The sequence below is a fragment of the Euleptes europaea genome, chromosome 9, assembly GCF_029931775.1.
Source record: "Euleptes europaea isolate rEulEur1 chromosome 9, rEulEur1.hap1, whole genome shotgun sequence".
Classification (NCBI taxonomy): domain Eukaryota; kingdom Metazoa; phylum Chordata; class Lepidosauria; order Squamata; family Sphaerodactylidae; genus Euleptes; species Euleptes europaea.
The window spans coordinates 44,705,986-44,778,074 of NC_079320.1; the positions used below are offsets into that span (position 1 = coordinate 44,705,986).

At 42.0% G+C, this 72,089-nt stretch overlaps 1 protein-coding gene across 1 annotated transcript; it reads right to left on the bottom strand.

The window, feature by feature from the left end:
- Nucleotides 1-1,508: 1,508 nt before the first annotated feature.
- On the bottom strand, nucleotides 1,509-59,469 carry GATB (glutamyl-tRNA amidotransferase subunit B). Its single transcript, XM_056855044.1, has 13 exons — nucleotides 59,318-59,469; nucleotides 56,231-56,381; nucleotides 35,605-35,718; nucleotides 33,417-33,615; nucleotides 31,243-31,365; nucleotides 25,159-25,272; nucleotides 23,384-23,468; nucleotides 21,617-21,661; nucleotides 19,753-19,942; nucleotides 11,946-12,079; nucleotides 11,010-11,088; nucleotides 4,570-4,704; nucleotides 1,509-1,661 (listed from the first exon to the last, which is right to left on the bottom strand). Exons 1-13 carry the CDS (start codon nucleotides 59,467-59,469, stop codon nucleotides 1,509-1,511), a joined length of 1,674 nt encoding a protein of 557 aa, XP_056711022.1.
- Nucleotides 59,470-72,089: the final 12,620 nt, after the last annotated feature.

The window sequence follows — 72,089 nt, forward strand, 5'->3', positions numbered from 1 at the left end:
CCTTTTCATTCCAGGAAAAAAAAGTCAATATAACATTACTGTTTTATTGTTTATAAAATGTCCAAATAAAAGGTCAAAAGTGTCTGCCATTTGACCATCAGTAAGTCCTTTTCTTACCAGGAAAAAAAAAGTCAATGTAACATCACTGTTTTATTGTTTATAAAATCTTGTTATTTTTGTGTACAATTTCTATTCATTAAACATTTCAAACATTTTTCACTTGCCCATTTGCTGCTCTACAAGGCCTTGAAATACCAGGCATTTGCCTTCTCTTGATGTGGCCGTGAGTCTCAAGACGTTGGTAGAAACCTGCAGGACGTTTGAAAGACTCATCATAGCTTCTCTTGGCTTCAGTCCAAAAGCAAAATATTTATTCTCAGCAGTGCTTGAAGCATCAAGTAAAGGGTAATTCTGGGAGGAGCAGGCTTAGTATTCCAGAGAGAATGCAACTGATCTGCTTTAAGCTGCTTGACGGTATTTTGTTCCACAATGTAAAAGTTGCAAGAGTATGATCTCTTAGCACAACCATTTTTCAGACCAGGATTTAAACAAAACTTTGCTTTTCACAAGGCCTTTAATTTACTTGTTAGAACAGAGACCACAACATCCATATTTAGCGGAAGATCAATGAAGAGAAACGGCCTCTGGAGTAATGCAATTTCTTCCTTCTCTATTCAAGACAGAGGCCAGAGACAAAAAGAATGTTTCATTTGCCTAAGGAGTTAAGTGTGATGCAGTGTCGAACTACTGACCTGAGGGAGATTAACTTATAGTAATTGTGAAATAATTTACATTTAATATCTTATTTACATATTCAATAGTTTAATCAGAGGTTGAAAACTACAGGGAATTCCTGACTAATTAGGAATTCTTTCCTCCCTTTTCATGTTGAGAGGAACAGAACTAAAAAAAATACTAGACCCATTCTCAGGTGGTCTGAGACAGATGGAATTCACAATACAGAGAAGCTAGAGGAGAGCTCGTATGCCTTACCTGGTACACTTGGCTGAGAGATGAAGAAAAGATGAGGGGAATGAAACCCCAGGGGCCATACCGGGAGCTGGACAAGGTGCTGCTGAGGAAATAGTAGCATCATACCCATTCAAATGAAACATCTTCTGTATGAAGGCCCAATGGTGGCATGAATGGAGCAGAAGAACACTTGACTGGTAGCCTATGATTGCTCTCTGCAACCCTCACCCACTTAATACATTTGATTTTTAGGGGTCATGCAAGCAAATGGGAATTTTTTGTTGTTGTCTGAGTTCCTCAGTATTAGACACAGATAATTGAATGAAGACTCTTGCCCTGTTTTCCCACTATTTTACAAACAAATGACTTTCTATGGAAAGACCTGGCTTCAGCACAACTTTAGTTCTGTCACTGGATACCTAATCCTCTGGCTTGGCAGATTTCCCCCAAAAAGCAGTTACTACCATTTGATTCAGTGATCAACCAAGCAGTAAAGTCTCTGCAACAGTTTGGTTGCTACAGATACAGAGATGATATCAACTAAGGGGTTTATTTCTGGGCTGCAACAATAGCTGTTTCTCCAATATTTGTTTCACAGAGGCTGGGTCAGATCTTCCTCTGGTTGCTCTTTGGACCTCTCCAATCAGCTTATTCAGCACTTTTTTGTTTCCCTTGTTAATTTCTGCCACCTTGAAAGAGAAATTCAAATAATTAAAAGACAGACTCAGCTGTGACCATCATTACCATACAAAAGCTAACACTCTGAATAGCTGGAAGTCAGACTTAGGACCGTGATTTTCTATTCTTCATGTACATCCCATCCCCATCTTGTTACTTTTGGTACAAAACATAGTTGGGAAACACTGTAAAATGCATCAAAATTACAATCAAGCCTGTAAGACAGTCGTTTTACTGTTGCTATAGATTACTGATAAAGGAATCCATTCACATTTCTATAGAACCATCAGGATTTTGCCTAGATTTGAAGATTCCTCATTTGCAGGCCAAGCGAAGCACTAAAAATGACAAACCAATCTGGGCTCTCCCATTCTTCTTGCTGAATGCAAACTGTGATAATCAGTTCTAATTACTAATAAGGTTTTAAAAAATAGCAAACTAGACATGATGGCATCCTCACGGCTGCCACAGGGACACTGCTACCATTTTAAAGTCATTTAGAAATGCTGCACCTGATTGGTTCCACAGCATGAGTCACTTCCCCCACCTCCAGCCCACACCTTATCAAGTGCCAAATGGCCACCCTCCCCTGGCTGCTATTTTGGCACTTGAAAAGGCAAGGCAGGAGTAAAACAAGAGCACTACACTTTTAAAATGGCGGTGGCACCTTTGTGGTATCCACAAGGATGCCACCGTGTCTAGTCTGGCCCTTATTCTTTAGAGATTCTGCTAGAAAGCACATAATGTTGATTTTTCAGTAAAATGTATCTCAAACAGTGGTGCAGATACTTCACCATGAGTAATTTTCAATATCTATGGTGATTCACAGAAACCAGCTTCATGTAACAGATTTGAATAAAACACAACTAAATAATCGTGTTGGATGCAATGCTTCTATGAATGCAGCAAGTTCCTGGAAGCAGTTTTAAAAAGGAGACGCTCTAATTGCACAAGAGGGAGAAAAGCAATTCCTGCTGATTCTCCCATCTTTTGTATCTTGTCTGCCCAATGGCATGTTATCCATCACTTGTCAAAAGAGGTGTGGTGGGGTCACCAAAAGGCCTGGGCAAACAGAACAATCCCTTCCATATCAAGATTGGTGCCAGTCAACTGGCTATGGAGAGAAGTTCCAAAGCTTGGATGCCACAATAAGGAAGGTCCTGACCCTAATGATCCAGAAATAGACTTGCGTTATAAATAATTTGTGGTTACTGGATCTCCCAACACAATAGAATACTTCAAGACTTGGCAATAGCAAGGCAATTTTAATATGGCTTGTAGAGTTGTGTTATAACCTTGAGACTATCGACTTATTTCTGAAAACCAGTTGTATTCCTTCATAGCTATTTAATATTTTCAAGTATTAATTTGCCCTCCTGATTAATCTGTATTAGCTATGCAAGATGCACACTCTGTAAGGTGCTTATTTAGATAATTTCTGTACACAGTTATGTGCAGCTGTTTACGTCTTGCTGGGGAACCTAGCAACCTCCCATTAGGTGGTGATTCTGTTGAGAATCTCATCGGCTTGGCACCCAAACCGGTTCATAAATGGCATCTTTCTCAATGGGTAGCATTATCATTCCTAATATGATTGTCAAAGCCTTATGAAGTGCGTACAGGTGTCACTTGCACCTTCTGGATAGTACCTAGGACATCAAATGACAAGCCACACATCTACATCCACTCTATTTGTGACTTATTGCTTGAGAAGCACTTCCAGCTCAACAGCTCGCACAGGCGTGCTGTGAAACCAGTGATCACCAGCAACCCTCCCTTTCCCTGTATCCCCAACATATAGTAATGGACTACCAGTTTGCAACGTGGAATGTTTTCATTTTAAGACAGGGAATGGTTCACCCTCCACTACCCTCTCTACTAGACTAAGTATAGACCCTATAGTGATATGTGGGGATACAGTACTGTTCTTAGAACCCGAAGAAGCATCTTGCCAGTACTAAAAAGCACTATGGGGCATTGTTCCAGAATGATCAGCTGGGAAACCCCTAATACATAGCATGGCAGTTTTCACAGTCTGCAGCTTGCAGAAAGGGCCCGTCGTCATCATCAAAGCAGCCTTTGTTCTCCCCCCATCCCGCCATTACATGTTTATCTGGAAACCTAGTTAAAAAAAATAAAATCCTCACAATCCATTTTGTTCTTTTGGAAAACAACGACCCGGTAATGGACCTTTAGCTCTTACAGTTTTTGATTAGTTCCAATGTTCTATCTGTACTTGTGCTTGAAAACTCATTGGAAAATACAGAGGCATTTTCATCAGCCACTGCAAATGATTTTGCATGATGAAGGTCAGGCAGACCTAGTGCAGACTCATTTTCTTCATCAAAAGCTCCCTGGAAGCTGTTAGCCCACAGTTGAGATGTGGGCGTGGGCGGCATTGTCCTTGATACTAGCATTTTCCCAGCAACCTACATACCTAGACAACGTTTCGTTTCACATAAGCCAGTCATTACTACATTCCCCTTTCTGTGCTCCAGAGAGTACACAAAAGCACTTCTTCCTTATAAAGCTAATGTTAGGTATTTGAAAGATTTTTTTAATTTGCAACTTCTTTCTGAAAGAAAAAAAAACTCCCATAGTAAAAGTCTAGATATTTCCCATTGAAATATTTTGTGCTCTCTGTCTCTCATAAATGCAGATGCTGTTTTATTAAGTCAAGGACAACAAAGAATATTCCATTTATCCAGCACATGGCTGGCTGATCCAGGAAGACATTGATTTAAAAGTTACTGCCTCTGGTGGCCACCTCAAACTGTAATTTCTTCCTTTTGTCCCTAAAGAACTACTGAACAAATGGCAATGCAAAAGAAAGATGTCATGCTAAATCTTTTATCTCCACTGCCCAACCTCAAGCATCAAAGCCTCTTGTTCCCAATTTTCGGAGGTTATCAATATCACCTCTTTTTGATGGCCATCCATCACACCCAGGCAGATATGTTCAAGCTCATTCAGATCTCGAATCAGTTCAAGTTTCTTTTCTTTGGCAATCAGAGTGGGAGATTTCCCCTCCCTGTTCCACATTATTTCCAACACCTACAGCATCAAGAGAAGGGAAGATAAAGGGAAAATCAGCATTTGTACCATAGTTTTCAAAAGGCAAGTGAATTTCATAACAATCATTAAAGGCAAAGAGGGTAAAAGGACTGTTGTTCTGGGTCAAATCAGATCTCATTTGGGGAATGCCCTGGATCTAAAGGTGTAGACAAGAAAGCCACCAGAATGCTTGAGTTGTAAAGTTTTCCACTAACCGCAGAGTTTCCCGTACAAATAGGTGAAAGCCTCATTTCTGGATTTCCACTTTTAGCAATCAGAATAAGCAAGATTTACACATGTAGCTCCAAGCAGGGGTTATACATCAGTCTTTTAGTTAGCCAGACAAGTATGAGACTCATACCTTTAAGCCATATTATGGTTGGGCTAGGCCACTGTATTCATCCTGAACTTTAGACTGCTGGAAGTGATTGTCAGGTACTGAAATATCCATTCGTGCCATTTCAAAAATTCCTCCAGACTTGACAGGGCTGCCATTCTAAGAAGAGTTACACCTTTCTAAGCTCACTGATCTCAATGGACTTAGAAAAATGCAACACTGCTTAGGATGGTACTGTGAAGTATCCAGTGCCACTGTCGTCCTCGGAAAATACACACACACACACACACAGAGAGGGCTACATGGACAGTTGTGGCTTACTGATGCTAAAGTCAGACACCAAATAACAAGGCATGCCTTATTTCACTTTACCACAGCTCCATAACATGACATGACTGTGCTTTAAAAAGACCATTCACCAGGCTTACTGGAAAGCATCTCTCACCCTACTTCCCTTTATAAAGTATACTATAACCACACCCCTTAGCTCTGTAAAAACAATGTTGCAGCAAGTACAGACCACTCTCCAGTGTGCTAGGTGCTTATTCAAGATTAACACCATAAGATTAGTTATGTGGCTTCACATGTGCTGCTATATCTTGAATCCTATGTCTTAAATACATAAACCAGGGAGTCAGAATGATAAACGGGTATCATTCTGTTCCATTTCAATGCACGCATTTGCAGGAAAGGAAGGTTTTATCACTCTTATTAATTACTGTCTTATATTGGGTTGGGACAGGATAGATGGCCGGCATATATTAGTGGAAATGGATAAACCCTAAAGGATCTAGTACATAGATAAATGAAATCTCAAAATGCATTTGGGACAAAAATGATAGTTAGCTAGGCAACGATCATTTGGTTTCTGGTTGCCAGGGAGAGAAAAAAATGGAATTTAGCTACATAAGAAAGGGAGATCATAGACCACTGTTGTATAGAAGCTTATAATACAAAATCCCATGGCAGCTCAAGTCCATTTATCTGTTACAGTAAAGCACAGATGGATGAACCTAACTGTCTGTCCAGAATAATTATTAGTTAGCGTTGCTGTGATTCCCAGCTTTGTAGTACAGCACAGATACCTTGGAAGAAACCATAAAGAACAGGCTATTTATAAAAAAGCAATTTCTATGGGAAGTCATTTTCTGTATTCCCATTCCTCTTATTTCAGAGATGGAGGCTGAAAGAGAGAGAAAGCCCTTAAAAAAAAAACAAAAAACAGCTGCTGCTGCTTGATCCTGAAGACATAATTGCATGTTTGGGCAATCATAGTCTGCCACTGCCAAAATGACTGTCGTGCGGGAAATTCAGTGCACTAATTCACTGAAGCTTAAAAAATGGGAGTCTTTAACATAATGCTCCCAGCCACAATTATCAATCTTTTTACACACACACACACACACACACACACACACACACACACACACACACCACACAGATTAAAATGAGATGGCGGATGCAAACCACGTTATTAATCTTCTGCCACCGTTGATGGGGAATTCACGTCACCTGGTTCCACATTTGTACAGTGCTTCCGGGTACGTAAAAATCTACACACTGATGCTATTTAGCTGCAACTAGCTGCAATTCAAATTAGTCAGTCTTGAACCAAGTCCCACAGATGAAGCTTGCCATGGCATTTCTTTTGCTGGAGGCCATGGGAGAGTAATAACAAAGTAGCACCATCCTGCCACTGAGCAGCCACTGCATCTTGCTTGTGGGAGAGTAAAGGGCCAAAAGGCCCGTTTTATTAAAGTTACCAGTAAATAAAATCAGAGCCACTTACTAGTTCACATGAAAAATACAAAAGGCATTGTGCTTCCATGTTCCTAAAAATAAATAAAGCTAAGTCACAGCCATTATGTACCCCACTCCTTCCCGTCTCCTTGGTGTAGTAGGGTTGCCAACCACCTGGAGAAAAAGCATGCTGTCCCTTTAATAGAGGTAAGGGGCCGCAGCTCAGTGGTAGAGCATCTGCTTGGCATGCTGAAAGTTCAAGGTTCAATCCCTGGCATTCCCAGTTAAAGGGACTGGAGGTGATGTGAAAGACCTCTGCCTGAGACAAGTAGGTTATGTGAAAGTCCCCTGCCTGAGACCCTGGAGAGCCGCTGCGGGTCTGAGCAGACAATACTGACTTGGATGGACCAAGGGTCTGATTCAGTATAAGGCAACTTCACGTGTGTGTTAATGTTTGGAAATGGGCAGCTGAAGCTTTTCAAGGCATGGAGGTATGTAACACTAGCGAGTAAATAACATTCCATTAGTCGTCTATAAAAGGGACAGGACACTTTCTACAGGCCATTGGCAACCTTACCTCAGTGTGTCTCCAGATACAAGCATGGGGTTGCTTCCATGTGTTTTCATGTTTCTCTGATCTCATTTTTTTTGTTTAATCTCATTTGATAAGAGCCAGCGACACGTCACATGGAAATGTGAATCAACTTTCAGGCACTGATTCCCAAATGAATTAGCGCGACACACAGCGGAGGATTTTTGCAGCCATGTTGGACCCAGGATCATTACAACAGTGACTTCCTGCTTGGGTGGTGGGACAAGCAAGCTTCTAAGACTGGGAAGTCACTTTACTGGCAAGTAGGGTGTCAACAGATGACTCCACGACAGGGACTATCCATGTGGCTGCATTAAGTTTGCACCACATCTGTCAGGTTTAAGGAACAGCCCCAAGCCATCCCGCAAAACTGTACTTCCTGTTCAAAAGCATGGCTTTGGTTCTGTGACCAGTACAAACCTGTAGCTCAGGCTTCTAGCTTCATAGACTGTACTGAAGTAAACATTTTACAGGAAAAGGCCCGGATAAAGACCCCCATGTTTACCAAGGTTGGCAATAAATAATACTTGACTATATGGATCATTAGCCCTGACCTGGATGGCCCAGGCTAGCCTGATCTCGTCAGATCTCAGAAGCTAAGAAGGGTCAGCCCTGGTTAGTATTTGGATGGGAGACCACCAAGGAATTCTAGGGTTGCTGTGCAGAGGAAGGCACTGGCAAACCACCTCTGTTAGTCTCTTGCCAGGAAACCCCCCCCCCCAAAAAGGGGTCGCCATAAGTCGGCTGCGACTTGACGGCACTTTACACACACACACCACACACATACATATGGATCATTGGCCTAATTTATTATATAGTTCCCTACATATCGGGAAAAGCTGATGATCTCTGCAGCTTCCCAGACACAATTAGCATGCATACCAGGAGAGCATGCCAACTAGCAGCTGAAATGTCTTGATGCATGGAGATGAGCTAATAAGCTACTAAAAGGGATAGGGAGACATGACCATGGAGTAATTCTCTGATTGGTGTGCAGATACTTTCGGAAAAGCTCTGGTTGGTATGTTTGGTGTGTCGTAATTACACAACACAGTCATTTGGCACATTCCCACTGCCGTACAACATTCTGCACACCTAATAAGGCTCACTGCCTGTATCAATTTGAGCTTTATTGACTGGTACAGAGCTTTGAAGAGAAGCCTCTCAAAACTGAAGCTGCCGGTAGCTTCCAACAGTGTGTGTCATGTATCTATACACATGCATGTCTTTGTTTGCCGAGCCCATCGGATACTTCCATCATCTCTAGCTGGAGCTGCCTTCGCGGCTGCAGTTCAGTCACCCCGCTTCCAAATGCAGCAATTCATCAGCTGTAGTGTGCGTACATTTTTGCTTCAGGCCATACAATCTCTTTGCCTGCTGCTGAGAATTGCTAGAAACATTTGTTACTCTTCAGACATCCAGCCCACCTAAGCCCTCCTCTGAACATGGCAAGGGCTCTGCTTTTTACAGCATTACTCAACAGAATACTGCAATAAACACGCCAGGCGTTACAATGCCATTATTAGTTGGCATCTTGTTTAGATAGTATAGCTACCCTACTACTAGGATGGAGTTTAAATCTAAGCAATTACTAATTTAAAGACACCCAGAACTCCATCACAGATAAACACACACAACATAAATACTGTTTTTCCACTCTGTTGTGTGTGTATGTATTTATATGTTTTGACAGGCACTAAGAAAGAAATATTAAAATGTGAACTTCTTCTGCAAGACAGTAGAAAAGCTTTTGAAGGAGATCCAGAAGTCAATGCACTTAGAAGTCTTAAGGACCTCTTCGCATATTACAGAATGCTTGCAAAGGGGAGAAAAGGCACTTCTATGTATGAGTGCCATAGCAGATTGCAATGCTATATACATTCATATAGGGAAAATCGTGCAAGTGTTGGTTAGGCAGGCCACTTGGTCATGGTTTGCACATACTGTTACTTACATGAAGCAAGGAAAGTCAAAAGTATATCAATGCTATTTTGAAGTCTCCAATCTTTGTGAGAGGTCTATAAACTTCTGAAGCAGCCCTACCTATTTATTTAAAATATCTATATTAAAATATTTATATACTGATTTACTGACAGGTAATACTCCTGATGTACAAGGAAACAACAGCACAAAGCAAAGTCTCCCAAAGAGCTGAAGGTAAGCACCATGTGCCCTATTCATACCAGCCCACAACCGCACAAAATATTCTCCAGGGAAGCCAAGCAATCAAAATTCAAAGCCGCCTTAGTGGCAAAGCAATCTATGGCGCCTCAGAATATCAAAGTACTTAGTGAGTGACTCATCGCTAACATATAAGAAAAAAAATCCTATCTAGCTCTTCTTCCATCTGGATAGAAGTTCACTGATACGGTAAAGATAATACTACCAAAGAGATCTTTTAATACCAAACTAACAGATCATATGAACTACCACATTAACACAACTGCAACAATACAGCTGAAGTATCGAGGACTAACCAGCATGGGCAGTGGTAGAGGTGGGTGGTGGGGAGAGATTACTGCTGAAAAGATGGTTGAAGTTGGAGGATGAAGACAGACACTGCTGTATTTTCAACCAACACAACACACACAGTTATACTTTCTTTGCCATGCCAATGTTAAAGTCATGTAAACTGCTAAGTAATGTCTCCTGAGTAAGATGAGATGAACTTCAGTTCAGAACAGTGACCCAGATGTTCCATTTTTCCTCATAGCGTCTCAGGCAATCAAAAATCTAACCTAAGGACCATTCATATAATCTTATTTACTGTACCTCTGAAGAACCACCTCTTGGATATGAAAGCCTGCACTTTTGAACAGATCCAAACAGTAATGCTGTATCTCACCAACCTTAATTTAAATCCATCTTAATCTCCACCCCACCACTGAAATATTCAAAACCCTACTTGTGAAAATGTGATAACATGCAACTCTCATGTCAAAAGCTTTATCAGTGCAATCTATGCAGGGTTACTGTGGTCTAAGCCTACTGAAATAACGAGTTTTAGACTGGAATAGCTCTTCCTAGGTTTGCGCTGTAAATACTACCTCAATCTGTTCCTATGGTGAAGGGACAGCTACTCTAGAATCAGAGCGTGTATAAACCATGCCCCACAAACATAAAAATGGCGATTAGCTACTAATGAAGTTCATATTTAAGGATATGCTTATGCAGAGATACAGTAAAGCATGCTTCCATCAGATAACTTAAACCAAACAGCTACTTTAAAGGGACTGTCATTCAGCCTAAAATGACAGTTTCTTAGATTACACGCCACATTAACCACACTGACAAGTTAAAAGTAAATGAGACAAAGTGATTCTTAGCATCACTCATTAAAGCTCTGCGTGTGCCATATTTGAGACCAAGGTTGCACTCAGATGCACTTTTGCTCGAAAGCACGTTCTACTGAACCAAGCGGGACCTATTTCCGCATAGCAATAGAATGGATTGGGCCTACACACCAGCACGCTTTATTGCATTCATTATTGTTCCTACTTATCCCTGCTTCCTGTACCTGAACATAAAAAAGATGAGAATTGTGGCAAGACTAAATCATATGAATTAAGGACTGAATTGAAATGTGAAATAATAGACACAAGAGGAAGATAATGTTCCAAAAAGGGAAGCACTCACTTGTTTGGCTGCTGAAGAGGAAATCGTTCCACTTTCTAGAAGGTTCAGAAGTTCAGCCAAGAGAAGAGGACTGATTGGACTATACCACATAAGATAAGTTAGGTAAGCAGAGATACAGCACAAACTGTTCATCATCTAATTAACTGTTTAATCTTGACTAGAGATGTGAAAACTCTTTTCCTTTTATTTCCATGGCCATGTTCTTCAATACCCATAGAAAGTCTGCAGAGTGACTTTGCTTTTCTGCAGGTGGGGTGCTTTTTTTTTTTAACCTGCAAAAGCACATACACAAACTGATGTGCATTATAGCAACTGACTGGTACACCCACTTGTTGACATGTTACCTGCATAAATACAGGCAAAACATTTTAGAGTTGCTTTGTTGTGTGTACACGCATGATCAATCTGAGAAGAACAAAGTTGGTCATGTGCAAAGATAGCCTTGGAAAGTGTCAGCTTTCCCTCTTCCCTCCTCAAATTGCTTTGTTCCTTATGTTGAACATTAGCACTGCTCATAGATGCCCCATTCCAGTACTAGCTGTACTTAAGACAGACTAATTGCATTTGAAAGCATGCTGGAACTTGTATCCCATTCAAAATAATGCAATGTTGACAGAATCTGTACTCTGTATTACATTACAATTTTAGCTTCCTCCCTCCTAGCATGTATAAAGTGTGTACATCCAGCCACCAATCCCCATTTACCTGGAAAAAGTCTACTGAAAGTAAGGAAGGTTTGGGATACTTATCCATCACAGGGGAACAACACCCACATATGGCACTGAACCTGATGCATTACTATGGCATCTTAATCCTGGTACATGGATATCTAAGCACAGCATTCAAACAAGGACCAAATTACTTACTGATACAAAAGATAAATAGTGGGTGTACAAGATACACTTGATCAAAGCACTGTAGAGATGAAAACCTCACCTTTCATCTACCACAAGGTTACGCTGTTTCAAGTAGCCAAGAAAATCTTTCAGGATCCAGCCAATAACTTTTTTAGCATTCATCTGTGTAGCTGTCATCACAGTTTCAAAGAATTCAACCAAGCCATCTTCATTCTGTTAAGAAAGGGGGGGGAAAGCACATGAACAAAGCAATACCCAGGCAATATAACTCACACGTTTACAGACACCCCAGCCAGATTCTCTTGAGTAGGGATCCACAAGCTTTTTGAGCCTGTGGGCACCATTAGAGTTCTGACACTGGATGGTGGGCATGGCCACAAAAGGGCTGCTGCAGAAGGCAGAGCCAACCAAACAAAGGAAGCACCAGTGCAGGGGAGAAGAGGGGTAATTAAAAAAAAAAAACAAGCTGGGAAAAAGGAGTGAGAGAGAATGAAACCAACACTGTGTTGGAGGAAGCTGCTGAAACAGTGCTGTTGTAATCTACCCAGCCAATTGGATCTCCAATGGCCAATCAGAAGCCCTGCTAGGCAAGAGCCCTACCTGGCCCCACCCACTTTTTGAAAACACTTGGTGGGCACCAGGAAAGGTGTTTATGGGCCCCATGATGCCCACAGGCACTACATTGGGGGACCCCTCAATCTTGGGTCTCATCACATGCACAATAAATTCCCAGCTTTTTGGCAATTCTCAACAGTTCACTGGTTCATTGTACTGGAAGAAACATCACAGTACTTAAAAAACAAAACAACCACCACCACCACCATGGAGTAGCATGAATATACCAGCGGATGCATTCTAGGGGCCTCTCTGCCAGTTATGGAAGAGTTAGGACATTGAAGCCTTCTGATTCATTACGGAAATTCACTCAGAGAAAAATTGAAGTATTGTAGCTATAGCAACTGCTGTAATCTATCCTGCACTGCTAAACTCGCACATACACACACTCAGAAGTGACATGACTGATCATGAAGATATGCTATGGTTGTCACTACGAGCTGGACTGAGCACACAGGTTTCTTGTTGATGGGTAGCCAAGACACTCATAGGAAGGTCCACCCACAGGACATTTAAGGAAAGTCCACTCACAGGACATTTACCAACCTCCTTTCCCCCATGAGACTCCCATTCTCTCTTTCCCAGGCAAAACCTAGGGACAACATAACGGTCTTAAATGTGTGGGGGTACTCACATTAGGGAAAGGAGCACAGAGTATGGAGGAACTCATGCGTGCAATATATTTGCATCCATCTATTGTGTTTCCATTTAACTAGGAAAGGTGTTTCCATTTAACTAGGAAAGGGGGACGTTTACAAGGTTTGATGTAGCCCAATATGCCAAAAGTGTGCTCTACTAATGATCAAATTATCATAACAGATCTTTAGATTAATGCTTTCTAAGCGGCAGGAGCCCTGACCTGAATGGCCCAGGCTAGCCTGATCTTGTCAGATCTCAGAAGCTAAGCAGGGTCAGCCCTGGTTAGTATTTGGATGGGAGACCACCAAGGAATACCAGGGTTGCTGTTCAGAGGAAGGCACTGGCAAACCACCTTGTTAGTCTCTTGCCATGAAAACCCCAAAAGGGGTCGCCATAAGTAGGCTGCGTCTTGAAGGCATTTTACACACACACAAGCGGCAGGAACAGATTTACACAAACTACAATAATCCAACTCGATAGCTACGTTAGCACTGGCAAACTTTAAAAAGGACTTATGAAGTCAGGGTCATTTTCAGATCACCATATCTTGCTAGCCCCCTTTCCTTGGGGGAGGAAAAATAACAGTCCTGCCCTGCTGTTTCTGGCTTTGCAGCAACACAGTTAACTGCTAAATGTAAATTGTTAAGACTGATTAGTCAGAATGTGTGTGCTTCTGTCAAACTTGTTTTTAAAGTTGAACCAAAGTAATCCTGAGTGACAACTGAAACACTTACCTTCCAGGGCTTGCCATTTTTATAATGCAAGGAAGTCTCAAGCTGCCTTTTGCTTCCAGACAGTTTTTATAACCCTACTGCTGGGAAGTTGATAAAAAATGCATAGCAGACTGAAGCCCACAGTCACCCAACAGAGAGGACTGGAGTAATCCTATGACTCATAGGAGGAATGTTTCTCTTTCAGACAAGAAAGCTCACACAAGACAGCCCTGGAATGGTATTCACTACGGTCCAAAATTGAGGCAATTCTCACCAAAATCTTAGGCATTGTCCCGTTCAGTTCAAAGTCAGTTTTCGTCAGGAATGTCAGTTTTCCGATTCCATACGCATATTGCTAATTCTATAACGAGACATTAAAGCTGAACCTGAAGGGAAGTTTAAATATTTAACAATATAAAGCTATGTACCTGCCTACTGCGCCTCTGCCATGATGAACTCAATTCAGGCAAAACTGGGAGAGAGGGGCTCAGGCCAGACAGCCACCTTAGCCCCTCAGTACCTCTGCTCCCCAGTTAACGGACATAGCTCCCATTCGATCAGTTGAAAACTTCTAATAAACCTTTGACTCTTCCAGCTATGTTCTTTCTCATTTTACAGCTCCCTTTAACAACTGGAATCTCAGCAGGTTTGACCACAAACATTCGGTTACAACAGATAGCAAGTGCAGGTGTAAGATGCTATGTTAAGAGCAGCTGTTTTGCCAGAAAAAAAAAGGCTCAGAATTCAGTTCTGCACAATTCAGAAGGGGACTTTAGTCCAAGAGTCTTGTACCTCTTGTACTATATTTCTGACTGGGAGTCAGCGTGGTGACGTAGTTAGTGTGTTGGACTCCCACTATGTCCCCCCCCGGACGCTGCATTCTAGTTCTCAAAACCTACTGGAAGGTCCCTGGCCCAAGAGCAGTCCATTTGTCCTCAACCAGGGGCAGGGCCTTTTTGGCCGTGGCCCTAGCCTGGTGGAACTCTCTGTCTGAGGAGACCAGGGCCCTGTAGGGCTTGCAAGACAGAGATGTTCCACCAGGCATGCAACTGAGATCTCTGTAGGCACTCTGCAAAGCACACTGGCCACCAGACAGAACCCCCTCTGGTTTCCCCCCTGCCCCCCAATGTGTTTTTTGCAGATGGTTATGGGCTTATTAGAGTAGGGTGAGATAAAAGTGGGGATTTTTGTGCACTGTCTATTTGTTGACCGCTGAAAGGTTTTAAATTATATACTGGATTGTATATGTTATATTGTTTTTAATAATGTTGTTAGCTGCCCTGAACCCCACTTGGACAGGGTGGGCAGGTGGGAGGTAAGCCAAAAATAGAAAAATAAAATATAAATAAAGATAAAGATCTGGGAGAACCCAGTCTGAATCCCTTTTCATAGAAGCTTACTGGGTGACCTTGGGCTGGGCACGCATTCTCAGCCTAACCTGCCTTTCTGGGTTGGAAGATAAAATGAAGGAAAGGAGAATGATGTAAGGCACTTCGGGTCTTTGTAGAACATGGTTTAAACGAATTAAGTAAAATTAACTGCTGCCTGAAGCCATGATTTTCATCTTCAACCATAAAGCCCATTCAGAACCCTTAGCAGTGTGTAGCCTATTTCACTTAACCCTCAACAATACACTCTGAATGTTCCACAAGGGCAAAAAAAGAAAAGAAAAAAAAAGCAGAATATTAGCATTGTACTTTGCAAATGTGTGTCCTGATGGAGGGACATTGTGTGTCCAGTTCATTGCAGGCCTGTAAAGAGACCTCTACATCATAGTCTCCTGGACCTATACCTGACACGCAAAGTAAATGTCAAAACTATATCCAAATACATCAATTGGCGCAGAGTGGTAAGCTGCAGTACTGCAGTCCAAGCTCTGCTCACGACCTGAGTTCGATCCCAATGGAAGTTGGTTTCAGGTAGCCGGCTCAAGATTGACTCAGCCTTCCATCCTTCTGAGGTCGGTAAAATGAGTACCCAGCTTGCTGGGGGTAAAGGGAAGATGATTGTGGAAGACACTGGCAAAACACCCCGTAAACAAAGTCTGCCTAGGAAACGTCGGGTTGTGACGTCACCCCATGGGTCAGGAATGACTTGGTGCTTGCACAGGGGACCTTTACCTTTTTAGTATTAAGTGGGTTTTTTTTTAAAAAGGTGCTGTAGTTCTGAATTTTTAAATCTACAGTTGCTCTGGCAACATTTATTGCTTGTGTGAACAATTTTTATATTTAGCCCATGAACTGATGTCAATGCTGGAAGAAATCTGGAGATAATACACAGGGATGCATCCTACATCCCTGTCATCCTATGACATCCTATGCATCCTATGACATCCCTGTCATACTGCTCTACTAAGCTAAGTTTATTTGTAAAAATATTTATATCCCACCTTTCATTTGGGCTCCAGTTTAAAGCCTTCCGCCAAATTAAATGGCTCTTCCACAGAAGAAAGACCTACTTAAGTTGGAGTAAGTCTCCTTAGGCTGGAAGAAGACTAGAAGGATGCTTGCATCTGTCCCAGCATACCCCAAACCTCTTTTTTGCCTTTTACATTCCCTAGAGTTCCCTCAAGGAGCCCCGTGGCGCAGAGTGGTAAGCTGTAGTACTGCAGTCAAAAGCTCCGCTCACGACCTGAGTTCGATCCCGACGGAAGTTGGTTTCAGGTAGCCGGCTCAAGGTTGACTCAGCCTTCCATCCTTCCGAGGTCGGTCAAATGAGTACCCAGCTTGCTGGGGGTAAAGGGAAGATGACTGGGGAAGGCACTGGCAAACCACCCTGTAAACCAAAGTCTGCCTAGGAAACATCAGGATGTGACATCACCCCATGGGTCAGGAATGACCCGGTGTTTGCACAGGGGATCTTTACCTTTAGAGTTCCCTCATAGTTCTTGCCCTGACCTGGATAGTCCAGGCTATAGCCTGACCTCATCACATATCAGAAGCTCAGGTGGGCCCTGATTAGTATTTGAATAGGAGACCAACAAAGAATATGCAGAGGCAGGCAACGGCAAACCACCCCCGAACGTCTCTTGCCTTGACAGCACTATGGGGTCGCCATATGTCAGCTGCAACTTGATGACAGAAAAAAATAGTTCTTACAACCGTAATCTCTACTTTGTAAAAATTTATTATAACTGAAGCTAAGCAGTGCATCTCAGAGATATTAGGATAGTCTGGTGAAATTGCAGCAATATAATTTTACTCCAATGACTTTGTTTTTGGAACATAACATGAATAAGTGCAAGACTTTTCATTAGAAAAATGTGCTTCTACAAGTGTTCATTGCAATTAGGGAAAGCTGGTGGAAATTTAGCGATATATGCTTAAGAAAATCCCCAAAGAATTTAATGCACCACCAACTGGAATGAGCAAAGGTGTTGAAGTATGACATTGTTTTAATGCAATTTCTCCCGCATAACGCTCTCACTAACATGTTGGCAGGGAGTATGGATCTGGTATTTTGAAAGAATCCCAGTACCTGTGCCATTTATTTAATGAGCACACTTGGGCACTCTAACTTGAAACACTGTTCATTAGATTTATGCATCAACCTTAGTAGCAATCTGCTTGTATTCCTGCTGCAGACTTAGAACATCAACAGAAACTGCACTTCCCAGGTGAAATCAGATTAGCTGAGGTTTCAGTGCATCAAAAAACAAACACACCAAGGAGCGATCTTTTTAGAATATAGTTTAAATGAACTGTAGGGAACAAAAGAAGGAGAGGAAGCTTTTAGGACAGCTAAAATGAAATGCCGTACTGTCAAATACAAGTGACCAGCAAATATCCTCATAGCGAGGAATGTATCATTTGATTTATTTTCAGCACAACTGTGCATGCTTTCAGATTTAGTCTGAAAAAACATATGGAGAATCAGAGACAGGCTGGAGTGGCCACATTAGACAGCAACAGATGAAAGAAGAGAAAACATAATAATGGACAGAAAAAGCTAAAGGTTTGGACTGAGTTTAGGACAAAATAATAAGAAAGGAATCCAGTGCAAGTTAGACTAGGCTCATTTAAAAGATCTGCTGAAGCCAGTGAATCTTGCATGCTATAGGTAGGTGCTTGTTCAGATTATGACAAATGCACATATAAGTAACTCCAGAGAATCCTTGAAGTTATGCATTCATATTTACCGGATTTACCATAACTACTATGTACAAGTAATGGATCAATCATCATCAAGATTAGGGATGGTGCCATTCAGTGAAATGAACCCATTTATGTTGGCAGAGTAGCCCAAAGGGTAGATTAAAGAAATGTTCGAATGTCTGTCCAGTGGTGCGATCCCTATGGTGTGGCACTTTTTGACACTGCAGACAGTGAAGCCACAGAGAATATAGCAACAAGTTCAAGGATAGTATGTAAACAAGCCATTATAGTCAGAGACACTGCAGAATTCGATTGATAAGCTGTCTGCAAATTGCTTTCAGCACAGCTGAACATCTGACATAATGTTAACTTGTATTTGAACCTTTCATATATTTTCAGTTGGGCATGCGTATTCTTATGCTGCTTTCCCACAGCTTCCTCTTCTGTCACCGACACTTTCATTTCTCATTTGCCAACAGCCATGTTCTTTAAGTACATAAAATATTTACATTTTATAAAGAGTGGCTTACAGGTATGAGGGCATCCCTTTGTACCTTACAGCTGCCTAATCGGTGTTGGTTAATAGGAAAGGTAGGTAGGCAATCCACCAAGACTGGGAATAATTTGGGCATACGTGTTATTTGGGCATGCATGTTCTTACAATGCCAATACTGTCCTCACCTCCAAAATATTTTCTTCCCAGATAGTATAAATATACAAATCTGGTTGTTTCTCCATAGGGAGTGAGCTCTCCACAGTCAGCAGCCCCTCTGCTTTTTGAGTCTATACTTCACAGTTGTGCACCTTACTGACAAATAAATTCTTTGTTAACTTCACTTCAGGTTCCTAAGCTTGGAACTCTGAAGTTACATAGCTCCAGTGGGGTGACTCTCCCAATGAAAATAAAACTGACCCAAGAGTTTTCACTGGATACAAAAGGCTTGCTCATTTTCACCTCCATTGTATTGGATGAGCACTCTTAGCTTAACCAGTTTGGGGAAATAAAGCTCTGGAGCCTGAATCCTAGGAATTTGAAATGAAATTGACTACGGCTTTCTTAACCATCCAGATGTGTACCTTTAAAGATATGCAGAGCAAAAATGAAAGGAAAGGGTCCAAGGTTCCAAAGATCCAGAGAAAAGAAAGAGGGGGGAGGAATGCTGCCAACTGCACAGGTATAAGGGTAGCAAATACAATCTTTAAAAACTGTTTTTAAAAGTGACATCCCATGATAACCAGGGCACAAAAATCCAGGAAATGTGATCAACAGTACGATGCCACTGTGCTGATGCAAAACAGCTCACAACAGTGCTTCAAAGCAATCAAAAGAGAGGCTCAACTCAACAACCCCCGCATTTCAAACAAGCTAAGTTTGAAAACTGATCATGATTATTGCAGACTTCTCAGCCTCTCTGGCTATAGGCTGGGCTCTTAAGTCTGATTAAGCCATTACCTTAGCGCAAGTATAACAACTGCACCAATCAACTTGCAAAACACTATTTGCTGTGGGTATATGATGTGTCCAAGTATAACAGAACAAACATGATGGACTTCTGGTTTTAGGACCAAAGTTATAACCATCAGCTATACTCCTGAAGCCATTATTATATAGATAACACAGATGGATTTTTTTAAAAAGTGGAAGTAGTTTCCGTGTGCGCTTGTGTATCTAAGTACAACTGTCAGTATATGCTGGACACATTTCCGACATAAGAAAATCTATGAAAGCTGACAGCTAGCTAATGTGACATTTTTAAGAGAGCTCTCTGAAGCACGAAGCTTTGAAGTTCCTTGGTTTACCAGAGTGTTTAATCAATAGACCTACCAATAGGGTGAAACTGTGCTGAGGCTGAATCCCATAACGTTCCACCAGCTTTGCTCGCTTCACACTGGGGAGGTCAGGAAGCTTTTCCCGAAGCGGATCAATATTCACCACTTGAAGATGGCTCGTGTGAGTGGGCAACGATTTAGCATCGTACAGAATCAATGGAGGAAGGTTGGGTTCTGGCATGAACCTGGGGGGGGGGGAGAACAAAGATGCTCCTCTGAAATTATTTTTTTACTCAAACCAATTTGCCGCATCTCGACAATATGGGGCAAAGTTTCTGCTCTCCTGATAATTATGTGATTTGCTGTAACCAGACCAAATACGCAGAGCACAAAGCTTAAGACTGGCCTCTGAGTAGCAACAGATAAGCCCCTTTGCCAAGGCATAGCCTCAAGCTCTTTTTGATGATCTGCCACTAGCTGTCAAGGCAGCCAGCAACAGAGAGAAGGAATAAATTTAAACCCTTTTAACACCCCCCAAAAAACAAACAAAATGCAGATGCCACTCATCCTTCTCAGTGCCAAATGGGACCTGTGATTCAGACCAACTGGGAGTATAATCTGGCAAAGGGAAAAAGGAAGACTGACAGCCAGCTGCTAAGAATGTTTCATGCAGGTTGCAACCCTCCCTCGTATTAATCTGAGGAGTTTCAATGAAAAAAGCAAGCTGCGTTAAAAGCCAAGTTGCCATCTTCAGTGGGGTGCCACAGTAAATAAAGCTGAGTGACAACATCAAAGTACAAGGGACTCTGCTGAAGGGAGGGGGCTCATTCAAACCATCACAAAAACATGGCAATTAAAGCGGCAACTCCTGCCTAATCTGAACCAACAGGAAATTTGCAAGCTTAAACAATCAAAAGCACTGAAATCTGCCTTTGCTAAGCTGGGAGAAATTCCTTGGATAAAGCTACATTTACATCTCTTCTGTTTTGAAATCCAGACTCAAATAAATAAAAGCACAGTTTTAAAACCAAATGCCATTGTAAATTCTGTTCCAATTTATTCCTCTTGCTTGCTTTCTTCCGTGTTTATTTAAAGAAACCCCCCCAGTTACCCTTCAAAGCAGAGGGCCTTCCGAGCACTAGCAGGTGTGTAAAACAGCACCATGGCAGTCTTTTCATAGGCAGTGGCCAGCCACTGAGAAAAACGAAGACTTAAAGATTATTATTGCAGTGTACTTGAAGGCTACTTATAGAAAAATGGGAAAAAATAGTGAACGCTCTTAAGGGCAGACAGTACAACCCCTTTCATCCAAAGGAGGACGTACAAAATGTTCAGATAATTCAAAGATGGACAATTAGGGCCATGGACCTTTGAAAGTATTCTGGGAGTTGGATCATGGGGGCAGGGAGATCTAGTTCTCTCTCTTTAATTGGTAATTGAATCCAAGTTAGTATAAAAATATGGTGATTCACTTCTTTTACGTTCATTTACAAAAGTCATTTTATTTGTCAGCCCAGGAAAGTCCTTCGCTTCAAAGATCTGCTTCCCAGTGGCCAGGGATAGAATCACTAAGCTCTGATCGCTGACTAACATGGCAAAAATTGTGTTTCGCTCTCATTTACCAACAATAATTCTCCTGTTTAGTTAATATGGCAAAGAAGTGGTTTTCTTCTTCCCAACACAGATCCATGCAAATAACGAACAACTCCTGCTGTTCATCTCCTCCATGACCTGGAGATAGCACTGACTTGGACAAGAAAAGATGAGCACAAAATAAGTTTGCCATCCCTTCATTCTGTGTTCCTGAACACTGCCAATGCCTAGTGAAGTATGTGAATGGCAAAGGAGTTCAAAAAGACAATACAGCTTTCAAATGTTAAATTAAATGTTAATTTTCAAAACAAAATGAATGTAATTACCGGTAGTCCTGCTGTCCTTCTTTATCTCTCATTGCTATGGTGCACCTAAACAAAAACAAAATGGCACAAAAGCAACATAATTTTGGCATTACCAATGCTTTGGCATAATATTAATAACTTTCAACCATTCTCGTCAAATAAGTTATTAAATCACATGAACAGAAGGGACTCTGTAGCAGGCCTAATATCTTACATTGCAAATACTAGATTTTTTCCTGCGAGTTATTAGTTTTCACAGCATTGGAAAAAACTAATGAAAATAACTGCTGTGAGGTTCAAACAGTATAAGACAAAAGCCCAGATGTTTTTGGAAACCTGAACAGTTTCAGGAGCCTTAAGATTTGAAAGGAAGGGAGTAAAAAATTTATGGCTACTCGCGACCTCAGTGGGTGCAGCCATATTGGATGGAATTTCCCTCACATGCATCCAGATCCTTTCCTCCTCCCACTTGTACTTGAATATAGTGAATCTTTTTCAGCCCGAAGATGGATTAATACAGCTAATGGTATCAATTAACTTGGAAAATTTAATCAGTCTTATGCCTGGGAAATGATGCTCATGATGCAGATATCCAGTATACTCTCAGGAAAGAATATACTACCCCTAGCCACAACCCAGTGGAAACAACAAGCGAGTTTAACTGGAAGTTGATTCACATAACCAACTGGCAATGTGACAGTGCGAAAAACAGATAAGTTTTGGTCTTAGGATGGGTAAGATGGTTGCATTTCAACATGCCAAAATAAAGCATGCGCCAAAAGCTGATTTCAGAACATGGCAATAAATGTGCACAACCAATTTGCCATGGGCTGAAAGCCATTGCACACACATCGTCATAAATACAGAGGCATGTACATTGGTAACAGAGTTTCCACACATGGGAGTTTCCTGCACATTTTCTTTGGTTGTTCCCCTCCCAACTTTTCTCTTCCTTACATGCTCAACAGCAATTCTGAATTTGTTCTTGAGGGTCATGGCTGTCACAGCAGCCAATTATTTAAAATCTTTTTTTCACTCATGGATCATACTGCTATAATAGTTTTATTAAAACTTGAAATAAATAAATGACAAGATTGTTATAGTGCTATAGAACAATATTGATATACAAATGGCATCCTTCTAGCCATCTTGCAGCTTCCCCTTCCCACTCCTTTCCAGGCAATTGGGACAAAAACCTGTACAACCTTTCCTCTTATATCCATCTCCACAACAAAAAGGACTGGAGAATCTGTTTTTTAAAAAGTGAAAACTGGAAATTCAGAGGAGCTAAAATCAGAAAGAGACAGCTAAATGGTGATCAATTGTTATAGAGCTATAGAAATTACTCTTAAAAAAACAAATGTCTTCTAGTGGCATAGCATGAAAAATTGTTGGGAAAATAGTAGGAACTTTGCAGGAGGAAAATTTTAAGAACTCCCTCTGCATGGAGTGCTAAAGCACTTGTAATGTGTTACTTTCAGGAGTGAAACAGATCTGGAAAAGAGCATACTGAGGACAGGGAAAACCTGGAAAGAGAATGATTAGAGCATAGCATCATGTCAATGCTCCAAAACAGTGTTCCAGGTGTGCGAGTAGCCACAGGCTTATCGTATGTCCCGTGGTTCTGTGAATGGACCTCAAGTCAAGATTTCCAAATAACTTTGTTTGGAATCAGAGTGTCAAATACATTAAAGGGTGGGTTTTGATTCATAATTCTACACCCTAATACCATATTTGCACTCTACAACAGTATTAACCACAATATCCATTGTAAAATGAAAAGCTTACCCAAGCTTGTAATCAAAGGTCCTAGTTTCATTCAGGATTGTTCCTCCGTTCTCCAACTCATTAATTTGTCTTTGTATTTCATAATCTTCAAGAAACAAACAAATCTATCTGAATTATGTTACATCCATAGCTATTTTTTTATTGACTGAGTAACTGGGAAAAGCATTTCTGATACCTTGATGAAACCAGACTAAGCCTATTCGTAACAGATACCTACAAAGAGAAAAATCTGCTCTGACAGTTATGAGATGTTTTTAGGAGGGTTCAATTTTAAACACAAGCCCCATCTTGAGTTTTAAAATGCCCTTCTGATGCAGTCAAAAGAGTTATTCTTTTATCACATGGACCAGGGTTGCTTGCTTGATCTGCTAATACTGGATTAATCTTTTTTGCAGTCAAGTGTAGGTTTGTGTGTTTCACGGACTTTTTCTTCATTCAAACAACCCTTGCTTAGTGATGCCAACAGAAATCAGTACTAAATTGTACCCTTTCGGTTTTCTGAATCCGACACACTACTTGCTGGAGTACAAAGTAGCATCTTCAGGACAACATCTGTGCACTGCAGATGGGCACTCTCTGTGGCTCACACATCCTTCTGTTACCAGTTGACATGTTTCACATCAGCTTCAAGCAAGAAAATATTGCCATGATGGTATTGGTCTAAGCTAGTACCAGCTAAACAACTTTGCTATCCTTGTTAGCAAAGTGGTTGCGGTTCTGAAGTAGATTAAGGTGCTGAACACCGAGCTCCTAGTGAGGAGTACAATATTGGTTTTCTATCACTGAATTTAGCAGCTAAAGTCCCAAGAAGATCTGAATGATACAATATCCAAGATTCCCGAGAGGTTGCATATAAATTCCCAAAATAAACTTTTATAGGATTCATAGCTGTATATTAAAATGTGCTGACAATTTCTGATTAAATTGCTACAAACGAGAGTGAAGCTTTGTTTTGACAGGGAACCATACTTTCCCACTCCACTGCCTTCTGCACTCACCATAATGGTAAACCCAAGACATGGTCTCTACAATAGTGGCCCCCCTACGCTGTTGAACATATTACCTGTATGCTAGACTATCTGAATGCTGGACTATCCAGAATCATATTCACAGTGGGTAGCCGTGTTAGTCTGTTTGCAGTAGTCAAAAAGGGCAAGAGTCCAGTAGCACCTTAAAGACTAACAAAAATATTTTCTGGTAGGGTATGAGCTTTCGTGAGCCACAACTCACTTCTTCAGATACCTGATATCTGAAGAAGTGAGCTGTGGCTCACGAAAGCTCATACCCTACCAGAAAATATTTTTGTTAGTCTTTAAGGTGCTACTGGACTCTTGCCCTTTTTGACTATCCAGAATCAAGAAAAATACAAATTTTTTTTTAAAAAAAGTTAGGAAGACTTTTTATTGAATGAATTAATCACAGTCTGGATGGTGCTATTTGTTTCTCTGCTGCTTTATTTAAGGTGATATATTTTACTCAATTAATTGATGACAGATCTACAGCTAATTTGCCTTACACTTTTATGAAGCTGTTTCTGTATTGTTTGTAAACTGCCTGAGAATCAGTTTGATTCAGTGGGGCAACAAGGTGAATAAAAAATAGCATTTAAAAACAATTGTAAGTAATAAATAATTGTGGAATTAAAAACCATGCACGCAGCTTCAAGTTAGCAGATTTGTCTGTAGTGGCATAACTCGGCCGCAGAAATTGAGGTTTTTGGCAGTCGAGACCCAGATCATCACATCTTTTACTTGGCGAGAAATGCTTCATTTTACCTATAGCCTTGGCTAGAAAACGGGCACTGTTGAGATTCTTTACTTCAGTCCTCACTCCGTATGGCTGTCCTGGATGATGGACAGATACGTTGGCATCAACTCTCAGTTGGCCCTCTAAAGAGACGCATCAACAGATAAGGGATTAGTCACATATTATCTATAAAAGGCTTGAGAAAGGCTTTCGATAAGAAGTCTGGGGCAGAGATGCAGATTAGCTGCCTTTATGTTTATTCTGCATTAGACCAAGATTTTAAAATATATGAAAAATTTAAAGGAGGTTGATAAAGCTTTTGTCCAAGGTAAAAGACACACATAGGACAAGGTCCCACAGGAGGTTCCACAGTCAACACAGCTTCTTGTCTATGAAATAAGGATATGTATAGCTTTCTCAGTGTAGTATCTGCACATATCACAAAGACCATAGCCAGGACTTTCACAAGAGAAAACAGCCCTGCCCCCCTGCAACAGAAATCCTCAAGACACCAGAGCTGTGTGGGGGTTAGCAGAGCCATATTCTTCTATAAATGGAGAATTCAAAGTTCACATGAGACATGCCTCAATAATCTTTTGTAGCACAGATAGAGATCCTTTGCAAAGACCACATAGCAAAACGAATCATGGCATCAACATTAGTGGAGAAGCCTTCAATGAAGGATGCTATTAAACCCTATGCGCCATGACATTTACTTTCATCAGGTTTTGTTTCCTGCACTTCTAAACAAGCCATAGAAGTGGTGGGATGCTCCTGTATGCCCTAAGAACACGAGACAGCTCTGGCCAACCATCTTAATGGCTAGGAGCAAAAACTACAAGACATAAGATGTTTTTTGTTTGGGTTCCGAGTGCTAGGAAACCATCGTTCGATGGCTTTACACTGCTCTGTCACAAAACCAATAACAGTTTGAGGTAGATTTACTCAAGTGTCCTTGAAAACTTGCAGCTCAAGGACAGGTGTCAGAAACCTGTTTTCGTCTTCCCTTAAGGAATTGTAATCTTTGGCACAAATACAATTTTGAATCCTTCCCAACTGCCAAAAGGGTAATACATACAGCCCTGTATAAATTGAGGCAGAGGGCAATCTGGCTGTAAAGCAAAGGATGGGGCAGAATTAGCCATAAAGTCCTTCCTGCGCTATCACTTTTTGCTTGTCCACATTCTTTCTAAACATTCATTTAAGAGTAGGTCAGTCAAACTGGAAAAGCAATATAAAAACCTTCTAATAAACAAGACATCATTAAACCAAGACATCATTAATCCCCCCCTCCACATTCTCACACTTTTGGTCTTATCTGCACTTACTTTAATGGACTATAAAGCGAGGCAAATATTTGATATTTACACAACACAGTAAACAGCACAGGTATTAAATTTGCAAAAGGATAAAACTTGAGTGTCCAGTCAGTGCTAAGTTTTCTCAAGGGCACTTTTCAAAGATGTGAATACTTTACTGCCATACATCTGTGTAAACTGTTGACTAGCACTGTGACAAAGAAAACGATGGGAAAATGGTGATTTCCATCACAAACACAGGTACACAGAATAGAGGGAATGTAGTGCCAGATGTTCGAGCTGGATTCAATAAGGAAGAGGCACTAGAGATCATATTGCAAATTTAGACTGGTTACTGAAGCATACGAGAGAATTTCAGAAGAAAACCAGCTTATATTTCATAGATTACAGCAAAGCTTTTGACTGTGTGGATCATGAAAAGCTATGGCTGGTTTTAAAAGTAATGGGTGTGCCACAGCACCTGACTGTTTTGTTGAGCAACCTGTACTCTGGACAAGAGGCTACAGTTAGGACAGAGTATGGAGAAAAAGAATGGTTTCCAATTGGCAAAGCTATCAGACAAGGATGCATTTTATTTCCGTATCTGTATCTATATGCAGAATATATCATAAGGAAAATTGGATTAGATTTAGATGAAAGTGGAATGAAAATAGGTGGAAAGGACATTAATAATTTGCGATATGCAGATGATACCACATTACTGGCATAAAACAGTGAAGACTTGAAACAACTCCTGATGAAGGTTAAAGCAGAAAGTGCCAAAGCAAGATCACAGTTGAACATCAAGAAGATAAAAGTAATGACTACTAGGGAATTATACAACTGATGAAGAAATCAGAAAAAGATTGACAGTGGGCAGCCATAAAAGTGCTAGAAAAGATTCTTAAGTGTAAGGATGTGTCACTGGCGACCAAGATCAAGTTAATTCATGCCATAGTATTCCCCATTACTATGCATGGGTGTGAAAGTAGGGCAATGAATAAAGCTTAGAGGAAGAAAGTGAATTCATTTGCAATGTAGTATTGGAGGAGAGTTTTACAGATACTGTGGACTGCTAAAAAGATGAATAAGTGGGTTCTAGATCAAATCAAGCCTGAACTCACCCAAGAAGCTAAAATGACTCAGTGGAAAAGACTCACTGGAAAAGACAATAATGCTAGGAAAAGCTGGAGGCAGCAAGAAAAGAGGGAGATGCAACATGAGATGGATTGACTCAATAAAGGAAGTCACAGCCCTAAGTCTGCAAGACCTGAGCAAGGCTATTAACAATAGGAGGTTTGGGAGGATATTAATTGACAAGGTCACCATTAGTTGGAAGTGACTTGATGGCACTTAATACATAGTTACCAGAACATAGGATGCCCTGTATGCATCTGAACCAACAATCAGTTCTGAAGGATCTGATTTTCTTACAACCAACTTGGTCACAGTGCATGGTCATGTCCAAATATATAATGTGAGAATGTAACAAACATGCAAATATCTTCCTTAACTAAACCTGCCAGAGAGTTTGGACTGGCTCTATCGAGTGCACAACTGATGGCAAACCCAGGTTTGCTGCTGCTCTATAATGTTTGAAATGGCTCAGTGACTGAAGGACATGGGAAGTGATTCTGGGGCAACCTGGAGTTCCATGGAATTCCAGTGTGATCTGCGATGTTGAACAAACACCGCCAGAACAGTTTTATCCTATCCTGCTACGAAGCACCAGAGGACTGCTTAGATGTGTTCCAGCACATATTCAATTCAAGCGGTCAGGCTCAACAGGCCTGGCTAGTGCCCCATGTGAATCATGTGTAGACTAGAATGCAACCCAGAATCTTCTGCAGTGTACAGGGTTTCCCCTCAGATCCTCTCAGTGTAGAAAGACTGAAAACACTGATTTAAGCCATCTACATGCTTTCAGGATTGCATACCTTCTTTGAATTAAAACAATATGTGCCAAGGGAGCACAAATTCAGCACTAAACAAAAATAGGATTGCGGAAACTATGCCCACTTACGGCACATTTTCTAATTTTGCGCCATTTATTAGCCTTGACAAATCCTGCCTTCCGCAGTTCACTTGCACCCTCCCAGCCATAAGGACTATAAACGTTTAAAAACTGAACACTGAGATTCTCAGGACACTTTATTCTGTGCTGAGTGCTAAATTCCACACACAATAATGGAATGGAACTAGAGAGTACACAAAACCCTGCCAGAGTTGCGCAACACTTTGCTTTCTGTGTGGCCTGGTTTTATTGTCTGTGTGTGGAGTAGTATATATAGCACCTGAACATTTGGCCTATGGCTCACTTTGAACACAGATTCAACTTTTTATCTATCATTATGTTGCTTTCAGATCAAGCATGAATCAATCAACTGCAAACTCTTACACTATTCTGCGGTTGAACACCTACTTGTCCTTCACATCCATTTATAGTTGGCCTTTGATCCTGTTCTTGCAGGTAGCATCCACCTGCTCACTCTATTACTGGAGCTTCTCACAACCCAAGGCCAAGTCATGGCAATGAGACAGCTAGTCCTCCCTCCTAGCACTATCTCACCTTTTCTGATTACCATACAATGAAGTCTGATCTTGGAGCACTGCAGGTGGTTGCTACAGAAAAGATGGATGTTAAATTTAGCCTGCTTCCCAAACTCAGATAGAAGAAAGGGGCAAACTAATCCTCAGTGAGAAATAGCTCAAATTATATAAAAAAACACACACCCAGAGATGAAGTGGCCCCTGGATAAGCACCTAAAAAATGAATATAACTAACAAAGCATTCCTAAGGAGAGTTACTCCAGTCTAAGCCCACTTAAATGAATGGGCTTAGACTGGAGTAACTCTCCTTAGGAATGCACTGTAAATCTGATAGTCTGTGGGGAAAATATTGCTAGCATGCAGAGTTACAAAGGGTGTACATCTCATGAGAATGTCATAGCTAGAAATCAGCCAAGAGGAAAAGTGGTGTAAGCTACCATGCTATATCGTACCTTCAAGGCAAGACAGTATATGCTTGTACTTGGGGGCAGGTGTGTAAATTGAAAAATAATCTACACAAAGAAGGCCTGAAAAAGATAGTGCCATTGAATGCCCTCAAGATAAGACAGCTTTCCTGCAGAGGCCATCCAGTCTCCAGTTTGGAAAGAAAATGACTGTAGCACTAAAGGCACCTCCAGAAACCTTTGTGATTGTAAGCACAACAGTTGGAGTAGGGAAAGTCAGACTGAGATCCACTTCAAGAAAACTGAGGAGAAGCACCCCCCAGACTTCACAATTAAACCAGAGTCTGTTCATGATGAGCACAAACTTATTGTTGGGCTTTAATGACCTCTCCCCCATTTCCACAAACACACACACGCACAAAGACTTCATGCTTTAGGAAGTGTTCAATCTAACTTTGATTTGTTGTGACATTCAAATGCAGGAGCTTCAACAAATAAGAGTTTGTCTTCCCCCCAGGAACCAGAATTCTAAACCATGGTTTCATTCTGGTTTAGAATCCCAGTTGCTGAAAAAGAAAGGGAGGTGAATTTAGGGGAGAATTTCTGCCCACTAATAAGAATGAGGCTGGACTTCTGTTCCCCTCCTGTGACTAGAGGCATGAGCCCTTTTGTGTCAGCCAAAGGGCCTTTGGAAAAAGAACTGCCTAAGCACCTGCATTTGGATGCCAACAAATTGAAGTCTATTAAGGACTTCCTGATCCAGGAAGTCTTTGATTGAAACTGCATATGGGGGAGAAGGTTGAAGGGGACTCATGAGTCTAACAAACTCCATTCATACTTATCACAAAAATTTAGCAGTTTTTTCCATGATGACTGAAGGCCATCAAAGTCTTTATCTAGAAAACTGATGACCTTTTCAAGAAATAATATTTTCTTCGCTGATGGCTATTAATGGGGCGAGGAGAGGGAGAAGACAGCATGCTGCTCTCTGCAGTTAGTGCTCTCTGTCTCCTTTACTGTTATTGCTTTTAAAAATAAAATTGTGTGGTTGAATGGAACAGCAAGGCAAGGGGAAATGGACACAGATAGGATGCACAGACAGGACACTGAAGACAAAAGGAGGTATTAGTGCTGGATGATACACTCTAATGACAGCAACTTGTGGGGACCTCAATAACAATTCACTGATATTCTGAAGTGTAATGGGCAGATTAATATGCAACTAATACACACAACTGAAGCACTGAACAGAATGATATCGAGCAAATATGCGCTTGAAACTTCAGGCCAGATTATATGGCCTATTTCTTTTGACCTTTTTGCAGGCTTCCCAGTATTGCATGCTGCGAAGCTGAAGTGAAATTGGAAGCCAAGTTCGGTTGTAACTCGCTCCCGCTTCTGGTCCTATACCGGCCATATTTGCTCCAGAGAGCTTGAAAGACAAACTGAAGCTCTTCTACCTCTTTGCCCATACCATGTATCAGGTTTTGGGAGGCTACTCCTCAGGAACTGCCTCACAGCAACAACCGATAAAGATAAACAGGCAAAACAAGGGAGGGAAAACGGGCACAGAAGCCACCGGCTACTCCCCTTCCAGCTAAGATTATATGTAAAATTTAACAAGGGCTTGCCATATAAACAGTTCAGAGCTAAAATTGCTGCAGCTGGGTCCTTCTAAGACACCTGAAGTGCAAATGACCTTATTCAAACTGAGAAGATTGACAGGAGGAAAAAGACCACCAGAGCCACAACAATACTGAATGATAAGCAGCTGCAGGGCAGAATGGCTGCTGTGAAAGTGCCTTTGTCAGGAATGAAACACAGTGGAGGAGGGATAAACATGCCACTCCCAGTCCTCTACCTGCCATGTTTGCTTGGCTGCTCCCAAGAGCTTGAAGGATAAGCTGAAGCTCTCTCACTGCAGCGGCTGCCTCTTCCCCACAGCACATATCGGGCTCCATGACAACCTCCATGAGGCCAACTCCTACCAGAGACAGACAAGAGATTTCTAACAGCAGCTTTTGATCTCAGCATAAAAATTCAGCTCCTTAAACATATGAAAGTGTTCCAGCTTTGTGTGCAGAAACTGGGAGCCATTTATTATTGAATCACTGTCAAAACAGCGCAGAATAAGTCATCTCTCCATTACCAAGTGAAAACGTACCCCCAGTGGTCTCCCACACAGATGCAGACCTCCCAAAATAGTCTCTTAAAGCAGTCCTTGGCAACTATCAGCAGACACGTTGCTGGAGTCAAGAACAATGTAGTGCGTACATGCGGAAACAGCCGGAGGAGGATGCAGAACTGTGGACAAATGGTGCCTACATAAATACAGACTTTCGGTTTCATTTTTATCCACTGGCTATCACTGAGTCAAAATACCCTTGTAGGTCTACCTGGAACAAGTGTACTTGTCAGGTATGCAGCCTGTATGTAAATTTATAACCTATGCATAACCTCAAGATTCTGGCAACAGTATGTGTCCTGGTTAACCTAGGCCAGGGGTCCCAACTTTCTAAAGCCTGCAGGTACCTCTGGAATTCTGACCCAGAATGGTGGGAACAACTACAAAATGGCTGCCAGAAGAGGTGAAGCCAATTACAAAATGGCTGTTGGACAGCTGCTGCTGAGGCAAATTTTTAAAAATCTGCACTCAGATCTCTAATGGCCAATCAGAAGCCCTGCCAGGCAAAAACCCCACCTGGCCCTATCCACTTTCTAAAAACATTTGGTGTTTCCTAAAAACACTTGCCAGGAAAGGTGTTGGGTGCCACACTGGGAACCTTTGACCTAGGTAACTGAAGTTCTCTCCATTGACAATAGTGTGTGTGTGTGTGTGTGTGAAGTGCTGTCAAGTTGAAGCCGACTTATGGCGACCCCTTTTGGGGATTTTCATGGCAAGAGACTAACAGAGGTGGTTTGCCAGTGCCTTCCTCTGCACAGCAACCCTGGCATTCCTTGGTGGTCTCCCATCCAAATACTAACCAGGGCCGACCCTGCTTAGCTTCTGAGATCTGACGAGATCAGGCTAGCCTGGGCCATCCAGGTCAGGGCACTGACAATAGTAGAAACTTGTATATAGTTCCACTTCTTTTGCTTTGCCTAGTCCTCATGTCTTAACAGTGTCAGAGGCAAAGTGGGGTCCTGCAGCAGGAGGGGGAAACTGGAGAAAATCACCACCCCTCTTTTACAAATAGAAATTCCATTCCATCAGAGGAACTGCATGGTTGGCAACACGTCAGTGCCTGCTATCTCCATGTGGGTATCCTAATAGCCTTCTTAATTGGACTAGTTACTCAGACAGGTGAATGTGCAACCTAGGGAATTCTCACATATGCCAAACCATTCATTTGTATTACCCAGATATAAAGGAGTAAATAGCAGACAACGAATGGAACATTATTCAGTGAAGCCTGAAAGGGTTGGTTGTCTTGCCCTGAGAAATTTCCCAAAGTATCCACTGATGCTGGGAAGGTTTCTTCTGCCTCCAAAAAAGTAAAAGTAGTAGTAGTATTTATAGAGAAATGGAAGTATCAGGAATAAAAACCTGAATCAGGATAAATTTGTGTCTTCTGTCTTAAACCATTCACCTGTACACCTGCCAAACGGGTTTTCCTTCCTTGACATATAACACACATAGGTAAGTAAATACTGCTGAGATTGTACGGTGCAGCAACATATAGGCCATATTGCATCACCTCCTAATGAACGCTCCATGAAGTGATCAGTTCAGTTCATGCACACAGATCCACCCAGGTCACCACTCCTTCCCTGCAAACTGCTCAATGAGAAACGTCACCCAGAGTTCCTGAACTGATGTTTGCTGCCAAAGATGTAGGTAGGCTGTTAAAAAATGAACATAATTCTCTCCTGGATTTTCAACCACCTCAGCCTTTGAAGTGGTCTTAATAAAAATAGGAACCAGGGAATAGCTCTAGTGATACGTCTTCAGCCGTTTGCTTTAGAATTCCTTCCTTTAAAAAAAAAAAAAAAAAAAAAAAGCAGGCAGAGGACCCAACAGCATGCCAAACCCACCTGCTCTGTTCAAGTCAACAAGCGTCTGGTGCCTTGCATCATCGTGAAGACTCTTTCCACTGTCTTGCTCCAGCTGTATCTGCTTGACTCTCACAGTCCTGTTTACCAGTTCATTTTGGTTCTTCCCTGTACAAAGACTGTATGACAGACTCCCGTTCACAGCAATGGGAAGCCTTTGCTGAGTTATCTGGTAGCCAGCCTGCATTGGGAATGGTAACAGTCAGCAGTAATTCAGTACCTTACGTGAACATTTATCACCTTTCTATTCCAAAAAGATGTCCTGTCTCTCTTAACCATTATTAATTACAAATAGAACAGCACACAAACTAGAGGACAGATGTAATCTTTTTACCTGATTTTGCCCAGTTTTGTCACTATTAATCACAAGAAAAGAACTTAAAAAACAGATTATAAATGACAAGCAACAGGAATCTCATTTTCTATCAGAAGGCCCATTTTTTAAGGCTAACAAGAAACTCATTTTCTAAATATCAAAGTAGTGGCATTTATTTTATTATAAATGTATTCAGATTATTAGCCTAAACTATGCACTTCACCACAGGGCCCTTTACAATGCTACAGGGTAGAGCAGAAATGCCTGTTCCAAAGGCCACAAATGCATGCACAGACCTTAGTGGAGGCATTTGCAAGGCAGAATCAGAGTGTGGGATGGATGCTTAACCCTTTCCACATCTGCCAATTCTTTCATGCCAATATCTGCCCTGGCAGTTTTTCTTCCAACTGTGTTTTCTTTCAGTTTCAGACCTCAGTTTTTTGGGGGAGGGGAGAAGTTTCAAAACAACCTGGGGGAGGGGAAGCATTTCCAGAGAGAACTGACTGATGGCAAGTTTCAACATCTACCATGTCTGCCTTCCCCCCGAAAATGACCACCCACAGCACCCCATTAGTGTTACGAGACACCCTTGTGGTTTCTTTGTGGTGCACAGTCAACCCTTAATAGAACATGTAAACTATACTCAGTGCTCACCCTCATGCATGGCAGGAAACAGGGAGGTGCAATTTGCACATGCTTAGACCTAATAAAAAAAGGTCCCACCCGGATGAACTTAACACTTTAGAGGTTCGGACAGATACTTCCAAGCCAAAAAGTGAATGAGTTGGTATTTCTCCTGCTTTCAAATTGAAACAGAAGCAGAATAAAATTATTTTAATAAATCAAAATCTGCTGCCAGCCCATTGTTTTGCACTGCACAGAAATAATATCCCTTTTGCCTGTTTCAACAAAATGTAGAACAATGAGCCCAGTTTCAAATTCCCACTTGGGAACAGAATCACTAAGCAGCCTAGAGCCACCCACTTTCTCTTGCAACCTAATCAACCTTACAGGGTTTCTATATGGCTAAAACACTTCTCTGTGCCCTTAGGATGGGATGCAAATGTTGTAGCACTAATAATAATGTTCTGTTAGTCAGGTTTGTAGAACAGGCTGTTAAGCTCCATGCCATTCCATCCCACCCCCATAACTGTGGGACTTGCCAGGATGAAGAGAAAAATTCTCAAATGTCTTTTAACACTGTGGCTTTCAGCCAAGATGAGGACTTCTTTTAAAATATTAAAATGATAAATCCTGTGTAATAGATTTGAACGTACCAGCTTCATTTTATCAAACTCAATGAAGCCAAAATCAATTTCAAGCAAGTTTGGCCCTAATATAAAAGCAATTTGTAATGTCTACAGACACCACCACCCAATTCTGAGTTTGCTTGAGTGCACAGTGGGATTTAAAAATAGAAGCCCTGCATTTTAGAGCCTGAAAAAGAAAGGAGGAGAACAAAAGCCCATGCTGCTTATGGGACCATAACGTGTGTTTGTAATACATTCATTTCAAAATGAAATAATCAATATCAGACTGTCTTAACCCCAACAGACAATTAGCGGGAATGGGAAAAGTCTGGCCCTGGCAGCGCCTTCTCCCAATTCAATTAACCAAAGCCATCGGAAACATGAGGCAGAGCGGTGGAGTCAGCAGTCAGAACAATCATCTTCAATCAGCAAGAGCCAGGCTGCAGCTGCCGATTCGTCCGGGCACAGAGCTGCATCCAGTCAGGATGGGCAAAACAGTGGCGGAGAACAAAAAAGCGTCTCTTCTCCCAGCCTGTTCCCCCATCCGTTTCCAGACGCGTCCCTCTTCCGATTTGCCGAGGGACAAAGCTCCATACATACTCACGGGCAGATCTGCATAGAAATAGTGTTTCCTGTCAAACAAGGACTTCTTGTTTATGGTGCAGTTCAGAGCAAGGCCGGTTGTCACTGCTGCTTCCACGCATCTCCTGTTGAGAACCTAAAGAAACATGACACACAACTTCACTCAGAGGCCCAGTATGAAACAAATACCTCGCCCACGCACTGTCTTTGAAACAGTGCTTATTCTATGCTGCCTGCCTCCAAGAAGAATTATCTCTTGTGTGTAGGCAGGGATATTCAGCTGCTAAAAATCTAAAGTTTTACGTAAAGAAAAGAAAAAGAAAAAAGTTCTTCCTATGCCATGGGGGCTTGGCTAAGTGGGCGAGAAATAGTATGGAACTGCAGTTGTAGGAAGAGCTGTGCATGTGAAAGACACTGAGTTCATGGTGGAAAACACACTCTGTACACATGGCCCACCAAGCTTCACACCTGGCATCTTTGGCAGGGCTTGTCATTAGGTGAGCAACTCTGGGGGATTCTTTGATTTACACACTACCACCATCATCCCCCACATGCAATCAGCTAAACCCTTCCATATTCATAGCAAAGTCTGTTTTGTGGTTTGGATGGAGGAAAAGAAACTGCTATCTGTCTTTTGGACGAATTGGCAAACTAGGCCTCGTGCAAAAGTAGTATTTAATTTCTAGGTCACATGACGGCAGGGAGAGGGGACACGCAAGTAATCCCACCAGGTAATTCATGTCAGGACAAATTATTGTTTCGTAGCAGTTTTCTGGGCAGTTTAAGCTAGCGATGTTTCATTATGGTAATTTCACTTATTATAACATGATTAAACATTTACTGTGAGCATTCTGAATGCTTCCGTCCATTATCTCAGTAGTCATCAACTCAAGAAAAAACAGCACCACAGAAGATTTGCATTCCAACTAAGAAAATGGGAACATGTATATTAAAAGTGTTTTAGGGGGAATAATACACATAAATGACTAGTACTGTATGGTTTCATTGAAACTTATCAACACCAGGGAAGGGTCGCTATTGACTAGGTGAGACTGAGGGAATTTTGTGCTATGGAAATCCTGGTGGCAGTTGTGGGGAAGCTGGATTCTCTCCCCCTCCCCAATTGGTAGAGGCTTGGACTGAGGAGCCAAGTGTCTGACTTCTCATTTCTCAGGGAGAAGGAAGGACGGTGAAGGAGAATACTGATATAGGCAATATTGCTAGATTAGGGATTACTTCTTGTTTTTAACTGTACCATTGCAAATGTATAATCTTAGGGATGAACCCTTATGCCAACGCACTTAGGTTTCTAATAACCTAAGAGCTACATAAATGAGAGCCAGCTTGGTTTAGTGGTTAAGGTGTTGGACTAAGACCTGGGAAACCCAGGTTCAAATCTCCTCTCGTGCCATGGAAACTGCTGGGTGACCTTGGGCCAGTCACACACTCTCAGCCCTGACCTTCGCTAGTATTTGGATGGGAGACCTCCAAGGAATACCAGAGTCATGACACAGAGGCAGGAAATGGCAAACCACCTCCAAACATCTCTGGCCTTGAAAATCCTATGGGGTTGCCATAAGTCAGCTGTGACTTGATGGCAAAATAAAAATAAAAATCCCGCATTGCTAAAGCTCTCTGTCATGAATAAAATCCCATTTTGCTAGTTCAACAGGGTCAACGGCCTCGGGAGGAGGGTCTACAGGGGATGCTCCAGCTATACATTATTTGGCACACCCTATTTGGAAGGAGCTGGATGCTTTGATTATCTAAGCAGGAGGATGGAAGTCCAAGGTGCCCCCCATAGTCAAAACCAAACCTTGGTGATGGCAGAAAAACCCTATCAACCTTGGATTTAGGGAGAAAGGGGAAGAGGAATTGGAGGGTGTCCAGCTGGGCCCTTCTCTCTCAGCTCATGGCAACCCTTTGGAGATGGTGCCCTGCACCAGGCTGCACCCTCACAGGGAGTTGTTGCAACGTGCCACCCTGTTATTCATATGAGCAACAACACTTTTATATATATTCCCTTGTATCAAGAACTTTACACAGCTGTTTTAGAAAACACTTGTTTCACCATGACAAAACTCAATCCTGCAATAAGATGGGCTCTCTCTCTCTCAACGCTCAATAAGTGAAATCCAGTGTCAAAACCTACCCTCTGTTCTCACTCTCTCATGCTAGCAGATGTCAATTTATTGATGCAGCAGTTTTACTTTACAGAACCCTCAGGATTTACAGTGGAGAAAATTCGGACTGAATGTTTGAAACTGGAATCATTGTGCCAAGGTTGCTTTAAATTATTAAGATGTGGGGATTTCCCTCCAAAATATTTTCAGGGCAATGTAACTGATGGTTTAATCTAACTAGCTCAACTGAAAGGGTCTATGCCTACCTTAAACTTACTCCAAAGGACTGCTGTTCTCAATAATTTAAAATTGGGAGAGAAGTATCTTCATGACACAATGAAGGATGAGATACACAGGTTAGTACAAAAAAGGTGCCCTATCAACCCCTCCCAAAAAACAACATTGAAATTATTGTGATTCTCTGAGATGTCTCCTTTTTCCCTTCAAACATCTTTCTCTGCCTCAAGCCTTCAGAAAAGAGAACAGTACCAGCATTTCCCAGGATAAGACCATTAACATTTAACCAGCTTGAGATGCCTATGTGCATCCTAACTCCATGTACAGCCTAAGTCCAGTAAGTGAAAGACAGAAGAACTTAGTACAACACAAAGTGCTGATTCGCCTAGTAATGGGGAGCATAGCTTGCTTCTTTAAAAAATCAGCTTAGTCACTATATAAATCAGACACACTGGTCCAAAGCTTATGCGTCAACCCTGCCCTCCGCTCTAAGACCTCATGTATTTGGCTTTATAATTCTTTAATCTGCAGAGAAATCAGAGATCTGACCCTAACAAAGTAAATGGATAGAAGCAAATATGTCAGCTACCTAACTAGGATGCCATTAAATGCTTAGTGTAACTACTGTTGCTTGTTGGGTGTTGTTTATTATAAGACTAAAAAAACTATTAGGGCTTTAAAAAAAGTGCAAAACATCCTGCTAGAAATGCTGACCAGCAGCAAAATGGACCCAATTAGTCCTGACTTGTAGACCAGAATGAGAGGTTGCAGATAATGTTGAAGCATTAATTTGTTTTTGTCTCAAAATAATAGTTTCTTATACAGCAAGTGGTTCCACTTTCAGCAATTAGCTTTATCTTCTAGACATTATCCCCCCAACAACTATTACTGCCTCAGGATGCTCATCTCTTCTCACATTTTACATTTATTTTTAACCATTCAGATGTCCCAAACCCTTAATAAAATATCAGTCTTTGCTGGCAATTTGAGCTTCATCACAACCTGTCGGGTAAACTAATGAGCAAAGGAGGTTAGTGAAAGTCAGTATTCAAATCAAGCATGGGCAAATAGTGCCCAAGGATGCAATCCTAAGCACTTGAAACCACACCCTACTGAAATAAACCGGACTTACTCCTGAGAAAATGTTCTTAGATTCAGTCTGTAAATATTTTATAAAGCAGTTAAATCTCATAACTTTACAGAGAATCATCTTAATTTCAAGATTGGCCCCACTATCTGACAGCTGGAATACTAGTCCATGGTGTGGTACTGGGACAACATTTTACTTCCTTTCTGTCTTCTGAGGGAACAGAAGGCTAAAAACATGATGAAAGCCATGGGGATAGGTGGGGAGGTGACTCAAGTAAATGCCCCTTTCAGTGAGCATTGCTGGTACTGGGGACTGCAACTTGGAAACTTCCTTAGGAGGCCTTCTGAACAAAGTTTCTAGTCATCCATGCAGGTTCCAAGAAAAATGCAACACTAAAACCAATGTAATACCTTTTATTCAGACCAACCAAAATGACAAGACAGTCTTGTTGGGTTTTGAATTCTCCAGAACTCTTCGGGCTGGATGTTAAAAAAAAAAGTGGTGAAGAAAAAACATATGTTGTTTCAGGTATTATCTTGAAGCCTTTTGTCTGTTCCATTTGGTGTTGGGTGGAGTTTGTTTCAGTTACACTTACCTTGGAATATTGATTCCTAGAGATATTAAGCACATGATTGTGCTAAATATTAAGCTGATTGCAGATATATCCTTGGATTTGGACAGATGGGCAATCTTAACCCTTTTTTATGGGGTAAAGTACATGCACTCAAAATGGACATCATAACTCAGATTATATATGTTTTACATGCAATTCCATTTCATATGCCTTCTAGATACATTAATAAAATTAATATACTGTTCCAGAAATTTATGTGGGGTTCCTTAGTGCCTCATACTTCTTTAAAGAAGATGCAACTCCCCTTTAAAGGAGGAGGATTTGGTTTTCCTGATCTTACTATCATCAGGCATATTTGTTAGCGTGTACTAATTATGGAGATTGCTCCTCACAGTTGAGACTACTGGGCTATATTGGAGGCTTTTTGTCTGGTGACTCTCTTGCAACAGAATACATTACAGTCTATTCATGCTAAAATAGATGCTGTCCCTTCTGCAATTTCTACGTTAGAGAATTATGGTGTCTAATCTTACAACAATATCAATTTGACCCATCTTCAAATGCTAAATTAACACCATGAACGGTTTGGACAAGGGGATTCTTACTTTGGACCAATTAACAGGCGATGATGATAAGTCTCAGTTTCTCAGCTGAGGTCTAGATATGACCTGTCAACCCCTCTTGAATGGCAATATTTACAACTGCAACATCTGTTGGTATCTACATGTCCCTGCAGCACTATGTGTTTCAGAAACTCCCTTACTCTTGGAAACTCTCATTGAATCAATGCAGAAAATGAAAATTACAATATTTGTTTAATAATATTTGATGTTGGTCAATAAATATGATAGGTAAAAGTCTCAGAAATGAATAGAATAAGGAGCTAGATTGCCCAACTTTGCCAAAACAATGGGATATGGCCCTAAATTTTATACCTGCTGTTTCTATGGAACTTAAGCTATGACTTATTCAGCAAAAAAAGTTTAAGATATACTGGACACCACAACACCTTTTTAGTAAAGGACTAAGTAAAATGTCTAATTTTTGGAGCAGTAACTTACAAGATGCGTCTCTTAAACATGCTTTGGGCCTGCCAGTTATTCAGCCTTCTGGGGAGGAAGCAATTACTCATGTCAATTTTGTATTAGAATATTCATTGATCTTTGAGGGTGTTCATGTACTTTTAAACACCCTCAAAGATCATTGAAACTAGTTACCGTATATACTCGCGTATAAGCAGAGTTTTTCAGCCCAAAAAAAGGGCTGAGAAAACCCAACTCGGCTTATACGCAGGTCAGTAGGTGGAGGGGGGGAACTTACCGCCGCCACCTGCCCGCGTGCCTTTTCTGCGGCCTGGGAGCGGCCCACGGGGCCTCCTGGGCACAGGGAGGGGGCCACCGCCGCCTGCCCACGCGCCTTCTCTGCGGCCTGGGAGCGGCACGTGGGGCCTCCTGGGTGCAGGCAGGGGGCCGCCGCCGCCTGCCCGCGCGCCTTCCCTGCGGGCCAGGAGCGGCCCGCGGGGCCCGGTAAGGTAAGACTGCGGGGGGGGGGGGGAGAAGGGCCTCCTTTCCCACCCTCGGCTTATAAGCGGGTGCCTAATTTTTCCCCATTTTTTGGGTGAAATTAGGCACCTCGGCTTATACTCGGGTCGGCTTATACCCGAGTATATACAGGTCAATGAAAATAGACCCTCTGTTTTGCTAAAAGACTTATATTACAACACTGGAAATGCACAATTCCAGTAATTCAAGTGATTGAAGACCTTAGAACTGTATCAACATCCGCAACTTTGACATAGAGGCAACAATTGTGTATGTGTATGGACGTCATTTTAGATATTTGGAAACCTTTTATGGAGGCTTATTTGTAAACTTGTCACCATTGTTAGTTTTTAAAAAAATTATTTCTGTTTGGGGTAATTAATTTTTAAAGGTACACTTGATTGTAAATATAAAAAACAGCCAGTGTGGTGCAGTGGTTAAGAGAGGTGGTTAGGAGTGGTAGACTCTAATCTGGATAACTGGGGTTGATTCCCCACTCCTCCACATGAGTGGCAGACTCTAATCTGGTGAACCAGGTTGGTTTCCCCACTCTTACACAGGAAGCCAGCTGGGTGACCTTGGGCTAGTCACAGCTCTCTTAGAGCTCTCAGCTCCACCTACCTCACAGGGTTGCTGTAGGGAGGGGAAGGGAAGGTGATTATAAGCTGGTTTTATTCTTCCTTAAGTGGTAGAGAAAGTCAGCATATAAAAACCAATTCTTCTTCATCATCAGACCAATAAGTCTAATACTCAACATGGCTCAATGTGTGGGTACTTAAATCTGTAGCAGGGGACTTTTTCTACAAACATGGGGGATCCTCAGGTTTGCAGGAAAATCCGAAAACTTAAAAAGGAAGGCAGTTTCATTCACCCAAAAAGAGATGAACAGTTAACAACAGCAAGAAGGGGAGGAGGAGCCAACTGAGCCTGTGTGCCCTGATGTAGCTAGGGTGCTAGCTCAGGCACCATCACCAATCACCGTCACCAGCCCCACCACCACTCCTTTGCAGGCAGGTGAGTGGATGGGAACAGCAGGAACCTTTGCTGCCCCCTGCCACCGAGGCAGCAATGTGGTGGTTGGGCGGGAAAGGAGGACCAAGAGTCACCCCCCCACACACACACACTGCCGTTCCCTGCAGAATGATAGGGAGGAGGACAGATGGGTGGGCAGAGCTGCAGAGGAACAGCAAGGGGAAAACAGTGGCAGACCAGGGTCATCTAGTGGGGGGAGTGGGTGGGCAAGCAAGATTCCCCCTTCCTGCAACTTTGCCTGTGGGAGGAGAGGTGGAAGCCTGAGCCACAGTGGATGAATGAGTGAAAAGGGGGAGGGATCACCGCCTCCTACAAGTCTCATGGCCCTTGGCTTGTGTCTCTAATCCCAAATGGAGCACACTGATCCCTTAAAAGGTGGAGATATGAGGGAAAATTGCAAATTGTCTATAGTAATAACACTGGAGGTTAATTTTATTTGATGGACTAAGTGGAGTAAAGTGAAGTCAAATACAATAACGTTACCTACTGAACACAGCTTTTCCCAAACCATACTCCTTGATTTGTAGAATACCTCTTTTTAATGGGTAAGAATTTTAGAGGATTTTTCTAGGCTAAAATCTTGTGGGGTAGAAATCCCTTAAATATATATACATTTGGAAGGGGTTACCTAGCAACCAACAGCATGGCAGTTTAGAGTAGCACTCTCTTCTGTGATCACCCAGATCCCCAGAAGACAGAGGGAAGAGAATCCTAAACGAATTAACATTAAAAAAAAAAATCTCTGTCTAACAGAACAAGTTTCAGAACCTCGGCTAAAAAGGTGAAGACCTGACTAACTCGCTTGCCTTGCCTGAGGAGAGTTCAAGGATTGCAGAGTACGGCTGTAAGGCAAGCTCAACCGAGATGGTGTTGTCTCCTCCTGATAGGAATCAGGAAGCGGCAGCGAGTATTGCCAATGAGGCATTTAATGTCAGTGTCTCTATCAGAGAGCAGATAGCAAGGCTGGCAGCAGCAGAGAAGGAACGCTGAACAAAACAGAATAATTCAGAAAAGAGGAGTCACAGGAATAGTTAACCCCTTGAACAATATTAGGATATTTCTACAGCCCGCTAACAGATGTTCTCTACTTGTACATGTTTCTACTTCGATTATTCCGCAGCCTCCCAACTGCGGATCAGGGAAATGCAGTCTCGTTTTTATTAAGAGTTATTATTGTTCACCAACATTAGAAACTGTTTCCACCAAAAAGAGCAGTCTAAAGGGAATCACCCGAGTCTCCTGCAAAGCAGAAATCATGCTTCTCAGATTAGCCTGTTTTTTCTCAATGTCTGAAGCCAGGTCTTGAAAAATAGCAACAGAAGCACCTTTATATGTTCTTGTTTTCTAGCCAGATCAGTTCTTTAGTACGAAAACTTAAAAAGCTTTCTGCTCTCTCTTACAAAGGAGCCTTAAGACCCAAGCCTCTCTCCAGTGTGTGGGTGGCTTTTATGATACCAAAAATCATCCTAGCCCATCCACAACAGAAGCCCAGTACAAAAGAAGCCTGATACAAGTTGTCCTTCCTCATAGAATCATAGAGTTGGAAGGGACCACCAGGGTCATCTAGTACAACCCCCTGCACAATGCAGGAAATTCACAACTACCTCCGCCCCACACACACCCAGTGACCCCTACTCCATGCCCAGAAGATAGCCCAAAATCCCCAAAACAAAGCAACCCTCCTGGATCCCTGGTCGATCTGGCCTGGAGGAAACCTGCTTCCTGACCGCAAAGTGGAAATTGGCACTATCCTGGGCATGCAAGAAAGGGCCATGAGAGCCAAACACTGATGCAAACCTTCCTACCCTCCCTCTCATGATCTGCCTAAGGTCATAGAATCAGCATAGCTGACAGATGGCCATCTAGCCTCCTTTGCTGAAAATTCCTAGAAGCAAAGGAATCCCCCTCAAAACATGCAAAAGAAGCACGTGTGTGATTGTTTGTCTGCCAATAGCTATTTTAGTCATGCAGTCTTGTCAAATTATTGAGCTCAGTCTTTATTGAAGGTTGTCTCAAGTTTGGTTCAGAGGTGTGAAAATGCAACCCTTTGACCTTCAGGTTGCAGTTTAGCATGAAACTTCATTTAGCATGACATCCAAATCATCAGCTATGGTTTGAGCTTTCCCTTTAACAAAGAACTAGACACTATGGCTTCAAGAGGAAGTTCAATTGCTATAAGCCAGAATGTTCATTAACTTTCTATACTTTTTATTATTGCTGAAGCTCACTTCCTACCTTCCTGCTATAGTTTGGAGGATTGTCTAAATCAGGGGTGTCAAACATAAGGCCCACAGGCTGGATCCGGCCCCCTTGAGAGATCTTATCCGGCCAGTGAGCCAGCCGAGACAGCCCCCCCCCCCACAGTCTTGATCCGGGCTGGTGAGAAATGGCCAACCAAGTGACATTTATGTCATACCCAGCCCTCATAACAAATGAATTCGACATCCCTGGTCTAAATCAAGCTAAAATTACTTAGTGAGGGATTTAAATTCTCTCCATCTCCCCATCTCTAGAGAGTCTGATGTAAATCAGGGAAAAGCATCTTGCTGCTCTTCAATAACCAAAGGCTTTCAAGATCTTGCTGTATACAAAAGGTTTACCTTATTTTTCTGAAGATTCCCCCCCCCCAATTCCTATTAAAAATTTCAGAGTGGCTAACAAATTAGATCAAATGACAAATTACTAAATATCATAAAAATTACAAGCAAATGACCTAACTGCGGAGTAAAAACAAAGGAGCGGAAGAAGGCTGATTCAAATTAACATCCAACCCAGGTCTAAAGCACACTAGAACAAGTGTCTTGCAATGATCTCCTACGCAAGGTTACTGCAGTCCAAGACTGAATCAAAGAGGCTTAGATTGGAGCAGCTCTGCACAGGATTGAACTGTTGATGAACTGCACATACGTTCATACAAGTGGAGGTGGCTCTTCAGATAACCCAGATTTCAAACTATTTAGGTCTTCAGCAGTTAAAACTAGCAGTTAGAGTTGGACTTCAAAAGAAACTGGAACCCAAGGAAGCCCGGAGACTTCAGCACTACTGGAGTTGTGGCATTTTGTACCAGCTGAATATTCTAAACACTTTCAGCAGTCATCCCTGTGGAATGCATTTCAGTATCCTAATCTGGATGTGACAAAGGCATTCATGATGGCAGCCAGGGTCATGAACAGGCCTTTCACTCTTTATATGTAAATACTCTAAAACAGGTCTCTCAGGCTGGAGGGTCATGCACCACCTCGCCACCCACACCTTCCCTGTCTTTTAAAGGTTAGCCTGTGGAGTGTGAGGCAAAATGGACTTCCCCCTCCCCTTCTCTTTTTCTTTCCCTGAAATTAATCCTTAAAACAGAGAACAGAGCTGATACCGAGCAGACTGCAAATGTGACACGGTGCTATCTTATCCAAAGGACACTGTATATCTAATCCCTTATCAACTAAGGCTGTTACTGCACTAGGTATTCCCAGCGATGTATTAAGAATTTGAAAATGTTATAAAAAACATCGCTTTAAAAGAGATTTTGGATGCAACGGCTAAAAAATGGTTGGAAGAAGTCTTCACAGCTAAAGGGGCCAAACAAAGCGCGAACAGTATTTTTAATAACATTTTCAAACTCTTAATACATCGCTGGGAATATCTAGTGCGGTAACAGCCAATGTCACTCGCCAAAAGTTTCTCTTCGTTAGCATCCAATTCATCGCTGTTAGTAGGTGTTGGGTTTGTAGGCCGTGGGTGCATACTGAAGAAAGAGCCTTTTCGGTTTTGGCAAGGGTGGCAAATTTGTTGATTTTCAGCTGCTAGACGGTTTTATTCCCCAAGGCTTCTGAGTAATTCCTCCACAGCTTTAAACACATTTTCACTGATGGGTCTTTAGTGGTCCCTCAGACAAGCTCCCCTCCACACAAGACACTTAATTAGAACACGTTACTATTCCCAACGGTACTTTGTCCAGTTGCCCCTGCTCCAGCAGTCTGGAGCCCTGGGAATTTATGCCCTCAGTCTGCCTAGTCCAAAAGCATTTACTGTCTTAACACCATTCCCTGGAGCCCAGCTTTACAAATTTGAGAATTCCCTGCTCTAATCTTTTGGCTTTTATTTTAGGATTGCCCTGCTATTTGTAATTTTTCTCTTCTTTTTTTTTGCTGCTCATAGTCACCATTGCTTGGTTTTACCTTCGTATTGTTTTAAAATTATTGCAAGGTGCTCTGCCCTGACGAGGATAGCTCCAGGCTAGACTGATCTCATTAGATCTCAGAAGCTAAGCAGGGCTGGCCCTGGTCAGGATTTGGATGGGCAACCTCCAAGGAACACCAGGGTTGTGATGCAGAGGAAGGCAATGGCAAACCCCTTCCGAACATCTCTTGCCTTGAAAACTCCACGAGTGGGTTGCCATAAATCAGCTGTGACTTGACAGCACACAAAGAAAGGTGCTCTGGAAATATTGGTAGTGATGAAACAGGGTTGAAATGTTTTCAATAATAAACGGTGCTATTCCACTGCTGGAAACCAGATTTCAAAACAAAAGAAGATCCAGGTTAAATAAACAAAAAATGTTCACTGTCGTGGAGCTGTCATTTAAAAAGAAAAGTGTTGTGTTTAAAGATTTTCAGATACATATATAACTGTGTTAAAAACCATTTACCTTAACCACAAAAGCAAGCAACATATGTTTCTAGAAGAACAATGTAAGGCCCTTTTAAAAACATTATGGCCTCAGGGTAGAGGGACTGCATGCCATTTGTGGTGCTTCATGTGTCCAGGGCAAGGTTTAGAATCCGTTTATTTGCCACATGCATTGGCGCCAATGAGAGAGACAGATTAAGACATTTGAACCTGATAATGTAATTTCCAGCCAAAAGGGTAGACGGAGAGAAGGCTTAATCCTGGACTGGATGACTTGGATTCTGAAATCTATGGAATTACAGAAGTACAGACCACTGAAATTTAAATCTAATATAGATGTCTAGTAGCTATTACAAGTTAATTGATTCACTAATCTACCACAACTGTGTTGTTAGAAAACAGCTCTTGCATAATACAGCCTCCAAATATTGGCATTTGTGGAAAAGAGAAATTCAATAAAGGCAGTCCTGCATTACCAGCAGAAATTGGAAAAGACATGTTCTCAGTGCTCATCTTCAATGGGTCTGTGTTGCTTTACATCAGTGAAAGCGTGGGATCGCTTTTATTGATAAATAAACCTATCAGATCCAGCCCGCAGCTAACTCAAATGAAGTGCCATCGACAATCACGTAAGGGGTTTACCAAAGTTAATAATGAACTCTATTGTTTTATTCTATCAATGCAAAACTCAGATCACAGAAATATTTAGATACTGTAGTACAAAATAATCAAGGCCACAAAAACACCCCTCATGGACATAAAAAAATCCTTTAAGGTTAAATGGAATACTTTTTCCCTCTTCTTCCTGGTTCACCATGGTTCAGTCATCATTCCCCAGCTAACAGATTAATCTTCTAAATTAATTAACTATTGATATGGAACTTCGGGTTCAAAATAATTAACCTGTACACTTCCTTTGTTTGACTCCCTCCCCCCCCCAGCTATAACAACTGTTGATGTGCCCCACAGGGACTTGCCGAAGTCTCATTCTTCACTTCATTTACTCAAGATGACTCTTTATATCTATTTTCTACAATGAAAATAGATTGAAACTGGTTAAATGCAACACGGTCATTTCCTAAAGGACATCACTAACTATTTAACGCAAGTGCATCAAACTGAAAGAGTCTGGAATGCCAAAATTTCTACCCAGAAAACGAAGGGAGGGGTGGTGCAACCACAAAGTTCTAGATAAAAGTCAGTTTAGAATTGCTGCTCATAGCGGGCAGAGCAGAGGTAGGGAAGCAGTGATAGAAAAAGAGTTTAATTTTTTAAAAAATCTTTCCATCCAATTTCAGTGTGTTGTCCTGAAATCTTATTTCTTCAGCTTTCGTGATTGGTACTACCAATAACCCCAGTCACCACTCCTCCTTCCCAGACCTGCAGCTCCGAACTCAGCTCCCTTCTTAGCCACATTCCACTGCCAAAATTCTCTGACATACTCTTCAGCCTAAGGGCAAAAACGCACGGTCGCTTTAGCCTCCTTTATTCCCTGTTTCAGTCAGGATTCAGCCAGGATCGAACACAGGTTCGGCGAAACGCATGTGTTCGATCCTGGCTGAAACGGAATAAAGGAGGCTAAGGCCGAAAATGCATGGCCGTTTTAGCTTCCTTTATTCTCCGTTTCAGCCAGGATTCAGCCAGGATCAAACGCACGTTCGGCGAAACGCATGCGTTGGATCCTGGCTGAATCATGGCTGAAACAGGGAATAAAGGAGGCTAAAGCGACCATGCATTTTCGCCCTAAAACGACCATGCGTTTTCGCCCTAAGTGTTTCTGTCAACATCTCACTATGTATTCCTTATCTTTGTACACTGACTGCAAATAGCAAATCCTACATTCTGCTCTGTACTCAACTCTATAGATGCAGCAAGTTCAAAGTCATTTATCTGGCCCACAAAGGCCAGTGGCTTCCAAGCCTTGAGGACAGTTCAGTAATTTGACAGGAGTGGCAAGGCTGGCCTGATAAATTCCCCCTGCCATAACAGAATATTTTTTTAAAAAATAAAACCTGAATTATACCTCAATAGCATTGTTTACTATTCCCAGAGATAAACAAGAAAGAAGCAAGTGTGGAGTAGTGGTTGGAGTGGCAGTCTAGGATCTGGGAGACCCAGGTTCGAATCCCCACTCTGCCAAGGAATCTTGCTGGGGGACCTTGGGCCAGTCACTTTCTCATCCTAACCTGCCTCACAGGATTGTTGTGAGGATCAAATGGAGGAGGGGAGAGCTCTGAGTCCCCATTGGGACGAAAGAGGGGGTATAAACGAAATAAACAAAATGAATAAGAAAAGGAGGAAGCAATCTGCTACAATTATGTGATGGCATAAAATGAAGATATCATAAGCATAGATTTTAACAGTTGACAGGAAAATATTTTCGACTTCACAAGCAGAGTTGCCAGCTGTCCAGTTTTGACCCGGACAGTCCAGTATTTGTGCTTTCTGTCTGGGAAAGCAAGTGGTAAAATACTGGCCATATAAATGTCCCATATTTTCTAATAGAGCAGCCAAGGCATGCAACTGAGCATGAACAGGACAGCCAGATAAGCAGCCCTGCTTGCCCAATAGGAGCTCTGGCTTTCTCTAGTCATCCAATCCTCAGCATCTGGATGCAGGAATGTAGGCAAATTTGGCTTGTCTCAGCTTCCTGTTCCCTGTCCTCCCACTCTCAGTCAATAAATCTAGGAATTTCTTGCAGGACCTAAGCCCTACTTTTACTGCCATGGTTCAGCTGCAAACATTACAGAGCTTTGAAGGCCTTTTAAAGGTCTTTTTAATAATACTACAGCAAATTTGAAGGAAGAGCTTCTCTGGGTATAGAAGGGTCAATCGGCTAAGAAAAGGAAGGAACAGAATTGGGTGGGGGGGTTATTACAGAACATAAAAACTTGACTACTTGGAGAATCAATGCAGTCATGAGCTGATGAGTCTTGCGAAGCGTAAATCTCTTTCAGAACTATTATCACTTCTTGCCCACTAAGAGCATTCTCAACAGAATTAAAACTTGATCTCTCCATTCCTTTACTTCTGCTACTTTATTTATAGTTGATATTTAAAGCTTAAATTATCAGCAAGAAAACTTCCCATAATCTCCTTTTAGGAAACATGTCTGGATGAAGCTCCTTGCTTTCATATAACTATAGCAATTTTGTCCTGACTTTGATTAGCATAACTTTACCCCTTCTATTTATGGCATCCATTCTATAAACAGTTACATGGGAGTAAACCCCATAGAACTCAGTGGGAATTACTTTGAGTAAACATATAGGTTCAGGCTCCCTGAATTTAGCAATATCACAAATTTTGTTATAGCTACCAGCATGGCTACCGCTTACTCATATGCCAACTGCATGTCTACTGCATTGCCTAAATGTATATATTTTTCAGTGTTTAAAATTTTATTACTTAATGTATATTTAGATATTTCTCAGTCAACTGATAAAGTGGACAACTCTCTAGTTGCCTGTCTTCTAATTTCCACAAGCCTCGTGCACCCTGTACACACTTACTTGGGAGCAAGTCCCAAGTCCTGAACCGACCCTAAGTAATTGAGCTGGGCAAGAGCTAGCAGTTGCAATGGAGGCCAACGAAAAGCTTTCTTCGTGGCCGCCTCTGCCATCTCATAGGTTTTTGTAAACACTCTATAAGAGTTCTTGCCATTTTGTCACTCTAGCTGGCTAAGCTCCCACTTAGTTTGTTGAAAAGAAAGTTACCAATGTTTTAGCTGAGTGTAAGGGGAGGAGGAAGATTTGAGCCTAATTTGAGCCTATAATGACAAGCTAAGTTGTGAGGGTGGGGAGGAAACACACTTGCAGCAGTCAGCGGGTAGAAGATCCCTCTTGCCTGTTTACCCATGCAATCTCCTGGCACCCCTAGTTGGTGGAACGGATTCTGAACAGAACAGTGTTACTAATATGCTATAACTGAGTTTGTTTTCCTCCTTGGCTGGTTATACAAAATGTCCCTTCTCTAGAGTTCCTGTCACCCTTGTGTGAGGGTATGCTCTACATATTCACAACATGAGAGCAGAGAGATGCAGCCCCATACTTATTTTAGATATGGGTGTCTTGGCTGTTCATGTATTTCTTGGCAGGACTGTGATTAACTGCAGACTTAATACTGTAAGCCATAGCTGTGTAGAGTGTTTTTTCACTCTCACCTCATTCAATTGATCATGATGGGTAGCCGTGTTAATCTGTCATGAACAGTAGAAAACAGCAAGAGTCCAGTAGCACCTTAAAGACTAACAAAATTTCCGGTAGGGTATGAGTTTTCATGAGCCACAGCTCACTTCTTCAGATACAGCTAGAATATGATTCCATCTATCCTTAAGTCGAGACCAGTGAATTAGACACCCGACGGCAATGTAAATGTCAACAGCAAGTAAAAGGAATTAGCAGGTATGATTAGATTATGTGTGATAAGCAGAGGGGTAGTAGGCTTGTGTGTTACCACATTATACCAGAAACCAACAGATTGACAGTCCTATCTACATGCCTCCAGCTACCATCCCAACCATATCAAACAGTCCATTGCCTATAGCCAAGACGCATCTCATTTAAAGGACATACAGCAAAAGCATTTCTGCAACTACAATATCCTGCTGATATGGTAAGAAAGATGATTGGAAAGGCCAGAATGATACCCAGACACAGCTTGCTACAAGACAAGACCAAGGAAAATAACAATAGAACACCACTGGTGGTCACGTACAGCTCACACCTCAAGCCGGTCCAACTAATTATTAATGCTCTACAACCCATGCTGGATTGTGACACTTCCCTTGCTAAGGCACTGGTGGGCCAACCCTTTCTTGCTTACAGACAGCCTGCTAATCTAAAACAACTTCTCACTTGCAATGATAAACTATTTAACAGGAGCATGAATTGTGGTACCAAGGCCTGCAACAAAACAAGGTGCCAACTTTGCTCTCATATAAATCCTAGCAACACCATCACTGGGCCCAGCAATGTCAGCCATACTATCTCAAGTTCATACTCCTGTTCATCTTCTAATGTGATTTATGCCATCACATGCCAGCAATACCCTTCTACCTTCTACATTGGACAAACAGGACAGTCCCTGCAACAAAGACTGAATGGACATAAGTCTGACATCAGAAACCACAACATTCAGAAACAAGTGGGGAAATGTTTTAACCTTCCAGGACATTCAGTTGCTGATTTAAGAGTAGCAGTTATCTTACAAAGGGATTTCAAAGGGAGATTAGAAAGAAAGACTGCTGAATTACAACTAATAATGAAGCTCAAGACTATGCATTCTCCAGGACTTAACAGAGATCTGGGATTCCTGTCTCATTACCAATGCTGATTTCTCCGTGCCTACTACCCCTTTACATATCACACCTAATCCAATCACACCTGCTAATGCCATTTACTTGCTGTTGATATTTACATTGCCATTGTGTGTCTAATTCACTCCTCTCTATTTAAAGATAGATGGAATCATTCAATTGAAGTGTTCATGCAGTGTAATATATCTCTACATTGCACTGGCATGGAGCTAAGATGCCATCCTAAGCAGTTTACAGACTGGCCTTAGCACCGCATTGTAAAACAAACACGCTGTCTTGCTCATGTGGCCCTGATCCTTCCAATTTTCCACTGTCTAGCTGACTTCTAGTTGTGTAGTACAGTGAATGCTACTTATCATACCACCTTTTGTATTGACATCCTGAGAAATGTGGAGGTTCAAGCAGTATTTCCGCAACTTTATGACTATCCACTATGACAAAGTTTAGAAATCCTTGCATTAATATTAATAGCCTTGACTTTAAAAAATGAGATTTATACAAGCTCTTATTATTTAACTTCTAAAGGACCCCTTTCATCTGTTATCTTTAAAGCAGAGAGAATTTTAGCCCTAAAGTAACAGAAGATAAATCACATTTTAAAAATACACAATTAACATGAACATCTTATGATGTTCATGCCATGGGAAAATACCCTCTTAAAATCAGAAAATCCAACAGTTGCATTGCTACGAAGAAATACCAGTCAGCTAATAAAGTGTAATATTAAGACAAGGTAATAGAATCCCATATCTGCAGCTGACCAGAATTCCACAGCACCTTCTGACACTCAAGTACTAAAATTTTTAAATATTCACTTTCAACTTTTATCTCCCAAAAACTGCAAAGGAAAAACATTTTCCCCTCCTTATGCTGATAAAAGCCTCTGTTGGAGGTGAACAAGAGCAGATGACGAATTTTTCATTAGGTTAGTCATCAAGCTGACTACTAATCAGGGGCTCTTATCTCAAAAGAAGCCTGTTTCAGCTTAGGTTCAAGATTTCTCACAAGGGAACACTAAAGAACAACTGTAAAACCAACTGTTATTTTCCCCTTAAAATGTACAAAACACCACAAGAATATGGCAAGATATTCAAAAAGCGATGTATTAAATGACAAACCTTTTAGAACATCTTAATCAGGACAAACGAGAAAGACCCAAAGGAAGAGTTCACTGGAATGGTTCTTCAGGCTAGATGTTAAGCCAAAAAGGGGAAGGGGGAGCCAAGAGAAAATAATGACACTGGCCTTGTTGAAAAGCTCCAGTACACAATTTGTGATGGTCTTAAGATGGGATGGGGGGAAATGCTAGGCAGTTTCCATGGGCAGACTGTGCTGGGTGCCAAAAAAGGCACCTCAGGTCGCAGCACGGCACTTTGAGGTAAAGGACCCCCATTTGCTCTCCCTTGGAAAACACAAAGACAGCAGTTATTTGCAGTTGCCTCTGTGGCTACTGGTTTTTATATTCTGCTGAACTCAAAAGCTTGCTCAGTGTGTTGTGACTTTTTTTATTTGGTATTCTGCTACTGACCACCACCAGGCTGCCTGCATTTTTCAACAACACAGGGGCTCTCATTTCCTTTTACATTTGCATAAGCTTCTTGGGGAAAAAAGAGTACCTCCAAAGTTGTCTGTCTCCAAAAGTTTTTTTAAAAAACAAAATCACTAGAGTGGTCTGCCAGATTGCTTTGCTCTAAATCCAACCCAGATGTGCTCAGAACTCCCTTATTTAAGAATTGGTTGCATTGTATACTGCCTAATCTCCAAGGAATTCCCACAGCATCCTTGAGGGAGAGGCTGGGTTGAGACATAGCAAAAAAGCCAGCCAAAAGGGAGGACTGCAGTACAAAATTTCCTAGGTTGCTCTGGAGAGCCTGAAAAGCCAGGCACGCCACCTTCCTTGTTTTGCTCTCATGCTTGCACCAGCATGATGCCTGTAGGGCTCCAGCAAAAGCTAACATCTCTCTAAGGATCAATAATTGCTCACTTCAATGCTATGGTTCACTTGAAAATACAGAGTCTCTCCGGGAGAAAGAGAGCACTTGCTGTGTTCTTCCAGTTAAACAAAGAGTTACAGTGAACAATTATGGATTCTTAGAGCAGCTTTTCACCCCACTGCTTCTGCTCCATTAAACAGTAGTGAGTTTCCCTTTCCTCTCTTGTGTGTTTGTTTGCTCGCCCTTTAAATGGAAAGTGGGCATATGCAACCTTTTTCCAGACAGCTCAAGTAATTTGTTCAAAACTACACAGTATGCACACATCATCACTTCACAACTTACGCAACAATTGTGTTTGTGTGCGGCAAGACTGGTGTTTCATACACAAAATTTATCAAACATCCCCAAACATGTAGTGGTCACAGCTTGGCATATCCCAGCAGAGGTCCCCAGCATGTATTCAGCATGCATTTAGAGGTGCATCTGCCCTTGACACTTTCTCAGTTTATTGGGGGAAACAATATTAATGGCCAACATGGTGTAGTGATTAACAGCAGAGGATTCTAATCTGGAGAAGAAGAGTTGGTTTTTATATGCTGACTTTCTCTACCACTTAAAAAAGAATCAAACTGGCCTACAATCACCTTCCCTTCCCCTCCCCACAACAGACACCCTGTGAGCTAGGTAGGGCTGAGAGAGTGGGACTAGCCCAAGGTCACCCAGCTGGCTTCATGTAGAGGAGTGGGGAAACAAATCCAGTTCACAAGATTAGCCTCTGCTGCTCATGTGGAGGAGTGGGGAGTCAAACCCAGTTCTCCAGATCAGACTCTACCACTCCAAACCACCGCTCTTAATCACTACACCACCCTGAGAACCAGGTTTGATTCCCCGCTGCTCCACATGAAGGCTGCTGGGTGACCTTGGGCTAGTCACAGTTCTTTCAAAACTCTCTCAGCTCCACCTACCTCACAAGGTGCTTGTTTTTTTTGGGGGGGGGGAGGGAAGGCGATTATAAGCCGCTTTGAGACTCCTTATGGTAGAGAAAAGTGGGGTACAAAAACCAACTCTTCTTCTTCTGGTGTAAAGCAGCCAAGCATGCATGCTTGGAAAATTTCAAGATAGGGGTGAGTGCAACAGGTTCTATCTCCACCTCAGGCATCAAAACCATCTCTCTAGATACTGCACCACAGCCCACTGTTCTTATCCCCTGGAGCTGGCTATTTGGATGGATGGCAGCTGCTCTCCCCTTCCTTCTTGAGTCATCAAGAACTGCATTTGCTCAGGCAAGAGTCACACACAATGATAAACAATAGTTTGCAAATATGGGAACAAGCTTGGGAAGGGAAAGGGGATTATTAGTTTAATATGCTCCCGATTTAGAAACCTGTTTTCATGTCAAACCATATTTTACATCATTCCAGATAAGGGATACACAACCTGTATACTGTTTTCTAATTTCTATAATCCATTTTTTTCCATTTTCAACACCTTTTCACAGAAAAATATTCATCTCAGCACAAGTGGAGATAATCTTGTTGTCTAAAAACAAACCCCCCAAACACCATTACAGGAAAAACTCCCAACAGTATGACTCTAGAACAATGACATCTTAACCACTATAGGCTATGAAAGTCTGGAGTGCTTAAGGCAGGTAAAAATTGGAGCCTGATTTGAATCTGATTGTCAATGAGTTGAGGGAATTGATCCTTTTCCAGTAGTAGCAAAAGAAGCAGAAGGATCCATTTCTGTTACTCCATTTGGATTTCCAGGTACAGATTAGGTTTCTGCTTTAAAATAAACTTGTAAAGCGTGATATGGAATGGTATGTCTATAACTTAAAAAAACCTCTGCTGCCTGTCTGGTTTCTATTTTCAGTCTTCTACACACATTATTGTGTGCACTAAAATCAATGTGCATAGAGAAGGAGCAGACATAAGCATTGTGGCCAACCGTACACGACAACCAGATCAGGAGCACAGAGTCTACATGTGTAGGAAGCATACACATATAAAGATAATCCCTGCAGCTGGGAGCATGCAAAAACGTTGCGCAATGTTGTGTGTAGAGGACTTATGTACCCCTCTCCCCCCAGAGACAGAGGGGAATTCGTGAATGGAAAAAATTCCCCTTATGATTTTCTAATTCAAGACTATAATAAAGATAGCCTTGTAACTTACTGGTAGGGTTCCTGGTAGAGAAGCATCGAAGAACGATACTAGAGAATTAGGTGGAGCTGCAAACTGGACTTGTGAACCTGAGAAGAGCTTTGAGTTGGAGCAGATTTGTGCATGAATTTCCAGGCCCACCACTGCTGTCCAGGGAACATCCCTTAAAAAAAAAAAAAAAAAAAAGAGGTGAGAGTGTTTTCACTTACTGGGGAGACATACACTTTGAAATTTCTAGACCAGCTTAAAAATATAGATGACAGAAACCATTGCGTTTAACAGCAGCATGCTGTAGCACGCTGCAAATCCACCACTGATGTATAATGAATGCTGGGAGATATGGTGCAATACTTTCATAAAACACAGCTGAAAATTGCACAAACAGCAGCATGTCAAAAGAAGGTAAGAAGAATGCTCACATCCTGAAGGCCTAACATGAAATTAAATTGGACGTTTCAGAAGTTTTGTCTAGAGAGTAAAGATTTATTGGACAGGTGCCCAATTTTGTACCAAACAGAGATTATTAAACAGAAAATAAATATTAACTGATTTTCTTCTAAGTTAAAGAAATCTCCAACAGGCAGGTGGCATATTCAATTATGTATATGCTGTCAGATGGTCAAGCAGGGCGAGATGGCTCTACAGAGCAATGTTAGCACTGTATTAGCATAAACATCTGAGGTCTGGCAATAGAGAAATAGTCTTTTCAACTCAAGTGCTGGTTTTCTGAGCAGGCGGAACATGAACAAGCATCTCCCTATCTGCCAAAAACATCCATAACTCAAATATGGGCAAGAGAACAGAGTCACCTTTACTGAATGAACTGCTTGACAGGTTCTGTAAATAATTACTGTGGCTTGCAGAAAGGAAGGCAGCAATATAATAATTCACTGATAAAGTCAAGTTATTCCATAGCAATGACACAAGTACTTTGATCAAATTCTGACAAACACGTAATACCAAAAAGCTCTAAGCAAATAGATCAAATGTAGTGTTACTTTCAAAAACAAAAGTTCAAAACAGAATAATGGAAAGGGGAAAAACAAATTATCAGTAATGGTTGTTTTAACAGCATTTTATGGCTCAAACCTTGGAAATATTTGTGTTGTAATGTATACAAGGAGCCCCGTGGCACTGGGTGGTAAGCTGCAGTACTGCAGTCCAAGCTGTGCTCACGACCTGAGTTCGATCCCAATGGAAGTTGGTTTCAGGTAGCCGGTTCAAGGTCGACTCAGCCTTCCATCCTTCCGAGGTCGGTAAAATGAGTACCCAGGTTGCTGGGGGTAAACGGAAGATGACTGGGAAGGCACTGGCAAACCACCCCGTAAAAACAAAGTCTGCCTGGTAAACGTCGGGATGTGATGTCACCCTATGGGTCAGAAATGACCCGGTGCTTGCACAGGGGACCTGTACCTTTTTTTAAATGTATACAAAAAGCCTCTACGGGACGAGTTTCTGCTTTGCATCTCTTTTAGATTTGGCCCTGCAGGGTTCCTGAATGCAAGTAGGTTGCTGAGGTAGCTGACTGAGAGGCTGATTAAGAGGTCAAGCCAGAAAAAGAGACAGACAAAGAACTTAATAAAAACCTTTCTTAAGTTAAGAAAAACTGATATGTCCTATTGTTCACGATACTACAGTTTGTGCACACTAAATGGGAGAACGTGCATTTATAACCAATATTTGATGACTAGAACTGTTTCTCTTGCCCTTACTGATGTGTGAAAAGAGTCCATGGACTCTGCGTAAAGAGCATCATGATGCCTGCCTTTTACTTTAACGATAGCCCAGTTTATTTATAAACGCCCTATTGATTTTACAGAAACAGTTTTTCACAGGTGCCTAAACTGTTAATGTAAAGTCTATTGCAAACAGGGCATTTCCTACCATCATCATAGGATGAAGAAAAACATGCAGATTAACATTTCCTTCCATAACAGTGAATATTTTTTTCTTTCAACTGCCCCAGAAAAATGCCCTCTGTGAAGTGGCTATTGAACTACACAGTTCTCTGACTCACCAGTTGGTACATATAAATGTCATCCACAAAGAAATAATAACTTGTGTCCCACTGTTATCTGCTCACTTTATCCTCACACTTATTTTATTTCCAGTTCTATATTAAACTATCAAAACAAGCCAGTCAGATTTGTATGCACCCTCATCCCTACCTCTACTGTACAGACAGACAGTGAAAGAAAACCCTGAAGGATCAATATTTTTTTTTAAAAAAAAGCAAAACACAAAAACAAAACGTCACCCTAGGAAGCGGAAATGAAAGCAAACTGTGGAAGGAAAGGCAAACGCGAGAGAAACATTACACTTTCAACCACAGTAGAAAAGAGTAGGAGTCCAGTAGCACCTTAAAGACTGACAAAAATTTAAGTCAGGCGAGATACCGACTAAAAATGACTGGATTAGTAAGATGTTGGAATTGACAGAGATGGCGAAACTCACAGCTTTGATAAATCAGAATGATAATGTACAATTTTGGGGGGAATGGGAGGCGTGGAGAACTTACTGTGAAAATCAATTTTTAATAGGACCGTTTAAAGGATATTCTTTGTTTTAATCCCTATTATATATTTTGTATTATGGCTGCATTAAGATATTGAATTAACAAATTTTAACACGATAAGTATATATTAATTAAATAATGTGGATTAATTTTAGTTAGCAAAAGTACATACAATTTATTTTTAGACGGAAAAGAGTGAGGGCGAAGTCTTTTAAAGTTTAAATTTACTATTATTCTTTGCTTTTTTTACTCTTTTTAATAATCTTTTACTAATAGATGTTGATGTATAAGTTGTTATATGAGATGAAGAAAATAATAATAAAAAAATATTATTAAAAAAAAAAAAAGACTGACAAAAATTTCTGGGAGGGGATGAGCTTTCGTGAGCCACGGCTCACTTCTTCAGATCTGTGGCTCACGAAAGCTCATCCCCTGCCAGAAACTTTTGTTAGTCTTGAAGGTGCAACCGGACTCCTACTCTTTTCGACTGCTGGCGACAGACTAACAGACTAACTAAGCCGTGATCTACTGCCAACCACGCAACTCGGACAAGCAGAGCAGCAAACCCAGTTCGCCGGCCGTACCGGTTCTGCTTCGCGGCAGTCCTGCTTGCGCTCCTACACGGCGTGCTCGTGAGCGCCAGGCTTTTCCGGCATCGCAGCTCAGCGACACCCCCGAAGCTGAAGCTCCGAGCCCGAAACCAACCGCGGCCGCAGCTTATCGTGGGGGCCGCCATATTGCTCGGTGTCGGGGAGCGCTCAGGTGAGCCGCCGTTTCAGGCGCGGCCTCCTGGGAAATGTAGTGTCGACAGCGCAGAGGCGAACGGACAGAGAGAACAGTTGGAGGGGTAAGAAAACTGCATTTCCCGGCATGCCTCCTGGGAAATGTAGCGTCGACAGCGCAGAGGCGAACGGACAGAGAGAACCGTTGGAGGGGTAAGAAAACTGCATTTCCCGGCATGCCTCCTGGGAAATGTAGTGTCGACAGCGCATAGGCGAACGGACAGAGAGAGCCGTTGGAGGGGTAAGAAAACTGCATTTCCCGGCATGCCTCCTGGGAAATGTAGTGTCGACAGCGCATAGGCGAACGGACAGAGAGAGCCGTTGGAGGGGTAAGAAAACTGCATTTCCCGGCATGCACGACCACAACAGCCTCTCTGAAGGCCTTGGTGACAGGAAACGTGATAGTAGTAGTAGAAAAGGGCAAGAGTCCAGCACCTTAAAGACTAACAAAAATATTTTCTGGCAGGGTATGAGCTTTCTTGAGCCACAGCTCACTTCTTCAGATACTTCTTCAGTAGTAGTAGTAAGGGGTGGCTTAGAGGCGCGAGTTTTCCTTGATGAGGGAGCTACGTGGGACTAGGCCGACGGTTCACGCTCCCTCTGGTGGCAAGCGAGTGGGGCTATGCTCGAACATGAAAGGAACTCGAGGGTCTTTTATGCAATGGGAGGATTTGCCTCTCTCGAAATGCACATTTCCCCCATCCAAATTCTCAAAACTCCAAAACAAATCCCCATGCAGAGAATTCAGGTAGAGGAAACGTGCATTGAGAGAGCGGCCAATCCAAGGCAAAACCTCTCATGCATAATTGGGAGACACTTGCTGCGGGACAGTTTGCTTTCCACGGATCTTTTTCTTCTGCTTTGCTCGATCGGACCAAAGGGCCACCTAATTCAGTACTTGGTTACCAACAGTAGCCAACTAGATGCCCCCAATAAACTTACACACATGGCAAGAATGCATACAAGGGCAGGGCTGTTGTCATCTGCTCTGCTCCTCTTTGCCTGATCCTGAAACTCAAGGAAGCTGCCCTCCAGAAGGAGGGAAGGTAGAAAATGCTGGCTGCTTGGGGAAGAGACCGGTTTCAACAAGGGCAAAGCTGTTGCCACCTGCTCTGCCTTGTGAATTAGTTTGATGGTGGCAAGTAATGGTAGTGAAATGTGATTGTCTTGTTTGTGTTTTTTGGGGGCACTATAAGCTGCTTTGGGACAGGATATTGTTTTATTTACATTATTTGTTGTCTGCATTTCTGGCTGAGATTCCAGGTGGATTACACAGAGTAAGGCAATACAACCAACAGGGACATTCAATAAACAGTGGGATAGAATTTGGAATGTAGAAATCTGGAACCAACCAGAAATGTAAAACCAAGCCAAAGCAAACTGTAAGTATTAACATGACACATTAAGATGGCACAAAAGTTGCACAGTAGGATCCAAATTACAGTACAAACTAAACACAGTTATATAGCCCATGGTCCCTAACTCTAGTATTTACTTTGCTTAAACCCTGCTTGTTTCTGCAGGGGTACTTTCACTCACATTTGCCCCCGGTTTGTCTCAGTTATTCCTTGGAGTTATGCATGATCTTTCCATCCATTAGAGATGACCTTGCTGACAACCCTCATAAATCCTGGGACTTCCCATCCCTCTGTTAACCCGATTCTTCCCTCTCCCTTGAGCTCAGCCCACTTGAAATCATGCATAAGGCAAAGTGCGGGACACAGAAGCTTGGTTTCTCTCACAGCAAGTAGACAGCCAATTACAAAGCAGCATGTCAAGGGGCAGGGATTCAAATGCTTCCTTGGAGTTCTTTCTGAACAGAAGGCTTTTAAAAATGAGGGTTGGGTTTCTCCCCCTCCCCCATTCCTTTCAAGTAACTCTGGGTGTTGTTGTTTTGGATGTTCTTAAAATGCTTTTTTATGCATTTTGGGTTTCAGGGGGACATTTCTCTCATTATAGCCAATTACAAAGCAGCATTTCAAGGGGTGGGGATTCAAATACTTCCTGATTTGAGCTTGGAGACTGCTGGTGCATAGACTTCCAACAGGAAAGTGTGGGTCCAGCGAGCAACGAACCTCATACATAAACGGCTCCTACCTTTCCCCATAATGGGAATCTGAAATGGCTTGCATCATTCTCCTCTCCTCCATTTTATCTGCACAACAATCCTGTGAAATAGATTAGGCTAAGAATGTGTGACTGGCTGAAGTTCACCCAGAGAACTTCCATGGCAAAGTGGGGATTCAACTATGAGTCTCCCAGTTCCTAGTCCAACACTACATTATGCCAGTGGAAAAAAGTGGGTTAGAGATGCCCTAAATAAATAAGATAGGACATTTTGGAGGACTTTCATTCATAGGGTCGCCATGAGTCGGAAGCGACTTGACGGCACTTAACACACACACACACAAATAAATAAGACACCAGTGATCCTCCACAGTCTGTCCCCAGATTTGGTATTCAAAGATATACTATCCTTGGGCTTGAACATTAATAGCTACTGATAACCCAATCCTGGAAATGAAACTTACAGTGCAATCCTATGGAGATGTCTTTTTAAAAAGCAATCTAAGCTCATGATGATCACCACTACATCTTTTCAGTGAATCCTGGATGTTAATTGTATGTTATATGAAATATACATTCCTCTCTGTCTGCATTTCACCCTCATAAGGCTCTTACCTTTCCCTAGATGTAACAGCCATTGGCTATTCATCTAATAAAGCTCTTTCAAATATCTGCTGCATTCTATTTGGCAAAGAAGTTGATGTTATCAGAGGGGAAAAAAAGGCTTTGGGGACTTTTTAAAGCTAATGTATTTATTGTAAGATCAGCTTTCATGACTTCGGCCTCAAGCTTTATAAAACTCCCCTCCTGTTTGTAACTCAGGAGGAAAACAGGTGCAGTATTGCCCAGCTTCATTGTGGGAGAAGAGGTATGACCAGCCTGCTGGCCTGGGCATGGGCTATGAAGAGAGGTAGAGGCATTGTAGTGTCTGGCTTCATCCTGTGCCCCCCAGGTCTGGTGTGGAAATTGTTCTCCCAAGGTGGCTCACACTGGTCAAGTTTACAAACTCAAAAAAAGGAAAACATAACAGAGTAATAGTGCTCTCCTAAGCTGCAGTACTGCAGTCAAAAGCTCTGCTCATGACCTGAGTTCGATCCCGACGGAAGTTGGTTTCAGGCAGCCGGCTCAAGGTTGACTCAGCCTTCCATCCTTCCAAGGTCGGCAAAATGAGTACCCAGCTTGCTGGGGGTAAAGGGAAGATGATTGGGGAAGGCACTGGCAAACCACCCCGCAAACAAAGTCTGCCTTGGAAACGTCGGGATGTGACATCACCCCATGGGTCAGGAATGACCCGGTGCTTGCACAGGGGACCTTTACCTTTAAGAGTTACATCTTCCCTAACCCATAGACTTCAGTGGATTTAGAAGAGTATAAGTCTTCTTAAGCATAGGGTTGCCAACCTCCATGTGGTGGCTGGAGAGGTAGAGGCATTGTAGTGTCTGGCTTCATCCTGTGCCCCCCAGGTCTGGTGTGGCTGGCAAGGAAGAACATGGGTACTTGTCTCCTGGCTTCACCTTGTGAGAAGCAGAATGGGCATGGTGGTACCAAACTCTTCCCTGCCGACCTTGGCGTGATACTGCCAAAGAGGAGGGGCTCAGTGACAACTCCTTTCTTTTCATCTGGTTTTGCAGCCCTCCATCAAATAAGGGGTGTGTATGGCCCTTTTCCCAAGTCATTTTGGCATCTCAGACCTCTCTTGCTCCCCACATTCCAGCTTTTTTCCAGTTCATTGATGAACTGTGGTATCCCTGTAACTGTGGCTCAGTTATGAAGGCAGAAAGGGGAGGAGGTTGCCTGGCAGACACAGGAGGTCTGTGTTTTCTTGACGAGGGAGCTACATGGGACTAGGCCGATGGTTCACTCTCCCTCTGGTGACAAGTAAGCAGGAGGACTATGCTCAAAAATGAAAGGAACCTGAAGAGGCACTGGCTGTAGGACAGTCTGATTTCCACAGCTCTTCTGGGGCAATCATTGGTGTTTCTGCACTGATGCAATGAAGGGGACGGGGAAAGAACTGACCAGCGTAGGGACAAGGTGTGCAGATGCCATTTTTGCTTGTTTCCTCCAGTGCTGGATTTACGTATAAGCTAAACAGGCTATAGCTTAGGGCCCCACTCTCTTGGGGCCCCCAAAAAAATTTAAAGGAAAAAACCTGGATGTATATTTCCAAAATATAAGATAAAAAACAAATAAAATAAAACCTACATACAGCAACAGTGTTTTGTGTTGTGTAGGCTCCTATGATGTAAGTAATGGGTCCCGCCTGCTAGCCTGCTCCCTAAAATATCACTGGTTTGCTCATTTCTATATATAGGGTGCCTACATATTTTGTTATGTGCAAACGGCTTTAGATACCTATTAGGTCCATAAATTACCATATACCATATATTCAACACAAAAAACAGTGACAATTTGTGGTTGACAAAGGACAGCTGGGCATATAAAGGGCCCCATTACCTTCAATAGCTTAGGGCCTCATCAAACCTAAATCCGGCCCTGGTCTCCTCCCTACTCACTGCTGCTTCCACAGCGGGGGCAGTTTTGCTAGGCTTCTGGTGGTAGCAGTCCAAGTAATGAGAAGCAGTAGCTTCACTATACTCCATGCTATTCCTACCTCGTCTGGAATTTTGTGTCCAGTTTGGGGTGCAACACTTTAAGAAAGTTGTAGTTGTAGGCAAATTGGAGCAGGCTGAGAGGAAGTCAAGACGATCAACACTCTGGAAAATGAGCCCTACAGGAACCGGGTATATTTATGATGGAGAAAACTGAGGGGATACATGATCTTGCTCTTTAAATGCCTGAAAGGCTGTCACATAGAAGAAGGCCCAGACTTATTATCTGCTGCCTTAGAGAGCAAAACTAGATTTGATTGGCTCAAGTTACAGGGGAGTAGAGCTCAGGTGAACAGTGGGAGAAACTTTCTAATGGTGAAAGCAGTTGGATAATGGAACTAATGACCCAAGGGGTTTCCCATAGTAGAGGACTTCAGAGGCTATGTTCTTGCTCTGGGCTTCCTGTGCTGAGTTGGGGGCTGAACTCAATGGTCTTTAAGGTTCCTTTCAAAGTGGGCTCTAGCTCATGAAAACTTATGGTACAATAAATATCTTAGTACCTGAGGTACCACAAAGCTCTTTGTTATATGGACTGCAGCAGATTAAGGTGACTGCCTCCCTAGAACAGATCATCAAGGATTGTGAAATCAACAACATAAAGATGCTGCCAAGCTAGCTGGCACTGCTATCCCACTGCTGTAAGTTGCACATTGGAAGTGCCTTGGCCCCTGAGAGATTTGATTTACCCCGACTGCAGGCAGTATAACACGGAATTATAAAAGAGAATTTTATTCCACTCCAACATTCATCCAAGTAAAGCGCAGGAAAGAACTTGCAGAGCTGGCAAGCCTATTTTCTAATGAAATGATTTGAAAAACCAAAGGATCATCTGATATCTCGAAAGATAGTTAGTAAGTACATATGATACGAACACCTTCCACAGGAAATCATTGTCAGAGGACTCCTATCCAAATACAAAATTAAATACTGTACCTGAAGAGTCTATTTTCACATTGGCATTGGCTCATTGCACTATAGTGTGGTTTATTTAATTTTAATCCCACATTCAGACAAAATTGTTCTCCCAAGGTGGCTCACATTGGTCAAGTTTACAAACTACAAAAAAGAGGAAAACATAACAGATTAATAGTGCTGTCCTAAGAGTTACATCTTTCCTAACCCATAGACTTCAGTGGATTTAAAAGAGTATAAGTCTACTTAAGCATAGGGTTGCCAACCTCCATGTGGTGGCTGGAGATCTCCTGCTATTACAACTGATCTCCAGCCGATAGAGATCTGTTCCCCTGCAGAAAATGTCTGCTTTGGCAATTGGGCTCTATGTCATTGAAGTCCCCTTTCCAAACCCTGCCCTCCTCAGACTCCACCCCCAAAATCTCCTGGTATTTCCCATCCCAGAGCTTGTAACCCTACTTAAGCACCATAACACCATTTGGGCTATGGCCAAGGGTTATTTGAGAGCATCGTAAACTAACATTTCAGTCCAATTGGGTTTACACTGACTTTCAGTTGCAGATGTTCTTCCTGAAGTGGATGGAGGGTGTACTACCTTATGCTTCTTCATCCTGTGGTTGAAGAAAAAAAGGCCAGATTGGCCTTCCCTTTGCCCTGCAGTCACAGGGTCACTGGTAGTTGGAGCAGCTTTCTATCTAGGTTAGGCGGGGGGTGGGAGAGAGATGCTTGAGTATATAGGGTTTGTGAAGCAAACAAAGTCACCATAAGGAACAGCACATAATTATGGTAGCACGTCCTCAGTCGAGGGCAAATTTTTTCTTATAGAGCAACTGGGATGCTTTACTAGCCATGTAATGCAATACATTCATTTTTCTCTTTTATTTATCCCACAAGCATAAATAGTTGTCTCCTTTTCATAGGAAAATGACTACTCATTTGTTTGCTTACATATATAAAATATGTATATCCCACCTTATTTCCTGGGACTCCAAGCACATTCCCAGGTGCAGCTACAAGTGGCAAAGAAACAAGACATAAAAGTCCATTGAACAGATATTTTGAATAGCCTAATCTGCATTTTCTGGGAAAGTGCCACTCTCTCTTTTCCTATTTTTTGGTTCCATGGGATTAACAGTAGTTCTTACACTATTGGCCTGTTATCTCTTCTAATTTATATGTAGAATAATTATTAATTACCACCTTGCAGCTCTTTCCCAAGAACCCACATGCAAGAGACAACCCCACAGTGTCAGTATGACTTTGTTATTCATTATGTAACTAGCAACAAAAAAATTAAACCATAGTCATAACATCAAAAAATGCATTTTTGTGACCAAACTTGTTTATGTCACTGTACCATATACACAGCAAATAAAATTAACTATTCCTGATGTTTTGCTACCTGTAATATTAAATCTTGCCAGTGCTGATAGAAATCAACATTTATTTATAACTCACCTTTCTCCCCAACATAGACTCAAACTGGCTTACAACATCATTCTCCCTTTCTCCAGTTTACCTCACAACAATCCCATGAGACAGGTTAGGCTGAGAGAGAACAACTGGCCCCAAACCACCCAGCAAGTCTCCACGACAGAGTGGGGATTTGAACCTGGTTCTACCAGATCCTAGTCTTACAGTCTAACCATCATGCCATGCTGGGTCTCAGTTGCCTTGCCACAAGTAGAGTTGCCAGTTCCATTTTAGGACATTCCTGGAGATTTGGGGGTAGTGCCTATGGAGGATGGGGGGAAGCTCACCAGGGTATAATGCCGCAGAAGCCACCCTCTAAAGCTGCCATTTTCTCCAGTGGAAGTGATCTCTGTAGTCTGGAGATTAGTTGTAATTCTGTAACTCCAGGCTCCATATTGAGGTTACTAACCATGCCCCCAAGTGGTATTTGGTTAGGGTTGCCAGGTCCCTCTACGCTACCGGTGGGAGGTTTTGGGCTGGAGCCTGATGAGGACGGGGTTTGGGGAGGGGAGGGACTTCAATGCCATAGAGTCCAATGGCCAAAGCAGCCATTTTCTCCAGGTGAACTGATCTCTATTGGCTGGAGATCAGTTGTAATAGCAGGAGATCTCCAGCTAGTTCCTGGAGGTTGGCAACCCTATATTTGGTCCTTAACAGAAGAAGGGCTCTATACAATGGTAAAACTTTTAGAGCAGCACCTGGACCTTACTGGCTGGACATATGGGTTAAGATGGGTCTGTGGTTTTAACTGGGAGTTGGAACTAGATACTAGCTTAGTACCGTATAAACGAGGAAAAAATAGTTGCTGCTTATGTAGGCAAATGCAGCAGATGCCGGTGGAACAGGTAAGTGGCATAAACGAACAGAACAAGCAGATCTGAGGTTGCACTTGAATGTACATTAGATGTTGTTTATGTCATCTTTGTAGGACGCCTGCTTTGAAAAGCTGATGAGTCATGGGCACTTAGAGACAATAGCTGTGATTTCAAGCCTATAGAACCGACTGGAGGATACAAGGCTGAAGTCATTATTTAGCAAGCCAGAACTGCAAAGGAAGCTGAAGAAATGGGAGAGAACTTGTTGTTGTTGTTTAGAAAAAAAGACAAGATTTGACAACATTATTGCATCAGTTTTGCTTTTGGGTTTGCAAATAATCAAACACTGGATTAAATTAATGCAATGTGCACTGAAATGTGGATTTATGGAAAGCAAGGGAGGTATGGATGGGAAAGCATTCTTCACACTAAAAGTGCTATATAAATGATGAATGCATGATTATCTTCCTCTATAATGAGTGATGCCTCTTACCAAGCTGGCAGTTATATGCAGCAGATATTTGTTTACATTTAACAGTTCCATCCAGACTTCAGTTGACGATTGTTTGTTTTCTGAAATTCTCTTCGCATTCTGCTCGGGATGAACCAAGCGATTCTCGCAGCAATAAAAGGATGGGAGGCAATCCCTCAGTGACACTTCTGGGAGAAATAAGGGCCATTGTGGATCTTATATCATATGCTGCTGCAGAGCCTTGAAAGGTTTATTAGAGTTTCTAAAGTTTTTTTTTTATTGTGAACAAAGCTCTGTGTCCCCACACAGCAGGGACATCTATACAGGCATCAGGTTTCATCACATCTTGTTTATCATAGGATTGAGTGGCAGTATAAAAATCTGTTATTTTAGTTAAACATTCCTATTCCAATGTATCCATAGTTTTGCTTAACCTGCACTGCAGATGGTTGCATTTACTGATCTGGCACAATCTCATAGTGCGCCATTCATTACTAAAGTTGTTTGGTGTATACTGCAGCACTTCTTTCCACGTGGAGATGAACTTCAGGAGTCATGAACAAATATGAAAAGATTAAACTGTTTCCTGTGAACTCCATTTCAGTCATACCATATGGACTACTTTGACTGGCAGTTGTTCTCCAGTCCTTTAACAGAGATTGACATTTTCTTCTACCACAAAACCTTTTAAACTGGACCTAGGACCTTTAGTATGCAACTTGTGTATCTCTGACACTGAGCTACTTTCTAATGGCTACCCATTGGAAACTGATCCCTTATTTCCCAGAAGACAGGCAGGGATGCTTACCACTCTACCAACATCTGGTACCTTACTGGACTAGAAGCTGCTGCTGCGAGATGGTACTTAGTTTAGGTATTTAGTAGGCCATAAGAGGATAGTCAATATAAATGCCTTTGATGTGTACTGGTATTAATTATATTCTGTGTATCTACACTGATTGAAGGTCTATGCTGATATAGACTTTCCTTTCTGGGAGACATTTTGGAATGATTACTCAAACGCAGGCATGTAACGTCATAACTGAAAATCCACGGGGCTTTTTCAGGGTATATCTGTGAGATGGCATCCACAGGAATCTAATATCCTGCTTGCCGATCTTTTATGACAAATCTTTGTAAATGTTTAGTTCCACTGTAACATTTTGCATACGGAAACACCTGTGCCCATGTAAATCGTTCTGGAAAAATAGCTGTGGAAGATCAGATGAAACTAGTCTTGATTTCACTAAGCACTAATGAGTAATTAATAAGGGGTTTGTTGGAACAACATGGTCAAGGAGCTATCAGAAAAAAAGGTGGGGAATTCTCCACAGACATCATTGAGGTTGAGATTTGCAGGCCTCTTTAAGTTCCTTGTATCTTTTAAGCAAATCCTTTTCAGATAAAGAACATAAGAAAAGCCATGCTAGAACAGACCAAGGCCCATCAAGTCCAGCAGTCTGTTCACACAGTGGCCAATCAGGAAAACATAACGACATATCTTGTGAGGAATAGGCTAGAAATATATCTATGGAATGTATCTAACAACTGATTAATGTCATATATCTAATGCTGAACCTTGCCCTAGGGTGCAGATCAAAAAATCCACCCAGTGGTGCCAAGGATAGGGATGGAGGGATTTTTCTATAAACCTGGGGAAAGCCCCAAGTTTGCAAAAATATATTATTTTTAAGTGGTTTAATGCCCTCCAAATAATATAAATGATGTTTGCAGCTTTAAGAAATGAATGTTTCCCCAAGATCTCCCAAGACTGTGTTGTTAGATTTCAGTGGCCATTTTGGGGTGCTAGGCAACCACAACACAATTGCTGAGCTTTCCATGTCTTGGTTACTGCCCATTAAAATGTGGGGGAGAGAAGAAAAGGGGGTGGTTGTGGCGGCTGCTAGGGGGAGGGAAGGAGGGAAAGGTGAAGACTGACAGGGCAGACAAAGGGGACCCATAATAATATTTCTGAGGCTCCCATTCCTCTGTCTATGGCAGTTAAAGTTCTAACTGAAAACATAAAAAAATGGGATGGACAGAAGGGAGCAGTGAAGGGGGAGAGAACAGAAAAGATATGTAGGTGGGGGGTCAGGAAAGAGAGAGATAGAAAAGAAAAATGGGCATGCTTCAGGAACTACCAGGGAGAGGAAAAGAGGAAAAGATAGATGTGGGGGGGGGGGAGAGACAAAGGTATATGGATAGATGGGAGAAAAGAAAAAGGGAAACAACTGAGAGCCTGCCTGGGGCAGAAAGAAGTTGGGAAAGCTGAGGACTGCAAGGGGAGACTGATAAAGATAGGTAGATTGGTAGGTGGGTGGGCAGCAAGGACAGATGAAAGAAGAGTGAAGTTGTTGGGGGTGCCAGGGGAGGGAAAGAGAAAATAGTGTGGGGAGGGAGCTCCGGAGGAGGTAAATGTGTTCCCTCTTCATGAGTTATTGCAGGTCCCTGCTTCTGCAGATGGCTAGTTCATGACTAACTTGGAACTAAATAGCTCAGTAATGCTGTTCACAATGTTGTGAATAGGGCTGTGCATATCGATAAACCCGAACTGAAAATAAACCCAAAGAAGGCCTTTTCGGCTTCTTTCGGGGTTAATTTAACCCAAGTATTAAAACTGGGAGTAAAGCCAAAGCCAGATAGCCGATTGGCAAATAGGTATTTGGCTTTTTTTGGCTTTGGCTTTCCCTAGGCTTTTCCCTATGGGAATTTTTTAATGTCTGGGGTAGATATTTTTGGAGGTAAAGTTTTCAAATGTTCAGGGTAGCTTTCCCCAGGCTTTCCCCTATGGGAATTTTTTAAATGAGCTCTAGGGTAGACATTTTTGGAGGTAAAGTGCCCAGATTAGGGTAGTGGGTTGCCCACCCTACTCCATAGGAAAGCATGGCAAAGATTACAATGCTTTTCTATGGAGGAGGGGGTCAACCCCATAAATTGGACCCCCTAACCCAAACATTACCAAACTTTAGGGTTCAGGCAAGGAGAGTCCCTTGCAGTTATGCTGCGAATTTGGTGACTCTACCTCCAAAAATTCCCTCACAGGAGCTTTGGAAAAAATTCCCATGGACAAAAATGCGCCCGAATTTTTTTGGTAAATCTGGAAATAAAGCTGAATGCCCCTTTACTGGTATGGGTATTCAGCTTTTTCCAGGTTTACCGAAAAAAACCAGGCCTAATAAACCTGAACCCGAAATTTACTGATTTTTTTCTTTTTTGCACAACCCTAGTTGTGAAAGAAATGTTGTGAGAGCACATGTTGTAAGAACAACCACTTGTAAGGAGATAAACTTTTAAGTTTCTTTAAAATTAATTTTTATTCTGTGCTTCACTTGTGCACTAAATACCAAAAAGCAATTTCTTAAAGTCTTAGAAGTGTGCTTGGAACAGGTGATAGAAAACCTATAATAAATTCCTGTCCTGGTGGGTGTACTAACTGCTCCAACAGAGGGCTTCCTAGAGCCAAAATATGTGTGTGTGTTTGTGTGTGTGTGTGTGTGTGAGAGAGAGAGAGAGAGAGAGAGAGAATAAATTCTTCCAGGATTAGACAGCTCTATTATTTAAGAACGACACTTGTAAATCTGTAAGTGGGAGTGATGTTTAAGATTAAGGTGGGGGCCACATGAGGACATACAGTAAAATAGGATTAGCAATAAGTTTCAGATGACAAAGATGGACATAACTGGAATTCTTCCTTGGAACAGCAGGTTGTTTCCAATATTATACAAGGAATGTCATGGGAAGGAAAATGTGAAAACTGTAGGCATACCTAGTTGGAGAAGGCCCAAGGTGCCAGTTATTGTGAATTTGAGCTTATTAGTGTAGGATTTCATAAATGCCTAAGAGGCATACTGGGATCTGAGGTAGGACAAAAGTACAACGGAATGGATCAGCAGAAACTATACATTCCTGCTGGTATGAAAGAAGATCGTCCTGGTTTTCACTTTATGGTGCTGGAGGCCTCCAATTTCTGCTTTCTTGCAAGCTATGTTTAGCACACATGCTTATCCCTTTTGTGGACTGGTAGATCTGTCTGTGCAGCTAAAGTGTGGGGTATTCAGCCTGGGTGTTTCCTGGATAACTTCCAGGCTGCCTGGAGTGTTGTATTTCAGCATGTGGTATAAAGGATAGACTGGGACCTCTTTCCAATTGTAAAGGAAGAGTATTAACTGTGGGACAGTTAATTCCAAGCCTCTTAAAACTGCAGTGTTATTTTTTAAAAGGTG

Coding starts and splice junctions, on each gene's coding strand:
- GATB (XM_056855044.1), bottom strand. CDS start 59,469: ATGGCGGCCCCCACGATAAGCTGCGGCCGCGGTTGGTTTCGGGCTCGG. Junction 25,273..31,242: donor CAGCCAAGCAAACATGGCAG/GTAGAGGACTGG, acceptor GCGTCTCTTTAG/AGGGCCAACTGAGAGTTGAT. Junction 11,089..11,945: donor AACCTTGTGGTAGATGAAAG/GTGAGGTTTTCA, acceptor TATGTGGTATAG/TCCAATCAGTCCTCTTCTCT.